This window comes from Rissa tridactyla, chromosome W (genome assembly GCF_028500815.1).
Source record: "Rissa tridactyla isolate bRisTri1 chromosome W, bRisTri1.patW.cur.20221130, whole genome shotgun sequence".
Taxonomy (NCBI): Eukaryota; Metazoa; Chordata; class Aves; order Charadriiformes; family Laridae; genus Rissa; species Rissa tridactyla.
Window position 1 is genome coordinate 26,010,735 of NC_071496.1, and position 72,089 is coordinate 26,082,823.

Sequence of the window (72,089 nt, forward strand, 5' to 3'; positions counted from 1 at the left end):
TCTTTAGACACAACATGCTGTTAATTTCAGAGAGTTAGAAGAGGCCTAGCTAAGAAGTAAAATTACTGAACAGAAAGTTGGTTCTGTTTTACCTCAAACCAGGACAGAATTATGGGTTATAAATTTTGAAACCTTGAGTGGTAGAATACCACTTGGGTGGTAGAAAAGTGATAGACTAGTCTGGGCAAATGAAATAAAGTTTAAATCACAGAGTACGTTGTCCTGTAATCTGAGCGATCCAAACAGACCATGACAGCTCTTTCTTAGCAATTCTAGGGGATTATTGTGTTTTGAAGAAAATATCAAAGAATGGGGGAACAGACTGAAGAAGAAGGAAAAGGTAACTACAGCAGTCTATCATCTTTAGGGGATATCAACTAATGACACAGACTCTCTGGAAAAATGCTGATACTCTTTCGTCCTGGTTTGAGGTCCTGCCCCCCCACAGGCTCCAGCAAAAGCCACGACACAGGCGCCAACCTCGGCCCCGGCCCGGCCCATCCCGGCAGCAGTCACTCAGCAGCCTGCGGTCAAAGTCACTCCGCCGCCTGCCCCCCCACACCTGTATCGCCAGCCCCTCCCCCGCCCGCACCGGCACCGGCTGCTCCAGCCCCGACAAGGAGCACGGTCACTGCTCTGGCTGCTCCGACAATGAGCGCTGCTGCTACTCAAACTCCAGCAGAACCGGCACAAGTTGTCCCGGTGACCAGGAAGCAGAAAAAGTTAGCTTGTTCCCCTGCCTCTGACGACAAAGACCAGCCCAAGCCAGACAGCGTGGGAGAGGGTTCCTCTGAGGGAACCAGGAGAGGGTCCTTCTCAGGCAGGTAAAGGAAAAGGTCCTGCTAAAGCAGATCCAGGAGAGGGTCCTTCCCAGCCAGCGTTAACACAGGATGAGGACTCAGATGCAGAGATAATCATTTAATCCTTTTCTATGAAGGATTTGTGAAATATAAGGAAGGACTTGAGTCGTCATGAAGGAGAAACACTTGTCTCCTGGTTGCTCCAATGCTGGGACAATGGGGCTGATACCACAGATTTAGATGGCAGAGAAGCTAAGCAGTTGGGAAACCTGTCCAAAGATGGAGGTATTGATCACGGAATCTTCAGAGTCAGAAGGGACCTCTAGAGATCATCTAGTCCAACTCCCCTGCTAGAGCAGGATTGCCTAAACCACATCCCTCAGGGCTGCATCCAGGCGGGTCTTGAAAATCTCCAGAGAAGGGGACTCCACAACCTCCCTGGGCAGCCTGTTCCAGTGCTCTGTCACCCTCACTGTAAAGAAGTTTTTCCGTGTATTTGAACGGAACTTCCTATGTTCTAGCTTGTGCCCATTGCCCCTTGTCCTGTCGCTGGGAACCATTGAAAAGAGCCTGGCTCCGTCCTCCTTAAACCCACCCTTTAGATACTTGTAAACATTAATCAGGTCCCCCCTCAACCTTCTCTTCTCCAGGCTAAAGAGTCCCAGCTCTCTCAGCCTTTCCTCATAAGGGAGGTGCTCCAGTCCCACAATCATCTTGGTTGCCCTTCGCTGGACTCGCTCCAGTAGTTCCCTGTCCCTCTTGAACTGGGGAGCCCAAAACTGGACACAGTACTCCAGTTGTGGCCTCACCAGTGCCGAGTAGAGGGGGAGAATGACCTCCCTCGACCTACTGGCCACAGTCTTCCCTATGCAGCCCAGGATGCCATTGGCCTTCTTGGCGACAAGGGCACACTGCTGGCTCATGGATAATTTGCTGTCTACCAGGACCCCCAGGTCCTTCTCCTCAGAGCTGCTTCCCAGCATGTCCGCCCCTAACCTATACTGGTGTTTGGCATTCTTCCTTCCCAGGTGCAGGACCCTACACTTGCTTTTGTTGAACCTCATTAGGTTCTTCTCTGCCCAGCTCTCCAGCCTGTCCAGGTCACGCTGGATGGCAGCACGGCCCTCTGGAGTGTCGGCCACCCCTCCCAGCTTGGTATCATCAGCAAACTTGCTGAGGATACACTCTGTCCCCTCATCTAGGTCATTAATGAATATATTGAACAAAATTGGTCCAAGTATTGACCCCTGAGGGACGCCACTCGTTACAGGCCTCCAACTGGACTCTGTGCCGCTGATCACAACCCTCTGGGTTCTGTCACTCAGCCAGCTCTCGATCCACCTCACTGTCACCTCGTCTAGCCCATACTTCCTCAGCTTCCTAATGAGAATGTTATGGGGGACAGTGTCAAAAGCCTTGCTAAGGTCAAGGTAGATGACATCTACGGCTCTCCCCTCATCCAGCCAACCCGTTATAACATCATAGAAAGCTATCAGATTGGTCAGGCATGATTTGCCCTTGGTAAATCCATGCTGACCACTTCCAATAACTTCCTGTTCCTCTATGTGTTTGGAGACGACATCCAGAATGAGTCGCTCCATTACCTTCCCAGGGACAGAGGTGAGACTAACCGGCCTGTAGTTCCCTGGGTCCTCCTTCTTGCCTTTTTTGAAGATTGGAGTGACGTTAGCCTTCCTCCAGTCCTCAGGCACCTCTCCTGTTCCCCATGACCTTGCAAAGACAATGGAGAGCGGTCTAGCGATAACATCTGCCAGCTCTCTCAGCACTCGCGGGTGCATCCCGTCAGGGCCCATGGATTTATGAATGTCCAGCTTGGCCAAGTGGTCTCTGACCCAGTCCTCCTCAACTAAGGGAAAATCTTCCTCTCTCCAGACCTTCCCCCTTGCCTCCAGGGTATGGGATGTGTGAGGGACGGCTTTATCAGTGAAGACCGAAGAAAAGAAGGCATTCAGTAACTCTGCCTTCTCTGTGTCTTCCACCACTAGGGCACCCGTCTCATTCATCAGTGGACCTATATTTTCCCTAGTTTTCCTTTTTCTGTTGATATACTGGAAAAATCTCTTCTTGTTGTCTTTAACTGCAGTGGCCAAGCTGAGTTCTGATTGAGCTTTGGCCCTTCTAATCTTCCCCCTGCATAGCTTTGTTATATCTTGATAATCCTCATAAGTTGCTAAGCCCCTTTTCCAGAGAATGTAAGCCTTCCTTTTTGGCAGTTCTGCTGGCTCCCCGCCTCGCTTCACCAAGAATTGAAAACTCTATCATTTCATGGTCACTCTGTCCAAGATGACCTCCAACCTTTACGTCCCTCACAAGACCTTCTCTGTTAACAAACAGTAGGTCCAGTAGGGCACTTCCCCTAGTTGGTTCCTTCACCAGCTGTGTTAGGAAGTTGTCTTCCACACACTCCAGGAACCTCCGGGACTGTTCCCTCTCTGCTGTGTAGTATTCCCAGCGGACATCTGGGAAGTTGAAATCCCCCACAAGAACAAGGGCAGATGATCGCGAGACCTCTGCCAGCCGCTTATAGAATACTTCGTCGGTTTCTACATCCCGATTAGGGGGTCTATAACAAACTCCCATCACGATATCTGCCTTGTTGGCCTTCCCCTTGATTCTTATCCATACACACTCAACATTGTCATTCACACTGTTGAGTTCTAGACATTCAAAACCGCCCCTAACATAGAGGGCCACCCCACCACCTCTCTTCCCTTGCCTATCTCTTCTGAAAAGCTGGTAGCCATCAATTACAGCACTCCACTTGTGTGTGTCTTCCCACCACGTTTCCGTGATGGCAACCACATCATAGTTTCCCTGCTGCACGATGGCCTCCAGCTCGTCCTGCTTATTCCCCATGCTGCGTGCATTAGTGTAGATGCACTTCAGTTGGGTTAATTGTCCTGCCACTTTCTTGGGGGGACAGGCCCTGATTTGCACCTGATCATTCTCGGACACTACTGTAGTTACCAAATTATCACTACTCCTTGTGTCTATGCTGCCACACAATTCACTATCCCCCACCATCGCTGAGACAGGCTGCAAGACCTTGCTATCACTTTTACCCATGAGCACTGCTATGTTGCTCCCAGGCACCACTTTTGTGATCCTGGTTTTGTCCCCATCCCCCATCAAACCTAGTTTAAAGCCTTATGGATAAGCCCTGCTAATTCTTGTCCCAGTCTCTTTCTTCCCCTTCGGGTTAGGCTTCCCCCGCCTGATGCCAGCATGCCTGGTTTCCTGTAGATCAGCCCATGTTCAAAAAAGCCAAAGTCCTGCCGGACGCACCAGTCACGGAGCCAGGAGTTAATTTGCTGGCTCCTCCTATTTATCCCCTCGTCTACCCCTGCAAATGGTGGGATAGAGGAGAACACTATTTGTGCTCCCGATCCCTTAACCAGCCGTCCCAGGGCCCTAAAGTCATTCTTCATTGCCCTCAGACTTCTGGTACCTACTTCGTCACTGCCTACCTGAAATATCAGTAGCGGATAGTAATCTGATGACTGGACCAGGGAAGGGAGTTTCCTCCGTATGTCCTTAATTCTGGCCCCAGGGAGGCAGCTGACTTCCCTGTGGGATGGGTCCGGTCTACAGATAGGGCCCTCTGTTCCTCTCAGAAGGGAGTCACCTACTACAATAACCCTTCTTTCTTTCTTTGTTGAGGACGTCCTGAGGCGTGGGGGTGAGTGACTAGCACTGGGCATTACACTGGATGGATCAGCTTCTCCATCCTCAATCGCCTGGTCCTCAATTTCCAGAGCCTCATACCTATTACGTAAGGGCAGTTGGGATGGTGAGGGGGGCCGTGAGAGGTTTCGCTTACCTCTCCGAGGAGGGATCTGACTCCACTCCCCCTTATCCCTTGAGTCCTCTCCTTCTGCCTGGTGACAGGAGGGAAGTGGGTCATCCACTTCCGATAGAGCCTCTTCCTGCTGCCTTTGCCTCAGGGTATGGCTCCACCAATCTATTTCATTTTCACAGTTCCTAATACTTCTTAACCTTTCTACCTCTTCCTTCAGTTCAACCACCTTCCTGAGCAGATCATTTACTTGATCGCGCCGTATGCGCACGGTGTCTCTGGATCCCTGCATTCATTACAGCCCGAGACCTGCACAGCCACATGCTTGCAAAGGAGCTCAGTCTGAGTTCCCACGTTCTTCCTCGCAGCAGCTTTTGACTGTTTTGCAGCCATGTTCTTTTCTTGTGCCGGGAGATGGAGAATCTCTGCTGTTTGCTTCCCTCGCGCCCTGAGCCCGTGCCCTTGCACGCCAATGTTCCTCTGCTTGTAGTTGCCCAGCTTCTGCTTAGCTTAGACTCAAGACTTCCAGTGACCCACCATACGAAATGCTGCTCCTCGTTCGTTCGCTGACCCACACAGGTTCGCGGTGACCCACACAGGCTGCCCGCGTGCTGGGTGCACAGCGGCCGGCCGCTGCGCTCCAGGACCACCCGTTTAGAGCTGCCGCGTGTGACGCTGACTCCGCCCCTGCCGCGTCAGCAGCCCGCCCCCGAGCTGCCGGTTCCAGCACGAGCTAGCCGCTTTTCCTGGCTACAAGAGCCCTCAAAAGAGCCCTTTGCCGGCCTTATCTGCCGCGATCCCCTTCCCCAGTGAGGCCTTACCTGCACTGAAGCTGGTCTCCACGGCGACATTGGTAAACAATTGATAAAGCGATTGTGAGAAAGACAAACGCTCTCAGTCTCTGGAGGCGACTGGTATCAGCTGTAAAGGGCAGGTATCCCTTTAAGGATGATATCAAATGCCATCCAAGCAAATGGACCAGCATGGAAAAAGGTATTAAGTACCTGAGGGAACTGGCTGTGTGAGAGGTGATTTATAGCAATGTTGTGGTTTTGGCCGGACTGGCCAATCGGAACAACAGATGGCCCTCCCCTACCCTCTCCTCAGAGAGGAGAGGAAGAGATAAGGAGATTTACGAGTTTAGAAAAAGAACTAAACTGCTTTAATGAAAATAATAATAAATAAGGAAATAAGAAATAATAATAGAATAATAAAAATTAAAGAAAAAAAGTATACAATATATACAAAACCATATCCAGCTCCCAGGATGACAATTGTGTCACCAGCAGACACAGGGAAAGTCCCAGACTGGAGTCAGCGACAGACAGGAGCTGAATTCCAAAACTAGCTGCTGAATTCCAGAACTAGCGTCAGGAATGCTCAGATCAGGATCAAAGGCAGACAGCATCAGGAATGCTCAGATCAGGATCAAAGGCAGACGAACAGACAGGGTTCTCCTCTGACCTCGGCCATTGAAGGAAAAGCAAGCCAGAGCAGCCTTGCCCCTTTGATCCCTCAGTTTTTATACTGAGCGTGATGCAGATGGGATGGAATAGCCTGTTGGTCAGTTTTGGGTCACCTGTCCCGTCTGCTCCTCCCTGCAGGTGGGACCCCTCTACGCTTCTCCGCTTCCAACCTTCTAACGGGGCAAATAACAAAGTTAGCTGACCTTGGTTGTTATAGCAATAAGTCTAAGCAAGAGCCTCTGTGCATACCATTCCTTGGTATAATCAGGTCTTATCACTCTGAGAGTGAACAGTTTATGAACAATATGCTGTTAATTTCAGACTTCAGTCAGTTGGAAGAGGCCCAGCTAAAAAGTAAAATTACAAATCAGAAAATTGGTTCTATTTTACCTCAAACCAGGACAAGCAACTGGCAAGTGATTATAGACCCTGATGAAATGCCATGCAAATTATCTTTGTTGAGAAAGTTTGTGCAGAGTGCACCATCAAATTATTCCCACACATTGTCAGCAATGGTCTGGGGAGGATCTGATACTGAATGATTTTACAACTGTAAATGAGGTGGATAACAAGGTGCGACAGTATGAAGACAGTCTCTCCCATCCCCTTCATGTAGCAGCTGTGGAGAAAATGGCTGAGCAAACTAAGACCATTGCTGAGACAGTGGAGAAAATGACTAAGACAATAGCTGAGCAAAATGAGAAAACTGATAAACTTTTGCATGAGCTGCTTGAAAACCTGTCTAAGAAGGGGAAAGAATCCCACTCTTCCCCTGAACAGATGCAGGTTGCAGTCATTAAGAAAAAATGCCCTCCTACAAAAACAACTCAAGGGAGACAGGATCCACTCTCAGATTTCCTATGGCTTTGCCTCTGCAACAATGGAGAGGACGTGAGTAAGTGGGATAAAAAAAATCTACTCTGGCCCTGCAGGCTTGAGTTGCAAGGTAAAGCAGATGGAAGAAAGAATTTCTGCAGGAGGATGACTGCTCCAGTCCATGGTAAGCGATGCTCCAGTCCTTGCAGGAACTCATCTGCTAATTGTAGATGTTGTTTTCAACATTAGAGGTGCCCTGCCTCCAGCCAGGAGGAGGAGAGGGACAACAGAGTTTATTGGACTGTGTGGATTCGATGGCCTGGCACATCCCCCCCAGCTATAGACTGGGCATGGCTCACATGGTATGGAAAACCTGTGTCCCTGCCACAGCCTGGGTAAAATTAACCCTATCCCCCCCCCGGAACCAGGACATTCAGGAACAAAACAGGAGGATTGCCAGAGCATGATACAAAACCTGTCTGCCAAGACTGGCATTTGAAATCAAAAGTCTACTTCTTAAAATTTTTTATTCTGTAAAAAAAAACCAACCCAAACCAAAAAAACCCAACCACCATACATGACAACAAACAAGAAAACACAAACTTCTGTTTCAGTTCAGTTTTTCCCATTTCATTTCAAGCTGGTCATTGGAAGCAGTGCTGTTTATGTGGCTCTGCTCCCAACACCCTTGCACAAGAATGGAGTTTTCCAGCCTTTCCTCTCACCATAACACACTACTGATCTGCACAAGAGCCATTGTCCTGGATCAGTCTGAGACAGTAGGTAGTTTTAACCTTGATTACCCAAATCCTAGAGTCTTAAATATAAGGTTTGAGGGATTTTCACTGAAAAAAAGTATAGTATGATAAAAGAAAAAGCCTAGAGTATAACCACTTCTTATAAATTATAAAAATACATAGATAAAACACAGTAGAGGACAATAGCCTTCTTAGAGTATTCTATAATATGGTTTTGAAAGTACAAATAAGACTCCCTATTAAGGCTGAGTGGAAATAGTACAGACATATGTTCTCCTTATGTTTGCTTAGTAGGAGTTGAAAAAACTAAGATTCCTAGCATTTTTCATAGTGGCCCTTTTCACGTTTTTATGGTGTTTTGCTTGGTTAAGGGGCCCAAATCAGCCCCAGAGCACAAATTAAGTTGACCAGAATTTCAGTCACTATGCTAGCTGGTGGGCCCTGGGCAAATGCTCTTTTCAAAGAGCCTTCAAAAGCAATGAGAGTTATACCCTGGCAGCACAGAGACTCTATAAGCAAACACAGCAGTTATGTGCTTAACAATTACTCACACACAGCCTTGGACATTAGAATCCAACTTACTGAAGTAGCCCTAAGTTCATCCCCTATGCTTATATATTTTAAGAAGATTTTTTAAAAAAAACCAAACCCAACTTTCCAGCTGGATAGGTACCAGCAGCTTCCATTTTATACCTCACCTCAATGAAAGCACCACTATTCATGCAGTCATTCCCCCTTACTCATCTGAAGAAGAGGCCGGGGCACTCACAGGGCAGCATTATGAGCTGCTTAGATGTGAATACATCATCCATCCTTAGCAAGAGGACTTGCTATAAGATGGCTGCATGCCAATTACAGGATCTTCCAAGATGACCCAAAGATGAGGCCTTGGGTTGGCTCAGTGCCTCCATGCAGAGACTTGGGCTCAGATGAGCATGGAGGCAGCAGAAGATTTCGTGGCATGTGCCCTGGCCCTGGCCCCTGCCCTCTCTCAGCCGCACTTCCCAAGGCAGCTGATGCTTGAATCTCCCTGTCTTTGCCCATCAGCCAGGATACCTCTCCCTGCAGCCCCTACACCTTTCTGGAATATCACCAAGCCTTTCATGTGTGCCTTGCAATCCCATCACATAGGGGAACCTTTGCTTAAAGCTCTGGTGATCCTCAATTTAAAATGGTCTGCTGGCAAAGAGGACAGCTATCACACATGCATGAATCCTTCTGGGATTTAACATTCAGGGGCCTCAGATACTCAGAAAGCTCACCCTCTTAGGACAAATAACACCATTCCCTTTGGTGACATCCCAGAGAAGAAGCAACTGTCAGCAAACTTTTGTTTTGTAACTTGGGCTGGAAAGAAATGCAGTTTTGGCCACAGCAGTCCCCAGCACAGCCACTGGCATACTTACTGAGATAGCAGCTATCATAATGCTGATTATAAACCTACTTGCATGATGGGATTCAGCCCTACTGAAATGTAGATACTAAAACTTATTAGCTTTAATAAATAAGCTTATTAGCTTAGACTAAAGATTATCTCAGTTAATGATTTGCAGAAAGAAGGGCAGCCTTGATCTCCCTCAGGAACACAGCAGGAATCATTCAGTTGGAAATAGCAGCACAGATGCAGTAAACAAGCACATTAGGTGCTCTTCCTCTTATTGCCAGTGCTACCTATCCAGCAGAAGGGGTGTTTCAGGTACCTGACATCCACACAAGCTCTAGACACTCAGTTTCCCCTCTTGCAGCATCTTATCACCACCACCTGTGCTTGAAAGGCCAGCACAGACTGTGTAAACCCAGTTTCACAGATTCTGACCAGGAGGGAGAAGAGCAAGCAAGTGAACACATGGACAAGGTTGTTGCTACTGTAAATATGAATGCTGTGCATTCATATTATGTCCTTGCAATGTGCTTTCTCTGTTTCTGTGCAGAACATATCCTATGCTATTGTAGTCACAGCAGTTTGCAAAAAGCTTTGTACCAGCACATGCTGTATACCAACAGCTAGCAACTTTGGAAAGTTGAAATTGTCTGCAACAATCAGCCACTGTTTCAGGGAAGAGAACAGGCTGTCCTGGCTTTGACCAGAAGTTTTATTGGACTCTTAATGATCAGCACTCTCTCTCAGATGCTTTCATTACTTACTGAAATAACCAATTATAACCTGCCCTTGCTGCTTTAATTGAGCAATGAAGTGACTTAAGAGAAGCTGTGATTTTTTCTGGGTTTTGTAAAGTAGATTTGTTTTAACTACTTTAAATTACATTAAAGAGCACTAAAGGAACTAGATTCTCATCAGCTCGAGCAGAGGTTCACTGCTGGCTGAACTTTTGTGCAGGCTGTGTCAGATCAGACTTCTCTAGCCTGTCCTGTCAATGTGCTTTGCTCACAACAGATCAGCACAGTTCAGCTGCTGGCCATGGATGAATCAGTGTTAACCTAAAGCAAACCCAGTGCTATCTGCTAGGGTGGCTTGTGTGATCTGAATGGGGGACCTTTGCAGGGTCCAAATCAGAGGATTATATAAATCAGCAGAAAGAAGTTTCTGTACTAGGCACTAAGGTAACAAACAAATCAAGCCACACAACTCAAAACCATACATTTTTCACAGCCCAGAAGATACAAGTATGTTGTGGTCTCCTTCCTAAAGGGAGCTTTAATGTTAATATGGGTGTGAATACAGAATTTAGGTATCCCTGCACCTCATGACAGGCGATGGCTTGATTTGGCAGTGCTCTGCCATCCCTTCCATCACCCTGTCCCAGACAGAGGCTAGTCTACTCTTGACTCAGGCTGTTTACATACCCTTGGCTGAAGTTGAGCCTCTCACATGGCCACAAAGATTACATCTGGGTTTGTACTGACAAGATTTTAAACCTTTTAAGGCTTGTTTGACAAAAGAGCTAGTCCTCAGAGTTGGGCCAGTTCTACAAGCCTCTAAATCTCATACTGACCAGCCAGCTCCACAACACAAATTATAAATAACTGAATGTGTTGTGTCCTCTCTTTCTTCACATACTTGTTAGCACTCAACTGTTGGTGACAGCTCTGCACAGAGCATGGCAAGCTCCCAAGAAGGGAACAGAGCAAACATTGTCTCCCCTCACCCATGTTGGGGATTTTTTTACAGTACCCCTCAAGGTGAATTAAACACGTTTGTGCTTACATATAAAATAAATAAATAAATAAATGAACGAACAATGCATTGGACAGAGTCCTATCACCATAAGTGGTTCTACAAGGAGTCTGCAAAGATGTGTCATGAGCTGATTCCTTATATACACTCGCATCAGCACCAATCCCATGAGCGGTTGCAAGAGGCATCTCAGACTGGCCTTGGATCCATCCCCCAGTACCAGTTCTGCTGCCCAAAGTTGGCCCCTAGCACTCCCATTCCAGGATGGCTACAAGACAATGCTGTGGCTGTTTCTTATCTCATCAGCAAGGGAAACTTCACTCTCTTACAGGGAGTCATTCTGGAAGCAGAATTCCTGCTTCCAGTCAGTTTAACCACTTCTGCAGTTGGGCCTTCTTGCCCTCCATGCCAGATCATTCCTCAGTCAAAAATTAGCACTGCTGAGCAGTTACAATTTGGATTTCCCCTTCACCCATCACTGATGGGCTTTGGTGGATGCCAGCTTCATGGGACTGGTTGTTGCTGCCCTGCCACTTCTGTACCTGGAGGAGCTAGCCTCCTTGGCCAGCCACTGCAGTGAACACTCAGAAATGGCTCCCAAAAGCTGCCTAAAGTGTGAAGCTTGACAGATGAAGCTTTGAAACTTCCAGACAAAACTTCCTACTCCATTCTAGAAGAGACAAATGACAACAATAATGCAATATAGTCAACTCTATACTCCTCCTAGCTCTGTGCTGTGCAGGGCTGGTAGAGAAGGGTTTAAAGTGTTGTTCAGCCTTCTCCTCTACTCAGCATGCAACCTTTTTGCTGAAGTGACAAGCCAGAGTGACAGTTATGGCAGCTTATGACACAAAATGGCAAGTAGTCTGTTGGAGCTTAAATCAACCCATCATTAAATCATCTCTCTCATTAGCAACTGAGTAATTTCACAGAAGTCTCTAACTGTCCTTTGAAAGGGATAAAGCACTCATTAATGTTAATCATAGCAGGATTAAGGTAGTGGCATAGAGGTGAAAGTCTTGGAACCCAAGTTCCAGCTGCTGGAACGCCCATGTGTTCCACAAGCAATAGTGCTGTTTTATGTTCATGCTCTTTAAAATTGCTCTTTAATATCTGTTCATTAAGATATATTAAGTAACCCTGGAATAGCTGCAGTTTAAGTTGTGCTGCTTCAAATGTGAAGTCTATTACTGAAATTGTTCTAAGTTTTGATTGTTTAGGTTTTTGACACTGGCTCAGCTAATTAATGAAAAAAAGAAAAGCAGCACATTTGATGTTAGCTTAACAATACCAGTCCATTTTCTCCATCCTCCTATTATTCCATTACTTTTTCCTCTCCAACACATGCACAGTTCTTTTATTTGGGAGGAGTTAATTTGTTAACAAAAATGCTCAATAAAAAGAGCATTATTTATTATTCAATAAAATGAACCCACCATGACTGATTTCTTGAAGTCCTTTACTGTTGCTTACCATGCTATTATGTGAAACTTCATAACAAAATACCCAAATTTCTAGTGCTATTATTTTTTGACTCATTGCCTACAAACCCCCTTGTAGGAAATGTCCCTTCCTTGAGGGAAAATGCTCTCTGTAACAGTTTCACAGCAGTGTAAACAACCTTTTTAAGATACTGATATTACATACAAAAAATAAGTTCACTTTTTGTAAGCTCAATGCTCAAGGTTTTTTTCTTTCATATAAATTATTGTATGTGCATATGCATGCATGTATATCTGTCTTGTTATATTCACATACACTCACAATACAGATATACTATGGCCCAGATTTCCCATTGCATATGATTGAGATGATCACTTTTTCAGACCATAAATAGAAAACCAAAATTGCACACACCCACCACTGTGTATCCTGTTAGTCACCTACACAAAAGACTTTTTACTTGTTGATCACATTGGCTATCTTCTAACCATTAATCCCTCCCCCAAGAAAACTACTGAAAGACATAAAACTCTATATTAGATTTAGATGATAAGAAACCAGAGCAAAAAGTCAACCATAAAACAACAACAGCTAGAGAAACACACACAAGTCCTTGGGGGAGGAGGGGGAGAAATTAAGACATACTTTGAGACTTTGATTTTAAAGCTGGGATTTGAGAGGGGCGAGAGGACTTTTAAAAGGCTTTCCTGGACACAGGATGCTATGGCAACATCATCTGCTGTGGCTGAAGAAAGTTTTGACTCTTACAGAGGGCCTGGCCCCCCCTCCTCTACCAGAGAGGTAAAACTGCCACTGTTGGTGCCCCAGACACCAGTGATCTCAGGGTCAACAGCACTGTCACATAGAGGTGAGTCGGTGCTCCCTGTTACTTTGACCACACAATCTCCTCAACTGTAAGTAGCCCAGGGATAATATCCCACAGGAGGGGTCTTGCCTATTACTAAGGAGTCTGGGCATCACAGCAAATACACAGAAGTATGGCAGTTTGAAGGAGAAATGAATGATGTTTCTCCAGCTGGTTTTGGTTGTTTTATTAATGTCTGGTTCGTTAGGGTTTAAAGATGATATTTTATGAATTTCTATAGGCTCCTTAGAGAGGGACCGGTGGACAGAGGAGAGCTAAGTTGGTCAAAAGTGTATAACAAGTCCTTGCAGGAATAGCCCTTCTATATTGGTGTATTAACTATACATGACCACCTATGTGCGAGTGTACTCATGCTAGTCATTAAATGATACATTAGCTTCAACAACAGATGCAAATCCATGCCCAAGAATATTTTGCATTCTATATGGAATAGTAGTTTTAACATGCTTCATTGTGCATGAAGATGAGGAAAAAAAAAATAAGCTAATGTATAATCAAATTCTAGATAGATGGGGCATATATTTTTTCCCTTCCATTAGAAGAATAACCCCATGCACCAGTACAGGTTGGGGGCTGACCTGCTGGAGAGCAGCTCTGTGGAAAGAGACCTGGGAGTCCTGGTGGACAACAGGATGACCATGAGCCAGCAATGTGCCCTTGTGGCCAAGAAGGCCAATGGTCTCCTGGGGTGCATCAAGAAGAGTATGGCCAGCAGGTCGAGGGAGGTCATCCTCCCCCTCTACTCTGCCTTGGTGAGGCCGCACCTGGAGTACTGTGTCCAATTCTGGGCTCCCCGGTTCAAGAAGGACAGGGAACTGCTGGAGAGGGTGCAGCAGAGAGCTACCAAGATGATTAGGGGACTGGAACACCTCTCTTATGAAGAAAGGCTGAGGGATTTGGGTCGTCTTAGTCTGGAAAAAAGACGGCTGAGGGGGGACCTTATCAACACTTATAAATACTTAAAGGGTGGGTGTCAGGAGGATGGGGCCAGGAACTTTTCAGTGGTGCCCGGGGACAGGACAAGAGGTAATGGGCACAAACTTGAGCATAGGAAGTTCCACCTAAACATGAGGAGGAACTTCTTTACTTTGAGGGTGGCAGAGCACTGGCACAGGCTGCCCAGAGAGGTGGTGGAGTCTCCATCTCTGGAGACATTCAAAACCCGCCTGGACGCGTTCCTGTGCAACCTGCTATAGGTGACCCTGCTCTGGCAGTGGGGGTTGGAGGTTGGACTAGATGATCTCCAGAGGTCCCTTCCAACCCTATGATTCTATGATTCTAAGAAGCGTTTTGGACATGAATCTGACCAACGGGTGGGACCTTGCATTTTGAGAAAGTCTAACTTTGGGTAAAAATTAGCCAAGCAAAACAAAAAGTTGAGATCAAAAGTTGTGCCCCCATTACCAACAAACAGGTTACACAACTTGCATGCTATGACTAATTGTCATGTGCATACTGAATGCTGTTCTTGATGTGTCTTCCATTTAAAGTTGATGATTTTTGAGATTAGGAAGGAATGACCAAAACTCCCTGTATTGACTACCAAAGACAGTCTTACCAAGTTACTGGCTTACATAAAAACAACAGTTATTTATTTTCTCAACAAAAATGTCTTTGAAGAGAAGCAAAGGCAGATAGCCAGGCGATAGCCATGTTTCAATTTGAGTTGTGTCTAGTTAACCTAAATTTTATAGCTGGTAATCAAGAGACTAGAAATAGACTGCTAGGGCACACACAAAACTTTGAGTATACGTCACTCCCTGTCTATTAATGATTCATTTATTTTGATGAGGCTCTTTAGTTTGGGGTTAATTTGTTTGTTTGTGTGTTTGTTTGTTTTGTAAAACCTATATATTTACAGCAGGCCAAAGACTTAGCAGTGCCCCGTGAGGTGTGTACTACTGTTCCTAGGATGCAAGAACCTATTCAAGGCCAAGAGCATTCTCTACTGAGAGGTAGGCTCTAGCCACCCCAGGAGCTGTTGATCTCAAACTTGGAAATTAAGATATTAATAGCAATTTCTTCTCCCCCTGCCCCTTTAAATTTTCTTGGAGAAAAAGTGAGTTGATCAGACCTGCTACTTAAAAACCCTTCATGATAATCCGTGTCACCCTGTTACTGCCCACTTTCTACACTTCCATTTTGTAGCAAGAACATTTTTATAGCAACTAACCTTCAGGACTCTGCATATTCCAGGTTCCACACTAGCAGAGCCTCCTATCACTATAAATCACCTCTGCACTGCAAGCTCCCATCACCTACCTATTCACTTCATAAAATGAATCAAGGTCCTCCTCTGCCAAGTTCTCAGTGCCTTAAGATATCACTTACTTGAGGTCAAGCTCATCTCTTTACAGCAGCTCTTGCCAGGGACTACACACCTACAAACACCCAAATTTAAGCTTTCAAAGGGCTGAACAAGAAGTTCTCTCAGGAACAGAATCCAAACTTTGGATGTTCTTCCAAGGAAGACCTGTTTCTGTCCCAGTATGGTTGTCATCACATCAAAGTGAAACACATGCCCCTTCAATAAAGCTAGACGATACACAGTAAAATCCCCTGCAGAGCTATTATTAATGGGGAACACATTTTAAAAACCCTCCATTTAGTCTTGGACTACTTCACAATTTTGAGTAGTACTTCAATTCTGCAGATAGACACCTTGAAATGGGGGACGGGGGAAGAGCTTTCTATTGAACTATGTGAAGATGTTTTTTCCCTGCCTTTTATTCAGCACTTTTACTGAGAGATTTTTTAAAGGCAGGCATAATCTTCTGACACACTGATTTGAAATATCATGCAGAATGCTTATTTACTATTTCAATTACTTTAATTTCCAAATCATTCTCCATTAACATGCTTGCTCTATGATATATAACTGAAGGTGACCCCTCCTCAGGTTGCTGTAATTTCCTTCCTTTACTGCTCTTTACATTGAATTTCATTAGTATCTAGTAACCCAGTACGCTTGGTCTAAGTAGGTCATCCTGAATTTAGTTACTGCCCTCCTTTTGTATAAACCCAACCTCTTTATATGTCTGTAGCTATGCTGAGCTGCACTCATCAAGGGAGGACCAGAATAGGATCTAAACCTGAGATCACAGCCCTTATACTGGGGCTCTGTACAAACCTCATAGCAAGCAACAGACACTTGTCACAAAGGCCTTTACAAATAGGAAAATGAGGCACTAAAAGACGATGCATCTATCCTAAGTCCGTGACAGGGCACAGAAAGGACAGTGGATCTGCTCTAGCCCTGTAATACTTTTACTACTCAGCTGTCAGTGTAATTGTCTAACATAGATTTTGATTTCCCAGTCAAATCTTGGGGCCAACAGATTTGTACTTGAAACATATTCGCTCTTTCTGTGCAGAATGGTAACATTATACATTCAGATTTTTTCAGGTACTCAGTGCTAGACAAATTTGACAAATTAATTGATTTAACTTCCTGCTCCACATGCAACACACAACCAATTCACATGTGCAGAAACCCCAGCATAGCTAGTAATTTAGTTTTGTGGTTATTAGGTTTTGTGATTAAAGCTCATCTGCATACCCACAAAGGAGCTCAGAAAGACAATGACAGGAGAGGGAGCCCAAATAACATGCTCCCATGCTCCTCCCAGGTGGCCATCAGCCCATCACAGACCCACCTCCAGAAGCCCAGAGGAGCACAGGGGCAACACCGAAAGCAGGAACTCAAATCCAGGACTCACAAGGAATGAATACCTTGCCCAGGCCCCTCCCAGGGCTGGCTCAGCAGAGCTATCAGCCCCACAGTCCAGGCGTGAAACCCATCACCATGAGTCATCGGGAGCAGCTTTATAGATCACCTTTCCAACTAAGGGACCCGCTGACTAGGGGTGTGGGACACGCTATGGGATGCAGGGGAAAAGGAGTTTGGGATCACACAGGACTTATGGGACATTTAGGGGAAGAAACAAAGGTGGGAAAAGGGAGGGGGTTAGGTGATTTGGGGAGGAAGAAGAGTGGGAAAACAGAGGGATAAGGGGATAAAAAGGGTCATTTGAGTGTAAACAGTTGGCTGGCCAGTATGCTTGTCTGGCTATGCCCTGCACCTGATCAGCACAGTCTGTCCCATCTTATTAAATTCCTTTCTAACTCTTTCCTGGGTGAGGGGCGCTCTATTCTGTGTGCATATGGGGGTCTGAATGCCACCAACTGGAGTCAGACCACAGGTCGGAGGGCCCACATGTCCCTGGTGCTGGCAACTGGAGCAAGTGCAGGTGTGCGAGCGAGCGTGATCAAGTCAGACTAGCCCATAAATAAGTGAGGCAGCCTGGGAGCAAGGGGATAAGTGGGTCTCTAAGGACCAGCTCTAGATGTGAGAGCACCTGTGTGTCTTCTAAGGGTGAGAGCATGGGGGACATGCACAGGATCAGCTATAGGACCAGAGAAGTCCTGGCCAGCTGCATGTGGAGCAAGGCTGGGGCCTCAGGGGCTTGTACAGACAGGTGCCAGCAATGGGGCAGACCAAGATCCAGGGTCAGCTACTGGGCAGACTGAGTGCCTGAGCCTAGCCTCTGGAGGAATCTACCTTGAACATGAGTGTGTGTATGTGTATATTCTCACTTGCAGACTTCCATCCTGCTCAGCCAGAGTGCTGTCTGTGTGTGTGAGTGCTCTGAGTGTCTGTGATCAGACAGATCATAGGGGATGTGAGCCTTCCCCTCTACTCAACGCTGGTGAGGCCTCACCTGCAGTCCTGTGTCCAGTTCTGAGCTCCTTGGTACAAGAGAGACATAGATATACTGGAGGGAGCCCAACAAAGGGCCACAAAGATGATTAAGGGACTAGAGCATCTCTCTTATGAGGAAAGACTGAGACATCTAGGACTGTTTAGCCAAGAGAAGAGAAGGCTCAGGAGGCATCTTAATGTATACAAATACCTGAAGGGAGGCTGTAAAGACGACGGAGCCAGGCTCTCTTCAGTGGTGCCCAGTGATAGGACAAGAAACAACAGACACAAAGTGAAACACACGAGGTTCCATCTGAACATCAGTGTCCTGGTTTGAGCGACACAGGATTAATTTCTCTTTCAGTAATTTTACTTTTCAGTAAGGTCTCTTCTAATGCCTGGGAAAACTGCATTTTTAGAAGACTCTAGTGTCTGAATTTGTGAAAATATTAACTTTATAACCAGCTAGGCTATGCAGGTTTCAAGGTCTCAGTGTTTTTGAGCTCGCCAGGTGCAGGGATGAGGAGGAGCAAGACCTCGGCAGTTGACTCAAGCTGGCCAACAGGATTCTTTCATACCATGAACATCACATTAAATATAAATTAGAAAGTTTGCTGAGGAGTTTCTCTCTCCTATGATGGCTGCAATCCTGAGAACTTTTTGACTTGGTGCCAAACCCCTGAGGCCTTCTCCTCCTCCTAAAGCCATATCACTCATGATGTACTTTAAAAAGGCAGAATATACTTTAAAAGGTAGAATCTCTCACTAAGAAAGAGCAGAGAGCTGTAAAAAGGTCACAAGGCCCTGTGAAACCAGACACGTGGTATAAACGATAAATGCCTTGCTAATGAATATACCCTTGAAGAAGAACAGAAGACTGATAACAAGGGAACATTCCACCACAGAAGGCACAGAAACTGGCTGAAAACCGGACAGCTGCTGGAAGAAGAATAAAGTCAACAAAGATCTGCAGTAACTGGGGGAAAGGTAAAGGTGGCAGTGGAAGATTGCAACCACCGACTCAATTAGAGACTGAACAGAACTACCCCACACACACTGTACTGGAGGATGCGCACATCAATTAAAGGACATTGTAGCTTTAAATGAAAGTGAGAGACTGTACTAACCAATAGAAATTGTTAAGATAAGGTACTAACCAATAATTATAATTAAGGGCGTGTGTTTCTGTGTTTTGAACCATATAAATATTCCAAGGAGGTTGTAAACTGGTGTGCTAGCTTTGTGGATTACCACCTAGCACCCATCTCTGTGCAGAAAAGATTTAAATAAATACCTCTGCTCTGTGTGTATATTGGCATCTTGCACACCGGGTAAATGACCCCGCTTTGGGGCAACACTCGAAGTGTCTGTCATTTGCTGTCCGCTGCTGGGAGTGCACAACTTCCTACTGATGTAATTGACTGAGTACAATCCTCGTATATTTTATATTGGTATTGGGATCAATATTGTTTCTTTAGTGTTAATGTTAATTAAATAGTTTATTCGATTAAATCTGTTTATATTTCAACCCTCGAATTTCCTTATTTTTTCCACGATTCCCCTTCCCGGGTGGGGAGGGGTCATTGGGTGAGAGAATAATTGTCTAAACGACAATAAATTGTTGTGGGTTCTTCAAACCATAGCAATCAGGAAACACTTTTTTCCTGTGAGGGTGACTGAGCAGTGGAAGGGGTTGCCCAGAAGGGTTGTGGAGTCTCCCTCTTTGGAGATATTCAAAAGCCATCTGGACATGGTCCTGGGCAACTAGCTCTAGGTGGCTGTCCCGGTTCCGGCGGGGATAGGGTTAATTTTCACAAGGAGCCAAGACGGGACACAGTCGGGGGACCGGGGGGGACGGACGGCTGACCCAAACTAGTCGAACGGGTATTTGATGACTCGCCCAGTACATAGCCGGGGAGCTGGCCGGGGGAGGGGGCAGGAAATTGCCGCTTGGGAGTGGGCTGGGCTTCGGGTTCCGGTGTGTGAGCAGTGATACATTAGTCGTATTTTGTATATTCCTCTGTCAGCACTATTGTTGTTGGTTTCCTCTTTCCTTCGCCGTTCTCTTAAAGTGCCTTTATCTCAACCCAAGAGTTTTGCTCGGGGGGGGTGGGGGTGGGGAGCGAATAGACTGCCTGCTCTTCGGGCTGGGACAGGTACAACAGGGCTTCGGGCCAGATACAACAGCTTTTGAGAATTTTGAATATCCCGGGGATGTTCAAACTAGCATGTTCCTATTGTTATGTCTCCTGAATGTGTTTCAGGTCTTGTTTAGGGTTAAACAACTATTTAAGACTACCACATCACTGTCAGAAAGGGGCTGACTTGTTTGGCAGCTGATTACAACTAGCAGTGCAACATAAGGGCAGATGGGAGAGACAGAGTGGACAGCTGAGTTCACTGGGGGTGAAGGCAAGTCATCACAGCTGGAGAAACACTTCTGCACAAAGACAATTGGAGAGAGTTGGAAAATTAATCCCAGCTATGGACACAGATGATAGATTTTGCATAGGCATAGTTTATATAGCCAGCAGACACTTCTGGACTAAACATCAATCTTTATCTGCATCTGCAGAGAGATGAATAATGATGTGTTTCTTTCCAGTTCTTTTTTTCCTAATTAAGAGATTCTATATTTGATTCAGTAAGTCATCTATGCAACAATTATCTTACTGTGAGAGCTCTGCACCAATTTTCCCCATCCAGTGCCTCATCTTCTTGATGCTGGTTGTTACCAATTAAGAATAAATCTAAATAAACTCTGAAATGAAGTGTACACTGCCTTTTAAGCATGACTACTGTGCATAACTATAAAAATCTCAAAATTCTGATGGCAATGATCTACAGAACAGAAGACTTTTGAAGACCTCTTTAATAAGGATCTTACCATAATTCTCTCATCCTTGGAGTATTTTTTTCTCTTTTTAAATTATGGAAGCAATAGGGAAGAGACTTCAAAAGCTATAAAAAAATTAATTTGTGCAACTTTCCTGGAAAAGTGTCTGTTGCTTATTTATTACAAGATCTTGCTAGTTACTTTTTTTGTGCTATAAACAAACACTACTATGTTTTAACAGAGTTAATAGCATGACCAACTGCATATTCTAGAAAAACTGTGAAAGTGTCTCCTGTATCCTCCAGTTTAAGCCTTTTTCTTACTACTGCCCATCATCAGAATTCAAATGTTTGTCTGGATCATCATTTTATATTAAGAGAATGAAACATGACAGTCTGTTTAAAGTATAATAAGATCAAAGTCTAAAGCGGCAGCATTCACATTTAACTATTCATACTCAACTGAAAAAGAGATTTAGCAACCGGTATTACAGTAACCATAAATAAAACAGATATATAGACTCAGGTGTTATCCAAAACATATTTTTAATGTAATCTGCATTTGGAGCCTAAAGAGAGTAAGAGCAGAGAAATATATTTGTTATTCCTTTTTTTACATGATAATTGAAGCTAAATTAAAAAAGAAAATGCAGTATTTCAATACACATAATTGATATATTTGAATTTATAATTGAAATATTACAATTACATGGAATTTCCCTGCACAGGAAGTCTTTGTGATAGAATGGAAACAAATACAGAGTTAGTTAAAACCAAATAAACAATCACTTTTCATTCTGCTTACTGAGGGTTCAACAGTTACTTTCACACCCAAAGCAGAGATTTGAACAATGTAAACCAAACTATATTTAAGTCTAGTATGTCTCCATCATATTCCTCAAAGTTACTTTGAAGCATTAAATACCACTTCACTGTAGGCACAGAACACAGAAATTAGTGTTAAGTCTTTGTACTCGCATTTGTCAATATTTTAGAGTATAGCAGGCATTCCACTCTGTAATTCAAAGCATGAGGAAGCTATTTCAAGAGTAGTCTTGCCACTATTAACTTGAAGTTGATGTAAAACTAAGAGGCGGCACATGTCTTTCCTATCAAGGTTTTTATCCTTTTTTAATCCTTTAGTAAGAATTTTGCTATAGCATTCCATTCCTTCTATAAGATAGTGTTTTATAAAAGAGGAGAGAGTTTAATTTCAACCAGTTTCAAAACAGTTGTTAAAAGAGAACTTTTGGTATTTAGGTAATATATAAAAATACCTCCTCTCTAAGGACTGTTGCAGAGTATACATGGAAAAAATTACCACACTGTTGCCTTGCATTTTAAAAAGTGTGCTTAACAATTAGAACCTCACAGAAGCCACAGGCAGCTGAAATCTTGTTACTGACATAAGCGATATAAAAATGGGAAAATAATTTTAGAATTTGGCAAGAACAGTGTTTTGGGGTGGGTATTTGGGGTGGTTTTTTGTTTTGTTTTTTTTGCTTGTTTGTTTTAAACCACAATACTTTTCATCTTCCTGGCTGAAGTATTTCAGTGGAAGCCCAAGAAGATAAGAAGGAAGAGTGCTTTGAGTATTTATTTAAAAAAATAAAAAAATAAATCCAACTTCAGAGGTCTCAACAAGCAAGGGGGTATCAGTATCCTTGTCTTTAAAAATACATACCTGCAAATTATTTAATCAATTTTTAAATCTATTTCACCTCCACAGGGCGTACAATTTTTTTTCCTCAATGTTCTCAATATCTTTATGGGTTGGCAGCTCTGAAAAAGTACTTTTAATCAGAAAAAAAAACAAATGGGAAGAACAGAAAAACAATGAGTTAATAATATGACAAAAAAGGATAACAGTTCTGTGTGTTCTGAGTGCTCTTTAGTTCCTTGTCCTTACTATAGTTTGTGTTCAGCTAGAAACACTGTTGCATTTAGCATCAACACGTTTCACTAAAATAATCTTATTCCCATCTCTGAATGGGTAATAAGACTAAGAATTAAAAAGCAAAGAAAACAAAAAAACCCCACCCTAGTCCAAAAAGTTGGTATCTATACTTAAGTGTAGACATTCCTGGTTTGAATTAGGGGCTTAGGGGGCAAAACTGCTACTACCCATTAGCACTGGCCATAGTGGCACAGACATCTCAGACAGGGCCTTACCCTCCTTCCCAATCAGTAAATCCTTAACTAATCCTTAACACATTATCCAACATAGGCTCTGTACTGATTTCTTTTACAATGAAGCAAAAATTAAATGGGGGTAACATACACATACAGGGTTAAATAGAAAGTGGAATTAAATGCATCAACTTATCTATCTGGTCACCTGAGCTTGAATATCATCACAGTTAAGAATTCATCAGACAACCTCGTGACCTTGCAAAATTAAATTCTGAATATAGGTGATAGTCTTTAGGATTGATGTGTATTGGTAGATATTTAGACAGAATTACATACAGTAAATCAGCACTTCATAAGTTAAAAACAAACAGAAAACCCCAAACAAGTAGCTAACAATAAGCCCTGTTAGGCCTGGCATTTTTCACTCAATTTACACATTTTTATGCTTTCTCTTCTGGGGTGTTTTCCATTCAAAACTTTGTTAACAATAGCAGCACATACTACCATAATTTTTTAGTTCTATTTCTGGACTAATAATCTCTAAGTAACTAATTTTAAACAGAATATTATACAGTTATAAAGACAAATTCAAATCACGAACACTAAAGAGCAGTACAGATTCCAGAGTATAAAATGGTGATCTAAAAATCCCTTTCTCTGTTACCTATAGAAAGAAGACTATTTTTTATTACTTGAAGTATAATGCTTTTTATGGCTTGAATTATAATGTGGATCGTTTCTAGTGTGGTATGATTTGTTGATTAACCCAACTTACAGAGTAGTAGAGAAGCATATCAAAAATAAGAAATACAAAATAAAACCACTTGTTCTCACAACTGACAACTTGGGTGGCATGTAGTTTAATCAGAAAAAAAATCAGCCAGTTTAATAGAAGGTTTACTGCTGCACATTTGCAAGAGAAACAAATAGGATTTCCTTATACTCAGAATTTCATACAATATAGGTATGCCATGGGGCAAAGAGGTGAAAGCTGTTTCTAAATAAGAGTTTGAAAGTGGCAATATACAAACAGCACTACTTTCAACATATCTTTGTTTAAAAGTATCCTAATATTTTCCCCAAGAATGGCTAAGCTTGTTGTCTCCACGCTGTACACTAAGAGAAAACTTGAAACAGCCAAGAAGCAAGGATGAACTTTTTTTTTATATATACTCTTTTATACTCTCAAGACATTCTTCATCAACTTAATTCACAAAAAAATACTCCGACATCAAATTTAAAAAAACCCTCCTAAATATTTTTTTTCCTTTATCTACTTAATTTGGCTTTTAAATATCTCTATCACAAATAAAAGCATAAATCAACTTGTTGAGTTTCTGGAGCAAGAAACCCATTTACTGCCCATCACTGAAATGAAACATCAAGTCAACAATATCCAATATGCTAGAATACTAAATTTGCAGGTAAACTGTATTCTACTCAACACAAATTAATTTCACTTAGACATTTGCAGGGCTAATGTGCCATAATAAATTCTACTATTAATCAACAGTAAAGTGCTGAATTATATTAAATACCTGAATCTCACTCTCCTTTATGAAATTCTTTTATAGATTTCTTATCAAGTCAAGAGAGTCCTTCCTGTTGTAAAAGTTAAGCTATTATGTAAATATTATAAAAATAGGTAAGTTTAATTAGGAGCTATATATACACAACAGAACTTCCGCTTTTTCTTTAAGTACAGCTGACAGACAACAGAGATGGAAAAAAACATGCATTTTTAAAGATATTTAAAATGAAGAAGAGGAGACACTGCTATAGAATTTCTATTATTCTGACATATGGCCATTTCTATGTTATAATGATACTGATGATGCCTATATTTCTGGACTGATAAGCATCACACCACCAACGTGCTTTAGTTTCTTTTGTAGCTAAAGAAGTTGATTTGTAAATTTAAACTATGGCATACATTTCATCTATTTCTCATTAGAGTGTATCATTAAGTTTGAGGTTCAACTTTGAACAAACTTTACATCTAGTCACATAACCAACACAAGCAAGACATTAGAGCAAAAGGGAAGCTGTCAGTTGTACATGATGAGGATTCTTCCCCTAACTGCATGATGTGAGAGAACGATTATCAGATTAAAAGTTCAAGTGGATTACCATGAGAACAAGAGAGATTTTTTTCTCACAATTTAGCACAGAGTTCCAGAGGTTCAAGAGGAAAGCAACCTCAGTTACTGCTAGAACAAAAAAGTTAAACTCCAGTTCAGAAAGGTGATATGTAGCTCCAAAATTTGTCATGCTATGAAGGCAGCGTCCTCAAAAAGAACTCCAAACAAAACTGCAAATTAAAATGTGCATTTAAGTTGAAAGTGGCCAACTGCTGCATAGAAATATGTTCACACATGACAGTCACATTTAAGTCAGTGCATAGAGAAGATAAAAAGCACTTATGGTAGTTGCAAATGTTAACAAGTCTATACAACTTGCACAGTTTAACAAGTCCATAGAAAAAGAACAGAGTAAGAGTAGAAATGCTCAAGCAAAACCAAAAAAGATGACCCTCCAACTGTATAAAATCCACACAACAGTTGTAATAAAAAGACATCAGTGGAAAATATTCAACTCAGTCCTAAACACCCAACAGGCAAATAAGACCAGAATAGACAAGCCTTTGGCAAACAATTTTAAGAGTCTAAATATGGCACTACATTTCTAAATAATCCACAAAATATAATATATGGCATATTCAAATATTGGTTAACCAACTCTGCAGATGCGATGCTAACAACGCTTTAGCCAATGAGAGCAAGATGGAGCAAACTAAGGGAATACTGGTATATCACAACAGTGCTCAAGAAAAACATTGTCACCAAGTCATGCTTCAACAACAGCACTCTGGGATGGGACTGCACACTATTATCTATGGAGAAAAACAAATTTCTCTAGTTTTTCAGGGATGTGCCCTGCATAGCATATGTTATGATTCACTATAACACGAGCAGCAAGACACTGCAACGTAGTATGATTTATAGGCTGGATTAAGTTTTTTGCTATTTTCTTCTCATCCAGCAAATCACTAGCAGTTTGTTTATACGAGTTTGTGGCATCGAAGTGTGAACCTGACTTGATAAGAAAATTCATGATGCCTGGATGGTTGTTTAGTGCAGCAATATGTAAAGGACTGTTGTTATCAGAGTCTCTGACATTTATATTAGCACCACATTCCACCAGGATAGCAGTAACTTGTAGAGAGGGGAATTTACAAACTGGGTAGCGACCCACACATGTAGTATTCTTGTCAACAGCAAGGTGAAGTGGACTAAAATTATTCTTCCCTCTAGGCTGAAGTTTAAGAAACTTGTAAATAGTCTGTTTCTTAAAATGTTCCTGTTCTGAGCTGCAAGGTACTTTTTCCAACAAGCAAATTAAATGCAAAATGATAGAAAGGGCTTTGTTCATCTGTATTGGATCAGGAGGGCACTGCATTTGTTTCATGGCCCGTTCTATTTCAAGAACACTTTTGCACAGTATACCCATGAGATCATCAAATGTAACAGTAGTGCCTAGCAGGCCTTTTGCCCTGTCCTGCAGCATGAAGGAGAAGAGTTCAGCAAATGATAGTAAACTGCTGGCTGTCATAGGGCTCAGTGGATCTAGATTGCTCTGCTGCATGTCCAAAGCATATTTCCATAAGTTGATGCACCGCTTAAAGTTTCCAGAGTCTGCATAGACAGCACCTCTATATCTAATATAGTAGGATGTATCTGGGTGAGAAGGACCAAGAATACGTTCTCTAATTAATAGTGCTTGCATTCTCATCTCATCAGGGTCTGCAATAAGATTTTCTAGCTCTTCTGAGCTGTTTACCTCTTTAGCATAACCATAGGCCATAATTAGCATTTGTGGCACAGGTTTGTTCAGAATACTAGTCCTATCACTGTATCTCATTTCCATAGCTCGCTTCCAGTATTTCAAAGCGCCAAGTAGATCTCTCTTTTTGTCCACGAATGTTGCTCCTAGAAGTTCCAAAGCATTTATACATTCTGTCTTACTGGTCTGTTCATGTTGGGTCAGAAAGTCCACAATATTTGTGTGGCCTGTCACACTGGCTGACAGAAGGGGAGTCATTCCATAGCCATCCTTTTCCATCTTAGCACAATACTTGAGAAGCATCTTCATGATCTCTAAACTTCCAGATTCTGCACAATCATGTAATGCAGTGTTTCCTAGCAAAAGAAGAAAAACAATTACATAAGCCATAATCAAATTACAGTCCAAATATCACCACAGTAATAGTTAAAAAAATAAAAATAAAATCTTTTTTGACATCTACAGACTATGAAAGGCTTAAATGACAAGTCAAAACATTCAAGACCTGATTAAAACATCAAGGCTACCAGGCAGTTATCCAAATCAAAATGCTTGACATTATTACCCAAAACAATTAAACAGATGTTAAGGATACTTATGTCTCATTATTCAAAACTTAAACCAGAATTCTCTATTACATGAGCAATTTTGTATTTGCTTTCAAATATAAAACAGAAACCTAAGCTTGCCATCTTAAGTGGTTATATTTTCCCTTCTTCCCTTGTCAAATTTCCTTCCTTTCTCCCTATCTCCATGCACAATAAAAAAATAACATCTGTATAAAAATTAAAGATGTGCTAACATTGGCCTCGCTCACCTCTACACTGTACCTCTTCCTCTCTCTTTCATCCAAAGTCTTTAATCAAAGTGTTCCAGGGTAATAATTGTACAGAAAGGCAAATACAACTCATCACAACAGGCTCTTCATCTCAGATGGGGCCTCAGAGACTGCCAGAATATTCCAAGGGACCTGCTTATTTTGTCAAGCCTATGTATACACACAGATAAACTATTCTTAGTACTTTATTAGGTCTTTATCCTGAAGTCCCACATTAACCCCTCTGCTCAGGATTCCCAAAAGCCAAAAAAACCCCAAACAAAAACAAACCACCAAACAATGCCTTCAACACGCAACATGCAGTCATTTGTTTTATAAGTCCTATCATTTACATTAAGATTATTTCTCATCAAGAGAATGCGCAATGTCATGCTAAAGGCATTCAGGTGGCACTCAACACTATGTGGTGAAATTTCCAGCAAGGACTAGTGCCACCTGACTGAAAAAACATATTTGCAGCAAATGAAAAAAACCAAACATTGGACGCCATACTTAAATATTTAACTACTGTGCTTCAAGTAGAAGAAAGTTTTGCTTAAGATCATATATGAGTATTTCACTGGGGGAGACAGGAAGATGGATGGCCAATAACTCACCCCCTCCCCTCCAACATAATAAAGCCTCTTGTGTGGTTGATTGCTTTTAAAACTACACAATTTAAACCTAACTTTTTTTTCATGTATAATACAGAATCATTCATACCAACTTTTCAGCCTCCCACTACATTAACATGAAAATAATTAACAGCACACCCATGTAAGAATCCCACCCCTCCACCCCCCAATTAAAATGTCATACCACTAGCCTTGCAAACTCTGGTTTACTGGCCATCAGATCATCAGTATCTGTTACACTATCAGCAAGTTTCCACATTCTCAAGTGAGACCTCCTTTTCCAAGGATTCTGTACATTCATAGTCATCTGATTTGGTTTTTAAAAAGTTCAGAGGGAAAGTTTCCTAAAACTTCTTATTTGCATTTTTGGCAGGCTTTTTTCTATGCCAACATGATACTGATTTGCAGTGGGCTTTGCTGTTGTATTTCTAGATCTATAAAAGAACTGAAGTACGTAGGGAAACAAAGCAGTAGTCTTGAAATCTTCAGCTGATGTTTGGGAAAAGTGCATTTTTGTAGGTATACAGCCTCCTGATCTCAACAGCTTAGATTTACCATCCTACATTTTCTTAATGTATTCCTCCCTCCCCCAGGCTCTGATCTCTAGAATGTGCAGTTCACTCTTTATATTAGAGTGTTTAGCCAGTAAAAGTCAAATCAGTCCCTAAAGCATGTATGAGATTTGTCTTAAAAGCTGAACACTGCATTGAAATAAACTGAAAATAAGATGGAGGTAAAGGCTTTCCATTAAGAAATTCCTTCTGCCCAGAATGTATTGTTCATGCTGTCTTAAATAGGTTAAATTCAAATGCAAAAATATTTGAAGTTGGTACATGTATATATCTATCTACAAGAAAAAAAAAGACAGACTTGTATTTGTTAAATACATTTCAGAAACAGAAATTTTGTTCCTCGTTCTCATTCCAATTATAAGAATCTGAATTAAGTTTATGTAAATAATCTTGGTATCTTCTAGCTTTTGACTTCACAGCATTCTTATTTCCTTTTTAATGAGAAACTTGGTAAGGGGCTATGAAGTCAAAGTTTGAAGAAAAAAAAGCAAAATTCAGAAATACCTGGTGAAACCATGACTGTCCTCTAAATTCAATACCTACTTGTCACCAGCAGAACCAGATGCTTTAGATCCACAATGCAAACCTCTATCCTATCTTTTAAGTTAGATTATCAAGTAGTAGCTTGCTTATATCTTCTGTAGATAAACACTAGTATGAGAGCAAACGTATCCAAGAGTTTTGCGAATTTTAGTATACAGCAAAAGGATGTAGAAACTCAAGGTCTATTTAGATGAAAGTGTTCTAATGGGCACAGAACATTTTGCCACTGTTCTCCCAACCATCCCCTCCTCACTTTCTCTTCTAATCTTTCATTTCCTGAAACTTTAAATGTAAATTAATCTGCTGCTTCTTCCTCAAACTTGCTTGTGGACCATCAGAGGAAGAACTGACAGCACATTTCAAGACTTGCTTATTGCTTTCAATTCCAGTAATCAGAAAGACAGTAGTAAGGAGGAACAGTAGTTACTCAAGACAAACCAAGTCTCAATCCAAGCACACTGGATAATAAGAATTTAGTTACCACACTAGTCAATTTCATACCAAAGGTGTGCAAAAAGCTATTTTCAAAAGATTATGACTAAAGGTTAACAGTTTTTTACAATTATAGTAGAACAGGAGCTGTGATCACATTTTGTCCCCTCAAACAATTTTTAAGCGCAAGTTTCAAACATTAAAAAAAACCAACCACCAAACCCAGCCCACAAAACATTAGATTGTTTATTAACATACAGTGAGCATAACCTGCTAAATATTCTTTTTTCAATACATTTCTGAATAGCAGCCAACTATTTTACTATCACTTACAAAAAAAGTAAGCTGAGGAAGATACCCCACACAAAGTGGCACCCAAAATTATCTGTTAGATCAAGACTCATGAAACTAAAACCAGGTCTTAATAGGAAGTGATTTTCAGTCTCAAATACCCTAGGCAATCTTTGTCACTAATGGAGTGTTAAGTCAGTGACAGGAGCTTCACCTATAAACTGGTCTGGTCACACTACAGTTTCTACAGAAACCAACAAAATTTCCAATCACTGGAACAGATATTTTTCCAAATTTAGGTGGATTAAAAGTTTGGTTTGTCAACTGTACTTTATTAACTATAATTCCTTCTTTCCTTATTATGGAAAACTGTTCATACCTCCAGATTGACAAGCATGAGACTTATAAATTCCTAAGATGGAAAGAGATCAAAAGCAGACAAATACACAAAACCAGCTTGCCAATATACAGACACATTATAAAAGTCATCTTGCTGTGCTGGAGAAAGTCTAGTTAAAACTTAACTATAGCTGTCAAACCAGAAGTAAATACTGACTGGCTCCTCAGGCCATCTGCACTTCTGGAACACTCAGTGATAAAGCCAAAACCAGATCCATCTGGGTGTAGGATGAGCCATCAGTTAACATAGCCAGTTTAGGGTGTATTCAAGTCCATACTACCTCATTCACAGCAGAGCTCTGAAACACTAGAAAGGTCTTTTGGAGGGTGCCAATTCCAATGGCAATCTAGACATGGCCTGGGATGAAAAAGATTCAGAACTACAAATGTTTGCACCAATGTATATCAGAACCTTGTGTTAGCTGGGCAAATTTAACTTTATCATTTAAATTTCAAAATATTAGTGTGCGTACTTTAAGTTATACTTGAGGTGTTAGTTGATTTAAAAAATAAACCAAACAACTCTCAAAAATGTTTTATTACAGACCATACTGTACTTGTTAAAATACTAGAGTCATCCTTAGGTCACAACTATTTCATCTTTACATGTTATCATGCATAATTCTTTATTTTCTAACTTCAAGTCAATATTTTTAAAAGAGTCATAACATAAAAGCATATTAAAGACAAACAAATCAAAATGCACTAGTAACACCAAAGTTCTTACAAATGCTTCACAACTATTGATATACATCTTGCTAGCTTTGACAATAGGATCAATGGCAGCTATTCATATTATACACTGTAGATCCATCACTGCATAATGTAGCCCTTTACACTCTTTTCTCAGTTGACAGACATGTATACTATGACAAATAGTGCAAATTATATGATAGTGCAAAAATTAACACAAATTAAGTTTAGCCATTATCTGCATAAATTCAGGTACAAACCAAGAGTTTATATGTCATTAATTTACAATGCAGCTATGCAAAACAAGTGGAAATATTCCTAAACCACCAAGAATTTTCAGTACTCTCTCCACCTGGATCTCCTTCATTAAGAGATTTGCTTTTTTATTAGTATTATAATTATTTACTCAAACAGTGGTTACTAATGGCATATCAGAAGTAGGGTAATTTTTTAGCTTTTTATATTGTAGTAGGCCTTGGAGACCACAATTATTTCAAGCAACGCACAAAATAATAAAGGAAAGTAATCACAACTCATTTTTAGTGGCTGCACCTCACTTCAGTTTGACTGGATGGAACAGCATCAGGAAGGAAATATTATAAGAATACAAGCTTCCATAAACTAAAAGGGGACATGGGCAGATAGATGGATATAGAGCTGCCAACTTAAAACAAAAAAACCCCAACCAATGCATTACCCAACAAAACACACACATACATAAAACCCAGTCTTAAGAAATAACAAGAATTCCAGCCATCTATCTAGCAATTATCAAGTGTTAAATTTGAGGAAGAATTTAAGAGGACATGGCAGTTAGCCTTGATATCTAACTTAAGGTCTATGTTCCACTTCACCCATGAATTCAACTGTTCAAATATAAGGATGGCAAATCACAGAATTACAGAATGGTAGGGGTTGGAAGGGACCTTTGGAGATCATCTAGTCCAACCCCCCTGCCAAAGCAGGTTCACCTAGATCAGGCTGCACAGGAACGCATCCGGGCACGTTTTGAATGTCTCCAGAGAAGGACACTCCACCACCTCTCTGGGCAGCCTGTTCCACTGCTCTGTCACCCTCAAAGTAAAGAAGTTTTTCCTCATGTTCAGATGGGATTACCTATGTTCCAGTTTGTACCCATTGCCCCTTGTCCTGTTGCTGGGCACCACTGAGAAGAGTTTGACCCCATCCTCTTGACGCTCACCCTTTAGATATTTATAAGCATTGATGAGGCCCCCTCTCAGTCATCTCTTCTCCAGGCTAAAAAGAGCCAGGTCTCTCAGCCTTTCCTCATAAGAGAGGTGCTCCAGTCCCTTGATCATTTTTGTAGCTCTCTGCTGGACTCTCTCCAGGAGTTCCTTGTCTTTCTTGAACTGGGGAGCCCAGAACTGGACACAGTACTCCAGATGTGGCCTCACCAGGGCAGAGTAGAGGGGGAGGATGACCTCCCTCAACCTGCTGGCCACACTCTTCTTGATGCAGCCCAGGATGCCATTGGCCTTCTTGGCCACAAGGGCACATTGCTGGCTCATGGTCAACTTGTTGTCCACCAGGACTCCCAGGTCTCTCTTCTACAGAGCTGCTTTCCAGCAGGTCAGCCCCCAACCTGTGCTGGTGTATGGAGTTATTCATCCCCAGGTGCAGGACCCTACACTTCCTCTTGTTGAACTTCATTAGGTTTCTCTTCGCCCAACTCTCTAGCCTGTCCAGGTCTCGCTGAACGGCAGCACAGCCTTCTGGTGTGTCAGCCACCCCTCCCAGTTTTGTGTCATCAGCAAACTTGCTGAGGGTACACTCATCCAGGTCATTGATGAATATATTCATCAAGACCGGACCCAGTACTGACCCCTGGGGAACACAACTAGTTACAGGCCTCCAACTAGACTCTGTGCCCCTAATCACGACCCTCCGAGCTCTGTCTTTCAACCAGTTCTCAATCCACCTCCCTGTCCACTCATCTAGCCCACACTTCCTAAGCTTACCTATCAGGATGTTATGGGAGACTCTGTAAAAAACCTTGTTGAAGTCAAGGTAGACAACGTCCACTGCTCTCCCCTCATCCACCCAGCCAGTCATGTCATCATAGAAGGCTATCAGGTTGGTCAAGCATGATTTTCCCTTGGTGAATCCATGTTGACCACTACCGATGACCTTCTTTTCTTCCACATGCTTAGAGATGATATCCAGGATGAGCTGTTCCATCACCTTTCCAGGGATGGAGGTGAGGCTGACTGGCCTGTAGTTTCCCGGGTCCTCCTTCTTGCCCTTTTTGAAGACTGGCATGACATTAGCTTTCCTCCAGTCCTCAGGCACCTCTCCTGTTCTCCATGACCTTTCAAAGATGATGGAGAGTAGCTTCGCAATAACATCTGCCAGCTCCCTCAGCACTCACAGGTGCATCCCATCAGGGCCCATGGATTTGTGGGTATCAAGTTTGCCTAAATGATCTCTCTAACCTGATCCTCCTTGACCAAGGGAAAGGCTTCCTTTCTCCAGACTCTTCTCTCTTACCTCCAGGGTCTGGGATTCCTGAGGGCAAGCCTTAGCAGTAAAGACTGAAGCAAAAAAGGCATTCAGTAACTCCACCTTCTCTGCATCCTCTGTCACCAGGGCACCTACCTCATTTAGCAGCAGGCCCACATTTTCCCTAGTCTTCCTTTTTCTACTGATGTACTTGAAGAAGCCCTTCTTATTGTCCTTGACATCCCTTGCCAGGTTTAATTCCAAGTAGGCCTTAGCCTTCCTCATTGCATTCCTGCATACTCTGACAACGTTCCTATGCTCCTCCCAAGTGGCCAGTCCCTTTCTCCACATTCTGTAAACTTCCTTCCTCCATCTGAGTTGCTCCTTTCTTGCTCATCCATGCAGGTTTTCTGCATCCTTTGCCTGATTTCTTGCTCCTAGGGATGCACCGATCTTGAGCAATATTCAAGTGGTGCTTGAATATTAACCAGTTTTCTTGCACCCCATTTCCTTCTAGAGCCTTAGCCCCATGGGATTCCTCCAAGTAGGTATTTGAAGAGGCCAAAGTCAGCTCTCCTGAAGTCCAGGGTTGTAATTCTACTTATTGCCCTGCTTCTTCCATGTGGGATCATTAACTCCACCATCTCATGGTCACTGCAGCCAAGGCTACCCCCAACCTTCACATCCCCAACTAGTCCTTCTTTGTTAGTACAAGGTCCATCAGCGCACCTCTCCTTGTTGGCTCCTCTACCACCTGGGTCAAAATGTTTTCATCAGTGCTCTGCAGAAACCTCCGGGACTGTGCGTGCCTGGCTGTGTGGTCTTCCCAGCAAATATCAGGGTGATTGAAGTCCCCCACGACAACCAGGGCCTGTGATCGTGAGGCTATTTCCAGCTATCTGTAGAAGGCCTCATTGACTTCCTCTTCCTGATCTAGTGGTCTCTAGTAAACACCCACGACAATGTCTCCCATATTAGCCTGCCCCTTAATTCTTACCCATAAGCTCTCAACACATTCTTCATCCACCCCTAGACAGAGCTTGATACATTCCAGTTGCACTCTTGCATAGAGAGCAACTCCACCACCTCACCCCACTGGCCTGTCTTCCTAAAAAGTACATAGCCATCCATGACAACATTCCAGTCCTGTGAGCTATCCCATCACATCTCTGTAATTGCAATGAGATCATGGTCCTGTGACTACACACAGATCCCTAGTTTTTCCTGTTTATTCCCCATGTTGCGTGCATTGGTATACGAGTATTTCAGAGAGGTAGTCGAGCATGCAGGTTTCCATGGAGGGGAGCAAGAGGATGCACCACAGCCATTCATACCCTTGAGGTGGCTGGCCTTATGATTCTCATTTTGGGAGTCAGCTAAGGAACATTTATCACTGCTCTGTTTGGCCTGGCTTATTCCCCAGTTGGATGTGATGGTGTGAGCATTGCCATTGTGGACCCCGAGTCCTTCAGTTTAAAGCTCGCCTCACCAAGTTGGCCAGCCTGTTGCCAAAGATTCCCTTGCCTCTTCTAGACAGGTGGATTCTATCCCTCTCTAACAGGTTATAGTCAGCAAAGCATGTCCTGTTGTCATAAAAGCCAAAACCCTCGCGACAGCACCAGGCACATAGCCAGAAGTTGATATGCAGTATCTGTTCATTTCTGGCTGCTCCCTTTCCTCTAACTGGTAAAATGGAGAAAACGATAACTTGGTCACCAATTTTTTTTTTTTTTTTATTGTCTTCCTTAATTCTGCCCAGGTTCTGGCTTGCAGTGTCATTCATGCCCACAAGAAAGAATAAGAGTGGATAGTAGTCCGTGCTCTTGACGTTGCAGCACCCTCTTGGCAATGTCTAGGATCTTAGCTCCCAGAAAGCAGCATACCTCACATGCCTCCCTGTCAGGTTGGCAGATGGGCACCTCAGTGCCCTTTAAAAGAAAGTCACCCACTACTAGCACTCGTCGTTTCTTTTTACAGTATCCACTGTGTGCTGCTGGTACAGTTTCCCCTTGCAGGTCTTGCTCATGGGCAGCTATATCTGTTAAAGCTTCATATCTTTTTATGGTTGTGATGCTGGAGGGTGGAGACTGAAGTGGAGTCCTGCTTTTGTGGGTCACCAGGGTCATCATCATCCTCAGTGGTGTCCACTACAGGAACATGGTTATGAAACCACCTATCTATCTCAATCTCGGCTCCTCTAATACTGCACAGCCTTTTAACTGTTTCCTGCAACTTGGCTACTTGACGTAACAGATCATCAAGCTGTGCAAACCTATGCAGGTACTGTTATCCACTTCATAAATACTATATTGCCTATAGTAACAGGAATAAACAGTGCCTGAACACTATCTATGCAATCCACTATGCCTATCCACTGTCTGGGCTCCCCGGTTCAAGAGGGACAGGGAACTGCTGGAGAGGGTGCAGCAGAGAGTTACCAAGATGATTAGGGGACTGGAACACCTCTCTTATGAAGAAAGGCTGAGGGATTTGGGTCTCTTCAGTCTGGAAAAAAGACGGCTGAGGGGGGATCTTATCAATGCTTATAAATACTTAAAGGGTGGGTGTCAGGAGGATGGGGCCAGGATCTTTTCAGTGGTGCCCGGGGACGGAACAAGAGGTAACGGGCACAAACTTGAGCATAGGAAGTTCCACCTAAACATGAGGAGGAACTTCTTTACTTTGAGGGTGGCAGAGCACTGGCACAGGCTGCCCAGAGAGGTGGTGGAGTCTCCATCTCTGGAGACATTCAAAACCTGCCTGGACGCGTTCCTGTGCAACCTGCTCTAGGTGACCCTGCTCTGGCAGGGGGGTTGGACCAGATGATCTCCAGAGGTCCCTTCCAACCCTATGATTCTATGATTCTATGAATTCTACAGTCAATCCAATTTTTGTAATAAATTATTTCTTTAGTAAGAAATTAAAGTCAACATTATATCTACTGCTGTATTAAAGAAGAAATAGATTGAAAAGAATCAGACACCCTTTGAAAGCCATTTTCTTTGATAAGCAGCTAAGAAAAACACATACAGAGATATTGGACAAATTTTTTAAGTGTTCTTTAATTTAAGGATGATTATTTCAAAGCAGACTTCATTAAATTTTCTTAATCCATTTCTAATTCTTAAGTCACTTGCTGGAATTCGATCACATGTAGAAGCTAGCTAATATTACAACAGCATGAGAAAATTCTCATTCTTGCACAAGAACAAAATTGGACTGGAAATATTATGCTAGTCATAGCACTTCGCTGATAGAGAAGGTATTGTTATATTGCAGTATATTGCATTGTTAATACTGTTTTCTATCTAAATAAAACTCTACTATTCGTACTACCTAATAATGTTCTGTAATTAAAAACAAAATGAAATAATCCAAATCTCACAAAGACACATTAGGGAAAAAAATATGTTAAACTGATGTCATAGTTTCATGTTTCATTCTTTCATTATAGTCCTACTTTAACAGAGGTAGTATGAACATTACACAAATGCTTCATGTATCACAGAACTAATTCCCTAACTATTGAGTCTTACCAAAAAAAAAAAAAAAAGGCAGCTCATCTAGCAAGGTGTGTCTAATGAGGTTGTGCCTTTCTATGTCAGAAGCAAATTATTCTTAAAATAGGCTGTCAGTTTGTGACATGGGGGAGGAAAGAAAATGAAGCAGTGACACAAAGTGATTTGGCTTGATTTACAACAAATATTAACTACATCCACTTCCTAAAATTTGCAAAATGCTTAATCAAATTTCTGAATAGCAAAACTTTTTAATTTAAAATTTTATTTTTTAAAATATAATAGCAGTGTGATATCATACTAAAGATCTCTTCCTGAAAATACACACTCAGCTGCTGAACTGTACACACCGGTCAATCCTTCAGATTAAATAATTTTTTCTTTGTATGTTTAAAATAACCCACATGTATATATTTTTGCAGCCTCACAGATGAAATTAATCACCTTCATAAAGTGGAGTTGTTCATAAAACACTGAAATTTTTAATTTATTTTTTTAAGCAGAGTACTTGAAGGAAATAAGTCCTCTAGCAGCTTTACTGATTTTTGAAAGAAATTATTGATACATACATACAAATATAGGCAGTGCAAAAGAAAACTGATTTACATCTCTACACTTAGTATATATGACAAAGGAAAATTAAAGGGATGCCTTCCTTTTAAAAATAAATTAAGTAAAAATTGCAAAGAACTGTTAACCGCAGCAAGTTGTTCCATATTCTGTAATGAAATAATTGTTCCCTTGGTCAGAAAATCACTTAATGATAACTCATATTATGAAGATTAATAATACAAAGTGGTAACAATGTATAAAATGTTGTGAAACATTTAATTTCAACAGGAACTATTTTTTGCATCTGAAATACAATAATTTATTCCTTTAAACTGTACCTTCTTTTGTTATTTTATTTATAGGCATTTGTACTAAAGTTCAGTTTCACATAACATCACACACAAAATATCTACAAATTGCAGTGCAGACCATTACGTAATATCATCCAAAAAGCATTTGCTTTCAGGGTTAAGCATATTTAACCACTTTCTGAAAGAGCTTAACATACAACAAAAAGTAATGAACATTTTGTCAATCACTGTACGACTGTTGAAAGCAGAACAAAAAAAAACCTGGGAAAACTTGTCTTATTTGACAACAGAACTAAATAAACGTGACCCTTTTCCCAAGTCAAAAGACTCCATGTTTACATCAAGAGTTGAAACTTTACCTTGAAGAAAGTCACATTACTTAAGTATAGATCAGAAAGTCCTTATGATGTGTAACAGAGCTCACAGTGATGACCACAGAAGGTTTACCCTAGGATCTCTTATGTTAGAGAAAGGACATTTCTGTTATGTGACCTTTATGATTAACCTTTGATGGGAAGAGTGGTAACTTCTACCACTACTTCTTCCCCTTCAGGGTACATATGCATTCCCCTGGTTACTAGGCATCAGACGTAATTATGTTGGATCACTGCAGCAGCTATAAAAAAAAGCCTGTTCACAAAGGCTGTTTATCATTACTCTTATCTTGATGGTTTGAGTTTTGATTTACATACCACAGCAAAAAAGAAAAATCAAGAGAATGGTTTACATGAATAATGTTAAATTTTCATTGTCTAACTACTTTAAGTCATATGAAAGCACTTTGTATGTTTATACATACTTCAGCTAAAAAAATTTGACTCTGTTCCTCTTTAAAAGCATAGATTGCATTTTCAACTTCTTCCATCATTTCCCTGAACTTGTAAAAAAAACCAACAACAACAAAAAAATAAAGAAAAGAACAGAACACATCACAAGTTTAAAATATTCACCAGTAATTCAGCACCATCCAGAAACACAGATGCTTGCAGAGAATTCTGGAATGCATTTATTGTAGTGTACAAAAAAGCCTGCATTTCCATCTCGAATAGTCTTAAAAAAAGACTCTCATTTAGTCACAAGGTGTGATTTCACTGTAATTTAGCTAACTGGATACAAATCCCAGTATAAATGTTTATTTCAGTTAATGAAGAGTAAGCTTCAACTGATTCACAGAATAAAACAACCTTATCCTAAAGCGTTTCCACCTTTGTTGGGGTTTTTTCCAACAATATTTAAATTTATTTCAACAATATTTAAAAGACACTTAGATGTGTGTCCTGGTTTGAGCGACACAGGACTAATTTCTCTTCTAATGCTTGGGAGAACTCCACTTTTGGAAGACTCTAGTGTCTGAATTTGTGACAATATTTACTTTATAGCCAGCTAGGCTATGTGGGATTCAAGGTCTCAGTGTTTTCAAGCCTTGCCAGGTGCAGGGATGAGGAGGAGTGAGACCTGGGCACTTGACCCAGGCTGGCCAACAGGATTATTTCATACCATGAACATCACATTCAAAATAAAATAGAAAGTTTGCTGCGTAGTACTCACTCCCCCTTGATGTCTGCGACCCTGAGAACTTCATGCCCTGGTGCCAGACCCTTCCTCCCGAAGCCTTTGCGCTCGCAGTGTCCGACATTTGCTGTCCACTGTTGGCAGTGCACAGCTTCCTACTGATATAATTGGCTGAGTATAATTCTTGTATATTTTAAATTGGTATCGGTATCAATACTGGTTCTTTAGTATTATTAATGTTAAATATTTAGTCTTATCCTATTAAATCTATTTGTATTTCAACCCTTGTGTTTCCTTATCTTTCCCCGATTCCCCTTCCCAGGTGGGGAGGGGTCATCGGGTGATAGAATAATTGTCTAAATGACAATAAATTGCTGTTGATTCCTCAAACCATAAGAATGTGGCTCTTAGGGACACAGTTTAGTGGTAGACTTAGCAGTGTTCAGTTTACAGTTTGACTCGATGATCTTAAATGTCTTTTCCAACCTAAATGATTCTATGATTCTAAAAGAATTACAGTGACTTAAGAGCTCATTCAAATCTTTGCTTTACACTAGGCAGTATCAATCCAATATAACCTATGGCTCCCTAATTTCTACAAAGTTGGGCCTACAAAGAAACATCAAAATAAAATTTTTTATATAGTCCTGTTAGCGTGCTTTAGTCATGTTCTGGACAAAGTAAAGTAAGACAGCTATCTAGAGAAGGCTTATTTTGCAATGGCAGAAACCTGGTTTAGAATGAGTGGTTTTAATCACAGGGGTTGGAAGGGACCTCTGGAGATCATCTAGTCCAACCCCCCTGCCAAAGCAGGTTCACCTAGATCAGGCTGCACAGGAACGCATCCAGGCACGTTTTGAATGTCTCCAGAGAAGGACACTCCACCACCTCTCTGGGCAGCCTGTTCCACTGCTCTGTCACCCTCAAAGTAAAGAATGTTTTCCTCATGTTCAGATGGAACTTCCTGCGTTCCAGTTTGTGCCCGTTGCCCCTTGTCCTGTCACCAGGCATCACTGAGAAGAGTTTGACCCCATCCTCTTGACGCTCACCCTTTAGATATTTATAAGCATTGATGAGGCCCCCTCTCAGTCATCTCTTCTCCAGGCTAAAAAGAGCCAGGTCTCTCAGCCTTTCCTCATAAGAGAGGTGCTCCAGTCCCTTGATCATTTTTGTAGCTCTCTGCTGGACTCTCTCCAGCAGTTCCTTGTCTTTCTTGAACTGGGGAGCCCAGAACTGGACACAGTACCCCAGATGTGGCCTCACCAGGGCAGAGTAGAGGGGGAGGATGACCTCCCTCGACCTGCTTGCCACACTCTCCTTGATGCACCCCAGGAGACCACTGTCCTTCTTGGCCAATCAGCACAACTTCCCCATGGACAGAAAATTAACACATAAGTTCAACTAACTTGTCTTTAAAAAATAATAAGAAAAAAAACCGAAATTGATTATACTGTATCATCGAACTCTTAGTTCAGCTTTCATGTCTTGTTAAATCTTGGCATCTTTGCTGACAGTTTAAGAAAGAAGATAATTTGTTTTATAGTATAGACAGTGAAAAAATGAAATTGGATGAATTTTATGTGTCGTCATAAAGCCCTTGGCTAGGAAGAGATCTTCAACCCGAGCTCCACACAAGGTAGTGGAGAACTGCAGAATGGGTCTTTCCATTTCCATTTCCCAAGAAGTTCAAAACATTCAAACTGAAAAAGCTGTTTAAGCATTTCCAAGAGAATATTCCAACTTACACTTTAAGCCACCTGGAGCTATACCTAAACTGCACTAAAATATTAAATTTATTTTACACAGGCCAAAGACTGACATATAGAAAATACTTAACTCTCAACAGCCTGAATCATAGAATTGTTTTGGTTGGAAGAGACCTTTAAGATCATCAAGTCCAACCATTAATCTAGCACTGCCAAGTTACCATTCAACCATGTCCCTCCGCACTACATCTACGCATCTTTTAAATACCTCCAGGGATGGCGACTCAACCATTTCCCTGGGCAGCCTGTTCCAATGCTTGACAACCCTTTCAGTGAAGAAATTTTTCCTTATATCCAATCTAAACCTCCCTTGGTGCAACTTGAGGCCATTTCCTCTTGTCCTATTGCCTGTTACTTGGGAAAAGAGACTGATACACAACTCGCTACAACCTCCTTTCAGGTAGTTGTAGAGAGCAATAAGGTCTCCCCTCAGCCTCCTTTTCTCCAGGCTAAACAACCCCAGTTCCCTCAGCTGCTCCTCATAAGACTTGTGCTCTAGACCCTTCACCAGCTTTGTTGCCCTTCTCTGAACACTCTCTAGCATCTCAATATCTTTCTTGTAGTGAGGGGCCCAAAACCAAACACAGTATTCGAGGTGCAGCCTCACCAGAGCCACGAACAGGGGAATGATCACTTCCCTAGTCCTGCTGGCCACACTATTTCCAATAGAAGCCAGGATGCTATTGGCTGCCTTGGCCACCTGGGCACACTGCTGGCTCACATTCAGCCGGCTGTCGACCAACACCCCCAGGTCCTTCTCTGCCAGGCAGCTTTCCAGCCACACTTCCCCAAGCCTGTAGCGCTGCATGGGGTTGTTGTGACCCAAGTGCAGGACCCGGCACTTGGCCTTGTTGAACCTCATACCATTGGCCTTGGCCCATCAATCCAGATCCCTCTGTGGAACCATTGTACCCTCAAGCAGGTCGATGCTCCCACCTAACTTGGTGTCATCTGCAAACTTACTGAGGGTGCACTCGATCCCCTCATCCAGATCGTTGATAATGATATTAAACAGAACTGTCCACAATACCGAGCCCTGGGGAACACCACTTGTGACCGGCCGCCAACTGGATTTAACTCCATTCACCACAAATCTTTGGTCCTGGACATCCAGACAGGTTTTTACCCAGCAAAGTATATGCTCATCCAAGCCATGAGCAGACAGTTTCTCTAGGAGGATGCTGTGGGAAATGGTGTCAAAGGCTTTACTAAAGTCCAGGTAAACAACATCCACAGCCTTTCCCTCAGCCACTAAGCTGGTCACCTTGTCATAGAAGGAGACCAGGTTAGTCAAGCAGGACCTGCCTTTCATAAACCCATGCTCACTGGGCCTGATCACCTGGTTGTCCTGTACATGCCACGTGATGGCACTCAAGATGATCTGCTCTATAACCTTCCCCAGCACCGAGGTCAGACTGACAGGCCTGTAATTCCCTGGATCCTCCTTCCAGCCCATCTTGTGGATGGGCATCACATTTGCTAGCCTCCAGTCAACTGGGACCTCCCTGGTTAACCAGGACTGATGATAAATGATGGAAAGTGGCTTGGTGAGCACTTCTGCCAACTCCCTCAGTACCCTTGGGTGGATCCCATCTGGCCCCATAGACTTGTGTGTGTCTAAGTGGTGTAGCAGGTCGCTAACCCTTTCCCCTTGGACTATGGGGGGGTTCATTCTGCTCCCCGTCCCTGTCTTCCAGCTTAGGGGGCTGGGAAACCCGGAGAACAATTGATCTTAATGTTAAAGACTCAGGCAAAGAAGGCATTAAGTACCTCGGCCTTTTCCTCATCCTTGGTCACTATGTTTTCCCCCGCATGCAATAAAGGATGGAGATTCTCCTTAGCCCTCATTTTGTTGCTAATGCATTTATAGGAACATGGTTTATTGTCTTTTACAGCACTAGCCAGGTTAAGTTCCAGTTGGGCTTCGGCCCTTCTAATTTTCTCCCTGCATAGCCTCATGCAATCTTCCTTCTTGAACAATGTCCAGCCTTCCTGGACTCCTTTGCCCTTCAGGACTGGTTGATGGAGTCCCTTGGGAGGCAGTCTCTTTAACAGGTCAAAGTCTGCTTTCCCAAGGTCCAAAGTGGCAGATCTACTAACCCCCCTCCTTACTTCTCCAAAAAGTAAAGATAAACAAATCCACATGGCTTCTAACAGAGAATAAGCTGCTCTACTTCAACAGAAAACTGCAAGAAACTTTACCCTTTCTTAAGTTCCTCTCTTCTTACATCCCCCTTCCCAGATTCCTGGAAAAGCAGACAGACTGGAGGAGTATTCCAAGTCTGCAGGAGAAGCAGAAGCACAATTATCCCAAAAAATCTGTCTATAAGGGAAAATGTTTTTAATTTCAACAGGAACTAATTTTTGCATCTGAAATTCAATAATTTATTCCTTTAAATGGTACCTTCTTTCATTATTTTATTTATAGGCATTCGTACTGAAATTCAGTTTCACATAGCATCACACACAAAATATCTACAAATTGCAGTAGAGCATTATGTAATATCATCCAAAAAAAGAAAAAAACAACACCCAAACCAAACAGACACAGAACACTTTTAGAACAAGGGCTTTATTTACAAGGGAAAAAAAAAGAGCGTTTGGAATACTTTTTAATTTTTTTTTGTTTTTTTGTTTTCCAAAATAAATCTTGGCAAGCAGACAAGACCAAAAAAAGAACTCAGAAGATAAAAAAATCTGTCAGATTCTGTGATGTTTACTGCAAGGGAAGATTAATTATTTTTCATGTATACTAAACCACACTGGTCATATAGCAAAGAGTGTGCATCCATATAATCCCCCTACTTCTGGTCTACCAAGTCTGTAAAAAAATTCCTTCCCTGCCCCCCCCAGCAGGTTTGAGTATTATGCTTTTCAGTCTTCCGCATAAATGATAACACTAAAATAGTGCTAGTCCTTGATATAGTACTACTATATGTATAACCTTGATAAGGTACTCACAGAGACTGAGGTCTGTATACTTCTAAACTTTCCAAAATGAGCAAGTAAACTGAACAAGCCTCATCCTCTACATTATTTTACAAAGCCATTATAATAAAATATGGCACCATAGCTAATGGTATTTAAGAACGAGACTTCAAATCATAGCATTATTTTGCATTTTCAAAAAACACGATTCCCTCTAACTTTTATGGTAGTATGGAGTATGATAGACAACAAAAAAATAGGGTTTCCAACCAAACATTCCTGTACAAATCTCAAGAGATACCTAAATTAATGCCTAATCTAGTAGTTCTTAAATTTTCCTAATACTTAGAAGGGGGAAAAATTAGTCTTTTGGCTAGCAGATGTATCTGTTGACAACTGAAGGGAGACAGAGGTAGTAAAGACCATCAGTGAAACCCAGGAATATCATCTCGATGAGAAAGAGACCATATTCCAAGCAACTCAGCAATGGAAAGAGTTACAAGCCACATTCAGAAAAAAAATAATAATCTGACTTTCAAGCAATTATTTTTGGAAAAAGAGTCCTTATTCCCTGTGCCATTATGTACACACCATCCTGGCTATCAGAGCTTGTGTACTTTATCTATAGTTTAACTTCTTAATTGCAGAAAGGAAGGGAATGAACCTCCATTATTAGAGAAGGTCTGATGGAGAAGGGATAAAGCATAATGCAAAGTGTCAAAACATGCATTGCAATTTCTCAAAGTGCAAGATCCAAGTATTCTGTCTTGAGTCAAGACTAGAGGTGTAACATCCCTTTAAAACAGCTTGCATGCAGAATATCTCTGTTGTGGAAATTAAATTAATTTTAAATAGAAAATCCAATTCCAACAAATACAGCCCTGGGTAGATCACCAAACCAGCCCAATTCCATAATTTTGAGGCCCAGCAAAGACTGCTATCATTTGAATTACAAGAGCAAGCATCTCCCCAGCTCCCACACAAACACTAACTAGCCACAAGAGGACTGCAGAAAAACACATCGGCAAAACACTGATCAAGATTCCACAAGTCTATTAATACTGTAAGGGAGCACTGTCCTTTAACTACAGATCATTGGCAGGCTTCACGATGCAGCAGAATAGAAAACTGCATGCAGCCAAAATGCAGAATGCTATATTGACTTGCCTAATTGATCTCAAAATACTAGTTTCATAAATTGAAAGGGCAGTTTCATGATCCTTATTCATTAGCAATCCTAGTACTACCTACATTAAGAATGTTCAGAGTTGCTATGAATAACAACAAACAGTTTGGAAGGGATATTAAGCATGTTTCAGGATTTCAGCTGGACCTTTTCTTGAAAAGCAAGATGAAATGGGGGTAATCTGCTGTAGTGATCCTGACAGGGAGACCACTGTACATCAAGGAGTTAATTAACAGTTAATAACAGTTAACCTGAGTAGGCCCAGGCCTGTGCTGCGTTGCAGAGCACAGCATGGTCTTCAGGCTTGTGTTGTGCTGCGCAGATTCCTTGGCTGCAGGATAAACTCAGCCAGCTCATTATAACAGAGGAGCCTGAAGGCAGCTCCCACTTGGTACTGGCGATTATGCCACCTGTGTGCCCTTGCCTTTATCTAAAAGTGCAGCAAGAAGTTCTCGTGATAATATCCTTTCTGTTTGGCAATAGAAATAATGAATAGAGTTGTTTTCTTTTAAGAAAAATCCTATAATAGCTCAAATGACCACAGTGGGGTAATCCTTTCTACAGATGGGGTCCGCACAGTGTGCTGTATATGGATCAGAGTCCTGTTCAATGCTGTACAACTCAGGGTCCCAGCATCTAAAGGGATGTAAAATAATCTATATTATTGTCTCTTACAGATGGACCAGTGCCTCTTGATGCAAAACATCTGCCTAATATAGATTACATGCTTATAGTCAGGTAGGTAATTTCCTCTGAATCTTCAGATATCAATTGTCATCAGAGGCAAGACAGTCAGGCTTGATTTAGTATTATACTGTGATAAGCAGCCTCTGTTAAAGCAAGATGATGTCGCATTTTTCTCTTGAAAATGCTTACCATCTCATCACTAGAGTTTTATACCTGAGTGACCTAAAATTATTTGAATTGAATTATGCAAGTATAAAACTGAAGTCATGTTGTTTATTCATTATCTCTACACTGTGTTGTTGTCTGCTTAAAAGTAACCAATGAGTGTTTGTCAGTCAAATACTCTCTGACCAGGTTCTTTTAGATATTCCATACAAGGAGGATTTAATGATTCAATGCTAAATTTAGTTATGTGAGGATATTTGATGTTACATGGGATTTTGATTTAGAAAAGTGATACAGCAATATACTGAAGTCACAACATAAGCACAATATAGCAATTGTGATATACAGTTGGATCACAATACAAACTTGATTCCTAATACCAGTCTCTATATGCACACCATCATGATGCTGGGTCTCCCCAGTTGCTGGGAAGGAATATGTGGGTTGAAGCCAGCTCAAGCCCATTGCTTTCTGCAAAGTTCATTTTGTTGGTTGTTTGATTTTTATACTCTACATTGGGCTGAGACACATATACCCTTCCCCCATGTTGTCTGTCTGGCTCAGGAAGATAATAATTTCTATTGATTATTTTAGGAAGGCCATTTACATAACCAGTTGACCCACTCAACTGATACAGTCTTTTATCTACAACAAAGGCCACTTTCTGGTTCCCTTGGTGTTGAGATAAGTTCAGCTTCCTTTACATAGCTGTGGTCTCCCCCGACATCCTTTTCTGAGCTTCATGAGCATGTCATCCTTGCCTATCTTCTCTGAGCCTTCTTCCATTGTAGGGGTTCATTGATCAGTCACAGTGTTTAAACATAAAAGATTGATTTTTAATAATATTTTAATTTATCTACAGAATGACAGCTGTTTCAGTACTGCAGTTGCTGTTCAACAGTTTCAGTTTCAGAAGTGGAAAATGAAAGCTGAACAAGCTAAGAAAGTTGAATTCATAAGAACAGCAAAAAAACCCTAAAAACCCAGTAACTTGAAACATTTCATTATAAGTGTATTTCCATGCTGTTCTGGAGGTAATGTAACTCAAAGTTCAAGGTAAGAATTCATGGTAATTAGACTTTTAGGCTAAAATTTCATTTTCAGGAGTTCAAGTAGATTGCTGTGGTCATTATACTAATTCAGGATAGGCTCATGAGCTCTAAAATGGCCTGTTGTTCAAACTACCAGCATTTGGACTTCATCAGTCTTGTTCTTTAGTATGCTGTTGCTCAAATAGATGCACAAAAATTAAGGTTCTTGTGGCATAATTGAGTTCTGTTTTCCTGCTCAGCTGTACTTACCTTCAAAGGACCTAAAGCCCTTAAGATTTAGATCAACAAAAGGAAAATTGCAGTATTATTACAACAGCTTCCTCAAAGAAGATTGAGCTTGTACTGGTTTGGGCTGGGATAAAGTTAAAGTTCTTCATAGTAGCTTGTACGGTTCTATGTTTTGGATTTGTGATGAAAACAGTCATGTTTTAGCTATTGCTGACCAGTGCTTACACAGAGTCAAGGCCTTTTCTGCTTCTCTCACTGCCCTGTCAGCAAGTAGGCTGGGGGTGCACAAGAAGTTGGGAGGGGACACAGCTGGGACAGCTGACCCCAACTGACCAAAGGGTCATACCATACCATCTGATGTCACACTCAGCAATAAAAGCTGGGGGAAGAAGAAGGAAGGGAGGGATGTTCAGAGTTATGGCATTTGTCTTCCCAAGTCACTGTTATGCGTGATGAAGCCCTGCTTTCCTGTAAATGATTAAACATCTGCCTGCCAATGGGAAGTAGTGAATGAATTCCTTGTTTTGCTTGCATGTGCAGCTTTTGCTTTATCTATTAAACTGTCTTTATCTCAACCCACTCTCTTTTACCCTTCCAATTATTTTCCCCATCCAACTGTGGGGGAGTGAGCGAGCGGCTGTGTGGTGTTTAGCTGTCTACTGGGGTTAAACCACAACAGTCCTTCATCTGCTACCTGGATGCAGGTAGCATTTTAACCACAGCAGCTTGTCCTGTAGTTTTTGTACTCTTAAGGCTTCTAGTGCACAGTGTGAGGAGACTTGGCAATTCTGGGCAGTGAATTCCGGTGGACAGCAAAACATTTAAACTATGAAGGCATCTCTGTACCATGTAGTGGATTGAACCATATAACAGCAATAGTCTGCTGCAGAACGCAAGCTGCTGATGAGAGTTTCATAGATTGTCAGTAATGCTGCTTAACATTGGGATTCCTACCTGATATTCCTGAACTGTGTGGCACCAGTGTCGTCCTACTGCTCTGATTTCTAACGTGGTGGTACCAAATTACAGAGATATACTCAAAACTGCATCATTTACAGTCCCTTTGCATCTGCTGTCCTGTAGGTCAAACCCTAAGGATACTGCCTAGTGAGAGAAAAAGCAAATATTATTCTGAATCACGTTTTAAAGCTTTTAAAAGAAGAACTTTAAAAAGAAGTAAAAGTTACCTATAAATCACTGTACTATACGTAAAGTATTGTCAGTAAGTAAGGTAGTAGCTGTAGTATATTGAGTTACTTTAATGCTAATGAACTTGAATTTTAATCTTTGGTTGCAGTAGTACTGTAACACTGAACATACTTCTTTGTGTTGGAGCTCCATCTATGTATGCAATTGCATTAATACAGCCTGTCTCCTTTGCTGTGTTTTCCAATGAAAATTCTTAGGAAGTTCCCTGATAGTTAGCATGCAAATAAGATTTCTGGCTGTTTCAATGTATGAACCATGTTATGAAAATTCCCTTCTCTAACTATTCTATCAGCCAGCTTTTATCGTATGTTAATATATATATTGGTTCACATTATACACTGTAATGTAATGAGGTAATAGAATTTTACTGAAGACTTTGGTATTGTTCATGCTTAAGTAAAACAAACTAAAGGACAGCCCAGCCCTGGAAATAAGGACTTTGCTTGGAAGCTTAGAGCTGTCCATGAAGGATAAAGGATATCCCTGGACAACCAAGATAACACCAGCATCCTAGCCCCTCTAACACGTCTTTGAAACCCACCCAGCATCATCTGGCATCATAGCTAAGTAACTATAGCAAGACTGATTCCAGGGACATCTGGATCAATAGACAAGCAGCAAGAATTCTGCAAAAAATAATAGTTGCTTTGCAAAATTTTACTATGATCAGTAATGGGTAGCGTGTGTGTTAGTGATTAGTGAAATCATGTTGTACCTGAACGTTTGAAGAGTATAAGAAACCTGTGTAAAACCACATTTGGGGTGCCCCCGTTTGGCTGGGACACCTCATGTGCATGAATAAATATTTAGCCTTGTAATTCTATACTTTACATCCTGACCTCTCTCTTCATTCGGCATGGGCCAGTTGTGAATTTTCATGGCAAGGGCATTGGGGCTCTCTCCTGGTTTGAGGTAGAACAGAACCAACTTTCTATTCAGTAATTTTACTTCTTAGCTAGGCCTTTTCTAACTCTCTGAAATTAACAGCATATTGTGCAGAAAACAGTTCGTTCTCAGAGTGATAAGACCTATGTTTATAGTTAATGCCAAGGAATGGTGTGCAGAGAGGCTCTTGCTTATACTTATTGCTGTAACAACCAAGGTCAGCTAATTTCGTTATTTGCCCCGTTCGAGGGCCGTAAACAGAAAAGCATAGAGGGGTTGTACCTGTAGGGAGGAGCGGAAAGGACAGGTGACCCAAAATTGACCAACAGGGTATTCCATCCCATCTGGCCCATGCTCAGTATAAAAGCTGAGGGATCAAAGGGTCAGTCTCTTTTCTCCAATGGCCGACATCCGAGGAGGACCCTGTCTGTTTGCCTTTGATCCCAATCCATGTGTTCCTGACTCCAGCTATGGAATCCAGTTCCCATCCGTTGCTGAGTCCAGTCTGGGACTTCCCCAGTGCCTGCTGGTGACATCATCCTGGGAGCTTGATACGGTTTTGTATATATTGTATCTATTTCATTATTTTCTTTTTATTATTAATATTTCATTAAAGTAGTTTAGTTCCTTCTAAACTCGTAAATCTCTTTATCTCTCCTCCTCCTCTCATTGGAGCGAGAGGTGGGGGAGAGCATCTGTCTTCAGTCATTGGCCAGTCCGGCCCAAACCACGACAGAATCAAGACTCAGAAATTATATCCTAGCTGTACTTTTGCATTTCCACAACTCTCCTTCCAACATATCTGCATTCTGAATTTTAGTAGTCCAACACAGTTGCCGGATTTTGTCTGTATTTTAGAAACAGGACTTAATCACAGAATCACAGAATCTTCAGAGTTGGAAGGGACCTCTAGAGATCATCTAGTCCAACTCCCCTGCTAGAGCAGGATTGCCTAGAGCACATTACTCAGGACTGCATCCAGGCGAGTCTTGAAAGTCTCCAGAGAAGGGGACTCCACAACCTCCCTGGGCAGCCTGTTCCAGTGCTCTGTCACCCTCACCATAAAGAAGTTTTTCCGTGTATTTGAACGGAACTTCCTATGTTCCAACTTGTGCCCATTGCCCCTTGTCCTGTCACTGGAAACCATTGAAAAGAGTCTGGCACCATCCTCCTTCAACTCACCCTTTAGATACTTGTATGCCATAATAATCACATGTTTTTAAACTACTCTTATACCCCTGCCTCAATTGTCATCCTGGCTTTTAGATCTCTGTGAACTTACCTATTTTGTCATCTCCAAGTATTTGGATGTTTCCCTGGAACTCTCAACACTTGAAAACATACTTACACGTTTTTCCCAGCTCTACAATTCTCCCCTTTTTTTAAAATGTGAATAAAGTCCTATGTTACAATAAGAAAATCTACTGGAAAAGTCTAAGTTCGAGTAATTTTACCCTCTCATTCTTTCCCTGGTTTCAAGAATACCTGGAAGAGAACCTCTAGTAATCTCCCATAACAGCATTTTTCTAAACATAGTAAAATTACATTAGTTTTGGTCTTATAAGAAGCTTTATATTTTAAAAAGCAGCAAAATTGACAGTAGCTAAAGTTTTTGTATCTTTCACAGAAAAGTAGGCTTCTCCATTAATGGCCCAGAAAGGGGTCTTGTTTAGATACAAGGATAGCAACGACTTTAACTACTCGAGCAGAGCACTCTAAATTGTCTTCATCTCCGTACAACAAGCACCCCTACTCTCTGTCAAGAGAGTTGTTAGACAACAGGGAGGAGTAGAAACTGAAAGCAATAGACAGAGACTTCGAGGTGTAATACGACAATGTAGAATGAATCCTATTGGAAACATTAATTTTTAAATTAATAGCTAGTGAACATTCTTGCAAAACAAAGTTCAGAAGGTTAGTTGTTGAGCCTCAGCCACTGCAACACCCATACTGTTGTAATATTTAAGGCTACCAGTTTTGCTCAGTTCTTCTGCCTTTCCACAGCTGACTTTCAGGGTTTATAGCACTTTTTTTCTTCCTTTAGCTTGTCATTGCTTATTAAATAACTTCAGAGACCAGACTGCTTCATGATGCCAAAAAAGTATGCTCATGTCATATCGGAGAGGAGCATTTGTTTCCAAACACAAAAAGGCAGTCCATACTTGACCAACAGATATGTACACACATGCATTTGTGCACACTGTAGTCCAAAAAATAAAATCAATTTTTATGAGCTAAAACATATCCAATCCAACTTTTTTATTTTTAAAAAATAAGGTTCAGTTAATACCTTAGGAAGTTTTGTTCATGTGCCTAATTTGTAAGTCACACAAACTGAAGGAAGCAGAGAGAGGAAGGAATGAAGATAATAAAAAAAACTGAGAGCAGCGAGAAAATCCTCAGGAGTGCACAGCTGCCATTCAGTCATTTAAACGATAAATAAAAATAAAATTAATGCACTAGTAAAGTGAATAATAAGGATGAGTAAATTAAAGCCTACTCCACTGACACAAAGATGAGGAATAAGAGATCCATAGATTTTTTTTCCTGTTGCATCAGATATTTAGCAGCTCTGCTCTGTTCATACCTACCATATTGTTATAGAAGAAATTTAATTAACTACATTCCTCTCTCTGAATAGTCTCGTTTAGCATTAGCAGCTAAAGTAGTTGGAAGCCTTAAGCCACAAGAACTGACCGAGAGTAAACTTTTTTATAAAACTAATGCTGCTAACAAAGAACTAGCTGAATCCAGCAGATATGAGCAGAATGAAGAAGATAAGGACCAGGGAGACAATTCCAAGGGAATGAAGTAACTTCAGAAGAAGGACAGCCCAGCAGCAGTGAAAACTAATAAGAAATCAAGAGACCACAGACCAGAATTAAGTGATTGGACTTGGCGATTGGGTGATACAGGTATAATTGAGAGGCATGAATTGGGGTAGGGGTACCTCCTCTGGAGGCACCCAGCTCAATCTGTAATCTAAGAACTAATAAAAAACTAATTGGAAACCTTCACTTGGATTTTGTGTTCTCAGCAGGATCGTAGGGTCGGACCCTGTTACAGTGGCTGACGTGTGTAAATCCATAACATATATAAAGGGGTGAGTTTTAAACTAAAAATAACGTATATTTTATATTTAACTTGTTATTCCGAGAACCCAGTCTAGAAACATGACATTTTTATCCTATCACAAGTCCATGATTCATAGGCAACCTTAAAATCTTATGAAGAAAGATTTATTTTGCTCTGACCACCTCTATGACAAATGTTTTGTTTAGCTTGCTTTATATTAAACCCATGTAACTCCATGACTTGCAGAAAAAAAAGGCATGTTTAACTGAACAGCTTTTTCAAAGAGATTACTCTCATATTTGGCATTTAACAATATTGTGCAGTAAGCTAGGCACTACAGGTTTTTCTGTCAAAATATACTTGAAGTATATTATACTGTTAACATTTTAATTAGCCAGGAAAGGGCAACTCAAGTATCATGCTACAGAAAGATTTAGTAGCAGATTTATTATTAATAAACATATATAAAATAAACAAGCTGCTGAGACACAATCCTGGCTCAATGAGCTAAAAAGTTAACCATAACCTGCTTTTTAGGCCAATATCATATTCACATACAAGTTTGAGATGTAACAAAAGCCAGCAATTAGAATAAGAGGTCCACATAAGAGATCACAGCAAAAAGGACGTAAGTCTTCACTTTGAACAATGTGTCAGGATAGCTGTAAACAGAGGCAAACAGATGTCCTTCATGATCTGTGCACCACTGGAAGTCTTTCTGTTGTGATCACAGTCACACGAAGCTTCATTTCCTTAATTCTAAAAAACATTATTGTTTACTAACATTGAAAAAAAGGTCCAAAAGTATTCAAGAATTTGAGGGAGAGGAGGAGCAAAGAGCAAAGTGATTATTTGTTTCCAATGTAGAAAAGAATTCTTCTCCTTTATGAATCTTTCCCTATTCTAGTCTTAGTGGCACAGGTGAATTTTATGTACAATGTATTTGGTTTGTTAAGAAACAGTATGAAAAACATACTAAATTTTACACAATATATGCTCATATATTTATTACTACACAAACCTGCTACAAATAGGAGTTCTCAGCAAAAGTCAATTAGCTTTTTGCACATGCAAAGTCTTTAGATTAAAACGTATCAATTTAGAATTACATTTTATAGCCAGTATTAAATGAGTATGCTGAAAAAACTTGTAAAAACATAGCTAATTACACTTCATCTCTTACTGGAAAAAACATTCACATTATGAGACTAGAGGAATATTTTTGGATGTCAGAACACATGAGTAACTTCACCTCTATTTACTATAAGGAAAAATGAAATTATGAACTTACCTTTAACACTTTTTCTGTTAACATCAGCTCCTTTTTCAAGTAAATACTGAGCAATTTCTTTGTGGCCTTTGTAACATGAGATCATCAAGCATGTATGCCCATGACGGTTTGATACTTCCAAGTCTGCTTTGTGCTCCACAAGATATTTTACTATTTCCAGGTGACCATCAAAACAGGCAGCTCTAAGTGGAGTTGAATTTGTTAGAGTTGTGTTGTTGACAGATGCACCATGATCTAACAGACACTGAACCACCTTCAAGTGGCCAGCGGCTGATGCTGCCCATAATGGCGGAGCTCCCTCAATGGTCTCACCATCAAAATTAACTGAACCACCAATTTCTATAGAAGCAGAGCAATAGTCCAACAAGTATTCCACCATGTCAATGTGCCCATAACGCGCTGCCATCAGAAGTGGTGTGGCACCATTGGTTTTTTCTGACATTAGTAAGGCCACCTCTTCTCTGGTTTTGCTTGCCAGTAACTTGGAAAGGAGCCGTAGCTTGCCATCACGAGCTGCATTAAACACTGCTGTCTTTAGATCCATTTAGTCTGTACCTCTATCTCTTGAAGGATACACACTTGCCTTTTTCAGAGTCACAAACAAAAGCTTATTAGAAACACACAGCCCAAACAGAGCATTCCCAACTTTTTCCTCAGATCAGGCAGTTGGGACAACATGGAGACTCTGAACAAGGTCCTGACAAAGCACAGGCTGCACTTGATAACTCTGCAAAAGAAAAGAAATCTGAATGTTTTTACCTTCTGCTTCTCAAATAAGTATATACATTTACGTTTTTCTACAGCTATAGTCAAACAAACCACTGGTTGTGGTGCACCACCATCCAGCTGCCTTCCATGGGACTTCCCTGGACTGCACGGTGCCCCTTAAGGAAAGATGTTGAGCAGGAAGCTGGATCCTTAGATTTAGTATCAGACACCGCCAAAACCCTGAACTTGCCCTTCCACCACAACCACCTTCAAATCTCCTTCAAGACCACACTATATTTGCCTCCCACCCCAAAGCTGCCTACTCCCCCAGGATTACCCCCGATGCCTCCCTTCAGATCGCCTCCCTCTTTTTCACCCCTAGTCCAACAACCACCGCCCCCCACCTCTGAGCAACCCATACCACCCCAAGGTCCCCCAAAACCCCTTCCCAGCTCCCTCAGAGCCGCTCCCCACACGACCGCTATGACAGGGTGGCCTCCACCGCCTGCCCATAGCCGGAGAGGCGGCAGCAGCACCACCGCTGCTGCCTACAGGGAATTTATCGGTGAGGAAGGACCCAAGGATGTGGGCTACCTTCCCAGGACGCCACCGGCTCTCTCCCGCCGAAGCCACCCTCACAGCAAAGTGCCTGCCACCTCCCGCACTCTGTCCAGCTCCTCTATAACAGACTAGTCCCCACAGCGACTACCCTCCACCACCAACCCTGCAACCGGGCACAGCGGAACCTACCAAGCATATCCCGGCCGCCGCCAGGCCCAATGAGAAACACGCCTGAGCGCCGCCAGCCACTCGGAGCAAGGCGAGAGGTGGGACTACGCCGCCGCTCAAGCTACACTGAGAGCGGGCCGGTGCTGGCGGGCGATGGCGGTGCGATAGCTGTCCGCTAGGGGGGGGCTTTTCCCCAGCCCGTGCCTTATTTTCCTTTAGAATAAAACAAAGGGCGGATCAGCGCTACAGCGGAGCGTGCACCGGCGGGGAGGGATGTCGCAAGGCTGAGGGGACAGCGGGGGCACACGGTACCGGGGCTTCCATGGAGAGCAGCAAAACGCCGCAGGGCTGCAGGAGGAAAACTCTCTCGGCCAGCCACGTGTGGATGTGCTCAGTAGCTCCGGGCAATAAACCCATCCCTTGCAGAGGGATGCAAAAACTCCCTAGTCTGGAGAAAAAGTGGGTGTTTCCTCCTCAGAAATAGATCGGTTTACTGCTGAATTGAAGGGGGTAATTAGATGCTCCTTCATTTAGTGGGAGAGGTGGCCATGAAGGCCTGCAGCCCCTAGGCAGACCTTCCATGCACACTCGTGATGTAGGCCAGGGTGAGGGGCTGATGTGGGGGATCCAATGCCTTGCTCTACCTGTGGGGAGGGATGGGACCCTGTCATGGTTTGGGCCGGACTGGCCAATGACTGAAGACAGATGCTCTCCCCCACCTCTCGCTCCAATGAGAGGAGGAGGAGAGATAAAGAGATTTACGAGTTTAGAAGGAACTAAACTACTTTAATGAAATATTAATAATAAAAAGAAAATAATGAAATAGATACAATATATACAAAACCGTATCAAGCTCCCAGGATGATGTCACCAGCAGGCACTGGGGAAGTCCCAGACTGGACTCAGCAACGGATGGGAACTGGATTCCATAGCTGGAGTCAGGAACACATGGATTGGGATCAAAGGCAAACAGACAGGGTCCTCCTCGGATGTCGGCCATTGGAGAAAAGAGACTGACCCTTTGATCCCTCAGCTTTTATACTGAGCATGGGCCAGATGGGATGGAATACCCTGTTGGTCAATTTTGGGTCACCTGTCCTTTCCGCTCCTCCCTACAGGTACAACCCCTCTATGCTTTTCTGTTTACGGCCCTCGAACGGGGCAAATAACGAAATTAGCTGACCTTGGTTGTTACAGCAATAAGTATAAGCAAGAGCCTCTCTGCACACCATTCCTTGGCATTAACTATAAACATAGGTCTTATCACTCTGAGAACGAACTGTTTTCTGCACAATATGCTGTTAATTTCAGAGAGTTAGAAAAGGCCTAGCTAAGAAGTAAAATTACTGAATAGAAAGTTGGTTCTGTTCTACCTCAAACCAGGAGAGAGCCCCAATGCCCTTGCCATGAAAATTCACAACTGGCCCATGCCGAATGAAGAGAGAGGTCAGGATGTAAAGTATAGAATTACAAGGCTAAATATTTATTCATGCACATGAGGTGTCCCAGCCAAACGGGGGCACCCCAAATGTGGTTTTACACAGGTTTCTTATACTCTTCAAACGTTCAGGTACAACATGATTTCACTAATCACTAACACACACGCTACCCATTACTGATCATAGTAAAATTTTGCAAAGCAACTATTATTTTTTGCAGAATTCTTGCTGCTTGTCTATTGATCCAGATGTCCCTGGAATCAGTCTTGCTATAGTTACTTAGCTATGATGCCAGATGATGCTGGGTGGGTTTCAAAGACATGTTAGAGGGGCTAGGATGCTGGTGTTATCTTGGTTGTCCAGGGATATCCTTTATCCTTCATGGACAGCTCTAAGCTTCCAAGCAAAGTCCTTATTTCCAGGGCTGGGCTGTCCTTTAGTTTGTTTTACTTAAGCATGAACAATACCAAAGTCTTCAGTAAAATTCTATTACCTCATTACATTACAGTGTATAATGTGAACCAATATATATATTAACATACGATAAAAGCTGGCTGATAGAATAGTTAGAGAAGGGAATTTTCATAACATGGTTCATACATTGAAACAGCCAGAAATCTTATTTGCATGCTAACTATCAGGGAACTTCCTAAGAATTTTCATTGGAAAACACAGCAAAGGAGACAGGCTGTATTAATGCAATTGCATACATAGATGGAGCTCCAACACAAAGAAGTATGTTCAGTGTTACAGTACTACTGCAACCAAAGATTAAAATTCAAGTTCATTAGCATTAAAGTAACTCAATATACTACAGCTACTACCTTACTTACTGACAATACTTTACGTATAGTACAGTGATTTATAGGTAACTTTTACTTCTTTTTAAAGTTCTTCTTTTAAAAGCTTTAAAACGTGATTCAGAATAATATTTGCTTTTTCTCTCACTAGGCAGTATCCTTAGGGTTTGACCTACAGGACAGCAGATGCAAAGGGACTGTAAATGATGCAGTTTTGAGTATATCTCTGTAATTTGGTACCACCACGTTAGAAATCAGAGCAGTAGGACGACACTGGTGCCACACAGTTCAGGAATATCAGGTAGGAATCCCAATGTTAAGCAGCATTACTGACAATCTATGAAACTCTCATCAGCAGCTTGCGTTCTGCAGCAGACTATTGCTGTTATATGGTTCAATCCACTACATGGTACAGAGATGCCTTCATAGTTTAAATGTTTTGCTGTCCACCGGAATTCACTGCCCAGAATTGCCAAGTCTCCTCACACTGTGCACTAGAAGCCTTAAGAGTACAAAAACTACAGGACAAGCTGCTGTGGTTAAAATGCTACCTGCATCCAGGTAGCAGATGAAGGACTGTTGTGGTTTAACCCCAGTAGACAGCTAAACACCACACAGCCGCTCGCTCACTCCCCCACAGTTGGATGGGGAAAATAATTGGAAGGGTAAAAGAGAGTGGGTTGAGATAAAGACAGTTTAATAGATAAAGCAAAAGCTGCACATGCAAGCAAAACAAGGAATTCATTCACTACTTCCCATTGGCAGGCAGATGTTTAATCATTTACAGGAAAGCAGGGCTTCATCACGCATAACAGTGACTTGGGAAGACAAATGCCATAACTCTGAACATCCCTCCCTTCCTTCTTCTTCCCCCAGCTTTTATTGCTGAGTGTGACATCAGATGGTATGGTATGACCCTTTGGTCAGTTGGGGTCAGCTGTCCCAGCTGTGTCCCCTCCCAACTTCTTGTGCACCCCCAGCCTACTTGCTGACAGGGCAGTGAGAGAAGCAGAAAAGGCCTTGACTCTGTGTAAGCACTGGTCAGCAATAGCTAAAACATGACTGTTTTCATCACAAATCCAAAACATAGAACCGTACAAGCTACTATGAAGAACTTTAACTTTATCCCAGCCCAAACCAGTACAAGCTCAATCTTCTTTGAGGAAGCTGTTGTAATAATACTGCAATTTTCCTTTTGTTGATCTAAATCTTAAGGGCTTTAGGTCCTTTGAAGGTAAGTACAGCTGAGCAGGAAAACAGAACTCAATTATGCCACAAGAACCTTAATTTTTGTGCATCTATTTGAGCAACAGCATACTAAAGAACAAGACTGATGAAGTCCAAATGCTGGTAGTTTGAACAACAGGCCATTTTAGAGCTCATGAGCCTATCCTGAATTAGTATAATGACCACAGCAATCTACTTGAACTCCTGAAAATGAAATTTTAGCCTAAAAGTCTAATTACCATGAATTCTTACCTTGAACTTTGAGTTACATTACCTCCAGAACAGCATGGAAATACACTTATAATGAAATGTTTCAAGTTACTGGGTTTTTAGGGTTTTTTTGCTGTTCTTATGAATTCAACTTTCTTAGCTTGTTCAGCTTTCATTTTCCACTTCTGAAACTGAAACTGTTGAACAGCAACTGCAGTACTGAAACAGCTGTCATTCTGTAGATAAATTAAAATATTATTAAAAATCAATCTTTTATGTTTAAACACTGTGACTGATCAATGAACCCCTACAATGGAAGAAGGCTCAGAGAAGATAGGCAAGGATGACATGCTCATGAAGCTCAGAAAAGGATGTCGGGGGAGACCACAGCTATGTAAAGGAAGCTGAACTTATCTCAACACCAAGGGAACCAGAAAGTGGCCTTTGTTGTAGATAAAAGACTGTATCAGTTGAGTGGGTCAACTGGTTATGTAAATGGCCTTCCTAAAATAATCAATAGAAATTATTATCTTCCTGAGCCAGACAGACAACATGGGGGAAGGGTATATGTGTCTCAGCCCAATGTAGAGTATAAAAATCAAACAACCAACAAAATGAACTTTGCAGAAAGCAATGGGCTTGAGCTGGCTTCAACCCACATATTCCTTCCCAGCAACTGGGGAGACCCAGCATCATGATGGTGTGCATATAGAGACTGGTATTAGGAATCAAGTTTGTATTGTGATCCAACTGTATATCACAATTGCTATATTGTGCTTATGTTGTGACTTCAGTATATTGCTGTATCACTTTTCTAAATCAAAATCCCATGTAACATCAAATATCCTCACATAACTAAATTTAGCATTGAATCATTAAATCCTCCTTGTATGGAATATCTAAAAGAACCTGGTCAGAGAGTATTTGACTGACAAACACTCATTGGTTACTTTTAAGCAGACAACAACACAGTGTAGAGATAATGAATAAACAACATGACTTCAGTTTTATACTTGCATAATTCAATTCAAATAATTTTAGGTCACTCAGGTATAAAACTCTAGTGATGAGATGGTAAGCATTTTCAAGAGAAAAATGCGACATCATCTTGCTTTAACAGAGGCTGCTTATCACAGTATAATACTAAATCAAGCCTGACTGTCTTGCCTCTGATGACAATTGATATCTGAAGATTCAGAGGAAATTACCTACCTGACTATAAGCATGTAATCTATATTAGGCAGATGTTTTGCATCAAGAGGCACTGGTCCATCTGTAAGAGACAATAATATAGATTATTTTACATCCCTTTAGATGCTGGGACCCTGAGTTGTACAGCATTGAACAGGACTCTGATCCATATACAGCACACTGTGCGGACCCCATCTGTAGAAAGGATTACCCCACTGTGGTCATTTGAGCTATTATAGGATTTTTCTTAAAAGAAAACAACTCTATTCATTATTTCTATTGCCAAACAGAAAGGATATTATCACGAGAACTTCTTGCTGCACTTTTAGATAAAGGCAAGGGCACACAGGTGGCATAATCGCCAGTACCAAGTGGGAGCTGCCTTCAGGCTCCTCTGTTATAATGAGCTGGCTGAGTTTATCCTGCAGCCAAGGAATCTGCGCAGCACAACACAAGCCTGAAGACCATGCTGTGCTCTGCAACGCAGCACAGGCCTGGGCCTACTCAGGTTAACTGTTATTAACTGTTAATTAACTCCTTGATGTACAGTGGTCTCCCTGTCAGGATCACTACAGCAGATTACCCCCATTTCATCTTGCTTTTCAAGAAAAGGTCCAGCTGAAATCCTGAAACATGCTTAATATCCCTTCCAAACTGTTTGTTGTTATTCATAGCAACTCTGAACATTCTTAATGTAGGTAGTACTAGGATTGCTAATGAATAAGGATCATGAAACTGCCCTTTCAATTTATGAAACTAGTATTTTGAGATCAATTAGGCAAGTCAATATAGCTTCACTGTTTCCTACCAATTTCTTTTTAATGTTTACCCCTATACCTTGTATGTTTCTCATTGAGGAGTTTAAGTCACACTTTATTAGCTTTCATTTAGGAAACACCTGAGGGAAACACCTCCAAACAGGTGACACAGTGGATAGCCCAGTTGAAGTGCCTCTATACCAATGCACACAGGTAACAAGCAGGAGGAGTTGGAAGCCACTGTGCAGCTAGAAAGTTATGAACTAATTGCTATCACTGAAACATGGTGGGAAAAATCACACAACTGGAGTGCTGCAATTGATGGCTATAAACTGTTCAGAAGTAAAAGAATGGATTGACTGCACAGAACTGTCTTTGAAAAATAGTGATGAACAAGTTGAGAGCTTATGGGTAAGCTGACAGAGGGTAGATTTAGATTGGACACAAGGAAGACATTTTTTATGATGAGGATGGTGAGACACTGAAACAGGTTGCCCAGAGAAGTTGTAGATGCCCCATCCCTGGAAGTATTCAAGATCAGGTTGGACTGGGCTTTGAACAACCTGATCTAGTGAAAGATGTCCCTGCCTGTAGCAGGGGCATTAGAACTAGATGATAAATATCATCTTCTGACCCAAACCATTATATGATTTGTCCAGCAGCTAGCAAAGCTGGCTGATCTGAGACTCAGTCACCACTCCAATACAAACATTAAACATATTGAGGTAATGGATGAAAGGACAGCAAAGTAAATGGTTTCAGTAAGTGAGATAAGTAAGAACAGATACAGGTTTAGAAGACTCTAGCACATGCACAGAAGATGAGGATTCACTTACCATTGGCTTGCTTTCTTTCATTTGCAAATGCCCAACTTCTCCCCTATTACCTCCATCAGTATTTGCTCAGGGTAAAAGCTTTTTGAGAAGGAAACCTGTTCCTACATTAGACTATTAGGAGCTTTCTGTGCTACTTTGAGCTACAAAAATAAAATGTATCATCAACAAACCCTTTGAATACTGGGAGGACTTCCCAATACAGGATGACAATGGCTAAGCGTAACTGTAGAAAGTACTGATAACTGTTGCTTAACTATTGCCCAAAAGGTATAAATGCTTACTATGTGCCAACCGGGTTATGCTAGCTTTGTGGATGAACCACCTAACACCCATCTCTGCGCAGAAATTCAATAAACAAATATTTCACCTCTGTGTGTATATATCGGCTCCTTGCACACCGGGTTAAAAGAACCCAGATTTGGGACAACGTTTTTGGAGACCCAGATGGGATGGCCATAAAGTCTTGCCCAGATCGTCTTGCTGCTCCCGACAGTGGAGAATCAGACTGGATAGAACTCTAGCATGCACCGACCTGTTGATTGGGAACTCATCTGGATCCAGATAAATTGGGTTATAATTTGAAAAATTGGAACAATGAATCCGATGATTCATGAGAAAATGAAAAGATATTGTAATCAATAGTGGCCAAATTATAAATTGGATGATACTGAATGGTGGCCAGAAAATGTATTGATAAGCTATAATACTATATTATGATTGATGTTATTTTGCCGCCAAATGGGAAAATGGGATGAAATACCTTATGTTGATGCATTTATGACTTTGTATAGAAAGCCTGATATTTAGAAAAAGTATAAGCTAATGAATGACTTGGTAATGTATGCGGCTTCTGAGAGAAAGGAAAGCGGTTGTTGCATGGGCTGTGGCAATAGAAAGACTGTAGGAGGAGATGAACAGAAAGCTGTACAACTTTTGGTACCCTCTGCCCCACCTGCCACTCCTGTTTCTCAGGCTTCTCATCCTCAGGACCAACCCTCTGCTCCCCTACCACCATATGGGGGAATGGCGGAGGAGGGGATGATAACTTTGGGAGGTAAAAATTTTAGCCCTGTTGTTGGTAGAACCAGGGGACAAACATTACCTGTTATACAGGCACCTTTACGGCAAGTGGTGGGACTTGAGGGCCAGCCAGTCTTTGTGCATGTCCCTTTTACAACTCCTCTGTACGCTCACTACCCCTGCCCACATCCTGGGCCCTCTTACCTGCTTCATGGGTCCCTACTCGCAGCTAGTCCAGCTTGATGCTCAGTAGCAAGCACGCATGCATTCACAGACTTGTCCCTAATACACTTCACATTCACAAGTTCCCCTGGGCATACCAGCACAGACCCCTACTGCCCACCTGATACCCCATCCCAGACCCGAGGCCCCCCTTCTCACTAGCTAGTTCAGCTTAAAGTTTGCTAGTGAATACACATGCATGCCCAATGCACACCAGGACCGGGGAAGATACAGATATTCAGCCACCCCAGCAGCCAGCACCAGGCACACATGGGCTATGACTCACAGTCTCACTCCAGCTGCTAGCACAGAGCCCCTCACTCATGCCAGTGCCCCCCAGTAGCTGGTTTTGGGAACACATACTGTTCCTGCCCCAGTGGCTGGAGGTAAAAGACCCTCACTCGCTCCAGTAGCTGGCACTGAGACCCCCTCACTCGCTCCAGTAGCTGACACCACAGGCCAGGGGCACCTACACCCTTGTTCTGACTCCAATAACTGGCACCTAGTCCACTCATGCCAATGTCCCCAGCAGCTGGCACTCTGGGCTTAAAGTCTGTAAGACCCTCCGCAAATCCAGAGACCTATGACTGTTCCAACTACTGACACTAGGACCCTCACTCGATCCAGTAGCTGACACCACAGGCCACAAGGTGCTTATACCTCTGGGTCTGACTCCAGTAGCTGTCACAGGTATAAGAAGATAAGAAGATAGCACAGACTGCAGTAATCAGGTGCAGGGCTCAGCCAGACAAGCGTACTGACTGTCCCCATTTTACGTGTGACTGGCCCCCTTTATACCCCTTTCTGTCTATTACTCCTTTGTTCTTCCTGGATTCCCTTCCCCTGCACATCTCCTCATGGGTTTGTACGGCTCTATCAATTCCCGCATCCCTCCCAGTCTTGGGTTCCCCTTGCTTTACAGTCTTATAAGTTGCAAAGTCCAAGTTGATCTTCCTGGAAGTACCGTCTGTAGTTTCTTGATAGCCCATCACTTAGTGTGAATGGCAAGGTTTGTGTCTCATCACTGCATCCCTTACCATTTGTTGGTAGGTTTGTGTCCCTGTATGTTCTTGTTTATGGCTGCCTCCTTTTTTTATTTTCCCTTGCTGCATTTTCCCTTACTCTGCTGTCAGTTCTTCCCTACTGGCACGCAAGAAAGTGGTATTTTGCACTGGCCTACTAATGTAAGGATACAAAGATGTGTTCTAGGCATTCTCCTTTCTGGTACCTTAGTCCCAGTGACAAGATGAAACACAGATATTTTAAGCTACTTGTTGGACTTGTCATCTATAATCAGAAATGTCAAACCATTACCCCCCTCTGTCCAACTCCATGACAGTTATTAATTTGTGGGCTGGATGCAATGCTCAATTAAATCAATAAAAAGACCTCAATTAACTTTTAAAAAAATTGGTTCAGAACCCATCTGTTTTATACACTTCCAGAATGGTCATCTTTTTAGTGTGTTTGGACAATGTCTCTAGCACTTAGTAGAAAGCAACATAACATTATGAAGGATTAACTGGTTCAGCAACAATTAAGCTAGCTCCTTAGGGAATGACATTTTATTGAAACATTTCAAGAGATCTTGATTGACAGGATAGTTTTTTAGCTCAAAGCTTTTCATGGTTTGAAAGGGAAATCTAAGCTGGGAAAAGAGTCCTCGAACAGGGTCCTGAAATCCTGGAATTTCAAAAGAAAGAATGTGAGGTTTATGTGCACAGGATCTTCACTGTGTTGTCTGTTTTGAACCAGGAGGTGCTGGTCCCTTATGATCCTGGTAAGAAAAGCACTTAGACACTGTAAGGTATCATTTAAAATGCTATTTATTAGAGGTAACACTATAAGAAGAGAATAGCATAGATAATCTTACATCTCTTTAGATGCTGGGAACCCTGAGTGGTGTCGCATCGAACAAGACTCTGACCCACATGCAACCATGCTAGATTATCACCTAGCACCCATCTCTGCAGAAATGATTTAAATAAATAATACTTCTGCTCTGTGTGTATATTGGCGTCTGCACACCAGGTAAACAACTCCGCTTTGGGACAACAGTTTTTGGTTGGGACAACACTACTATGAAGAAAATTAACTCCATCCCAGCCAAACCCAGTACAGTCTAGATTTATGTTTTTCTATTGATTACTTCCTTCAGGAAGACTAGGGCATACTCATTATTCTGACAAAAAATAGTTTCACATTTTTTATTACATTTTTGGAACTCTCAGTGTGGGAAAGTAACGGAAGATCGGCGAGGAGGATTGTAAACACGCTCAAGTGACTCATACATGGTGTGTTGGAAAACACATATATCACACTAATCGTTGTTTAGTCTTATGTGCTCAACAAGTAGAACATCCACACTTAGATAACGTAGGCCTGTGATGGACTTAGGAGCACCTTATCGAACATGACTGAGATTCCTACCCTGCTGTTGAAGAAGATCAAAGCACAGTGGAAAACTACACCTGCTTGAATCTCTGAAATACAGGCAAGAACAGCAGGTTTGGACACTCTTTCACTCACGCTCGCTAACAAGGACTCTCTTGCTATCAAGGTCTCTCTCGCTCCGCAGTACCTGCATCCCCTGCTTGCGTGCCTCTGCCCGGGTGCTACTTCTGAGATTTCCTGGGTCCACAAGGTATCGAGATTAAATTTGTTCTTTGCCTTTCATCTGTGGTTTTGTGGTTGTTCCTGTGTCCTGCCTGTGTTGGCTCATGCACTCAGGATCCTGTTTTTCACTGGCATATACCAATCAAACTTTTAATGAGTTGACAGTTAACATTTCTGTAGAATAGAAATAATCTATTTATGCAGTGGCTTTGCTAGCTACAGAGATTTCATGAACTGGTGTTTTCCCAGCTGCAAAACACAAAAGCATTCACAGATGATAACCAAATGGCATATGCTTAAGACATTTTATTGCCTAATTGATGTTTTTAAGAGCACTTTCCTGCTATATTTTTCCTTTTTATTTTTTATGACTGATCTTACATTTGATTTCTTTTTATTTGCTGAATAGAAATTAACAAGTAAAGGAGAACATTTCAAAACCTGAAAACAGTCCTCAGCATAAATTAGGGACAATTGTCCTCATAGTTCTACCTGCAATGACTTGAAAAAGTATTCTTTCCACAGCAATGCTTCCTAATCTTTTTTATCTTTGTCCTGCAATATCAGATGTTAGAGAAAAGAAGCATCCTCTTGAATTTCTTTGCATTTGCTTTTCTTTGATGACTGTCAACCCTTTCAAGGTTTCTGTTACTAAGATTAGCAAACTGATAACTGTTCAGGGATTGTGCTACATTAAGCATCAGTTTTCAGCAAGCAGTTTTATCAAGATGGCTCCACTCAGTGTATATAAGATACTGTTTGCTCAGTAGTTCACCAATTTCTGGATGGTGAATCCTTTCATTATTGTTTGCCACACATATTACTCATGAATTACTCAGAATCCTGAGGACTTCGTAGGAGATGCCCTAGAAATCACATTCAGAGGTATTTCAGGTGTCTGAGCAGAGCTAGGCTTGGTTAGTTCTGGCTCTTAAGCACTGGAGAGGCCAGGCATCAAGCTGTAAAGCTGGCATAAAGGTGAACCCTGGCTTTCAACTGAGTTGGGACCTCACTTCATTTCCTCTATGGGACAGATTCTAAGCCAGAATATGCTATAACACTTGGACGGCCTCTGTGTACTGTTTGTAAAATGGTAATCTAGATCCAGGAGAAACCAGCTAGGTAATTACATGGGGCTAAATCCTGAACTCTTCCTCATTCCTTATTTATCAGCTCAGTTTGGGACTGGAAGTGCTATAGCAAGTCCCTGACTTTCTGTGTTTTTCCTGAGCAAAGTTTTGAAGGTTTTGCCTTCAGTGGCACAAAACTAAAGCTCTCTATTTGCTGAGGAGAAAATTAGTTTAATTTACTGGCCTTCAGTTTATTTAGCAGGAATAATACATGGAATGAATAGTACAAATTCATATTCTCTTTTAATGGTGAGTGGGATGATGAACCTACAGTGGAGAAGAAAATTTGCTTGGATGTGGGGTGCTTCAGTATTTTTGCTTCTAGTATGAAATGCTTTGTCTGCAATTTCCACAGTGGTTAATTATTTGTTTCTCTTCCTTAAATCTGGAAAAGCTGTACATGCTCAGCACTTCTGAAGAACTTTTGGCTGGCTTTACACATGCCAGAGGGATCAGCTCTGGGCATGGCAATAGCCAGGTTCAAGGAATCAGCAAGCAGGTTTCTTACACTGATTTTAAAAGTACCGCTTCTGATGTCGAAAAGAGTTAAAAATCCACAAAACTGAGAAACTGTGATGTGATGGCCTACTCTGAAACCATGGCAACGGGAATGTAAAGTCACAGAATCACAGAATGGTTCTGGTTGGAACGCACAGCTTGGTGTCGTCGGCAAACTGGACATAAGCTATCACCAATCACCTCCTTATTTTCCATGTGCCTTAGCAGAGATTCCAGGAGGATCTGCTACATGATCTTGCCAGGTACAGAGGTGAGACTGACCGGTCTGTAGTTCCCTGGGTGATCTGTTTTTCCCTTTTTGAAAATGGGGGTTATGTTTCCCCTTTTTCTGTCAGCGGGAACTTCACCAGACTGCCATGACTTTTCAAATATAACGGAAAGCGGCTTAGCAACTTCATCTGCCAGCTCCCTCAGGACCCGTCGATGGATTTCATCCGGACCCATGGACTTATGCACCTTCAGGTTCCTCAGATGGTCCTGAACCTGATCTTCTCCTACAGTTGGTGGTTCTTCATTTTCATAGACCCTGCCTTTGCATCCTGCAACTTGGGTGGTGTGGTTGGAGCCCTTGCTGGTGAAGCCCTTGCTGGTGAATTATTTAGTCTTATCCTATTAAATCTATTTGTATTTCAACCCTCGTGTTTCCTTGCTTTCCCTGATTCCCCTTTCCGGGTGGGGAGGGGTCATCGGGTGATAGAATAATTCTCTAAATAACAATAAATTTTTGTGGGTTTTCTCAAACCATAACAGCCAGGTCTCTCAGCCTTTCCTCATAAGAGAGGTGCTGCAGTCCCTTGATCATCTTTGTAGCCCTCTGCTGGACTCTCTCCAGGAGTTCCCTGTCCTTCCTGAACTGAGGAACCCAGAACTGGACACAGTACTCCAGATGTGGCCTCACCAGGGCAGAGTAGAGGGGGAGGATGACCTCCCCCGACCTGCTGGCCACACTCTTTTTAATGCACCCCAGGACACCATTGGCCGCCTTGGCCACAAGGGCACACTGCTGCCTCATGGCAGCATGACTCCCAGGTCTCTCTCTACGGAGCTGCTTTCCAGCAGGTCAGCCCCCAACCTGTGTTGGCGTATGGGGTTATTCCTCCCTAGGTGCAGGACCCTACACTTCCTCTTGTTGAACTTCATTAGGTTCCTCTCTGCCCAACTCTCTAGCCTGTCCAGGTCTCGCTGTATGGCGGCACTCCCAGTTTTGTATCATCAGCAAACTTGCTGAGGGTACACTCTGTCCCCTCATCCAGGTCATTGATGAATATATTCATCAAGACCGGACCCAGTACTGACCCCTGGGGAACACAACTAGTTACAGGCCTCCAACTAGACTCTGTGCCCCTAATCACAACCCTCTGAGCTCTGCCATTCAGCCAGTTCTCAATCCACCTCCCTGTCCACTCATCTAGCCCACACTTCCTAAGCTTACCTATCAGGATGTTATGGGAGACTCTGTCAAAAGCTGTCCTGGTTTGAGGTAAAACAGAACCAATTTTCTGATTTGTAATTTTACTTTTTAGCTGGGCCTCTTCCAACTGACTAAAGTCTGAAATTAACAGCATATTGTTCAGAAACTGTTCACTCTCAGAGTGATGAGACCTGATTATACCAAGGAATGGTATGCACAGAGGCTCTTGCTTAGACTTATTGCTATAACAACCAAGGTCAGCTAATTTTGTTATTTGTCCCATTGGAGGGTCAGAAGCGGAAAAGTGTAGAGGGGTCACATCTGCAGGGAGGAGCGGACAGGACAGGTGACCCAAAATTGACCAATAGAGTATTCCATCCCATCTGCATCACGCTCAGTATAAAAGCTAAGGGGTCAAAGGGTCAACTCTCTTTCTTCAATGGCCGACGTCGGAGGAGGACCCTGTCTGTTCATCTGCTTTTGATCCCAATCTGAGCATTCCTGACTCCAGATCCAGAATCCAACTCTTGCCTGTTGCTGACTCCAGTCTGGGACTTTCCCTGTGCCTGCTGGTGACGCGATCGTCATCCTGGGAGCTGGATATGGCTTTGTATTTATTGTATACCTTTTTAAATTTTATTATTATTTATTATTTCATTATTTATTAATTTTTTCATTAGTTTGGTTCTCTTTCTAAACTTGTAAATCTCCTTATCTCTTCCTCTCTTCTCTTTGGAGGGGGGGGGAAGGGGCTATCTGTCAGTCTGATTGGCCAGTCCGTCCAAAACCGTGACAGATTTATTGGCACCCAACGTGGGGCTTCACTGTGGCACGACTAGAGCTCTGATAGATTGTTTGAATTACAGCTTTCTCAGAGATTAAAACAGACACCTCACATCATGTTGTTTTTAGACAAATTATTGTATCACTTCTTTATAGGGATTTCTTTAAAGTTAGTTGATATGGCACTGCTTAACCTGCCTTATGTGTTGTATAACTTACTTGCTCTTTGTGTCTGTATGTGGTGGTTCAAACGTGCTATTTTGCTGCTTTGTTTAATTCTGATCCATACTGTGGTTGAATGGATAGCTTCTTTACCTGCATACCTCGGGCATTACATAATGGATTCTGTCACTAATTATACTAATTACACTTTGAATTTTACCTTGGGAATGTTTACTTAGCCTGTTACTGTTCATGCCAAATTGTCACCATCAGAGCCAGGGGATGGATCCCCTTCGGATAGCGTGAATGACAGTTGCTTTCCTAAAATCATGTTTTTGGTGTTGATTTTCCTGAATGGGTTGCAGGCGTGGTTTCTCTTTAAATTTTGGTGCAGGAATAGGTGTAGTATGATATGCACTGACACTACTCGAACTCCATCAGCACCAGTACAAGTTGCCCCGGTGACCAGAAGGAAAAAGAGGAGTAAAGCCAGATAGCAGGGGAGAGGACTCTTCTGATGAAGATCAAGGAAAGAGTCCTTCAAAAGATAAGGGAGAGGCTCCTGCATCAGCCCAGGAGGAGGAATCAGATACAGAGGTGATCATTAAATCCTTCTCTATGAAGGATCTGTGAAATATGAGAAAGGATTTTACCCGGAATGATGGTGAGACACTTGTCTCCTGGTTGCTCCGATGCTGGGATAATGGGGCTGATAGCATGGAGTTACATGGTAGCAAAGCTAGGCAGTTAGGAAACCTGGCCAGAGAGGGCGGTATAGATAAAGCTCTTGGGAAAAAGTCACAGGCTCTCAGTCTCTGGAGGCAACTCATATCAGCCGTAAAAGGCAGATATCCTTTTAAGGATGATATTGAATGCTGCCCGAGTAAATGGACCAGCACAGAGAAAGGTATTAAGTACCTGACAGAAATGGCTGTGAAAGAGGTGATTTATGGTGACTGTGAAGTGAATGTAGATCCTGATGAAATGCCATGTTGACGACCTATGTTGCGAAAGTTTGCACAGAATGCACCACCAATGTATTCCCATACCTTGTCAGTACTGATCTGGGGAGGATGTGATGATGATTCACCATCTGTAAATGAAATGGCTAACAGAACGCGACAGTATGAAGACAGTCTCTCTCGTCCCCTCACTGTAGCAGCTGTGGAAAAATTGACTGATAAAACTGAGAAAATAATTGATAAAATTGAGAAACTCTTTGATAACTATCTAGGATGGAGGAGAGATCCTATTCTTCCCCTGACCAGACCCATGTTGCAGCCATTAGGAGAAGACACCCTCCTAAGAGACCAACTTCGAGGAAACAGAACACACTACGAAATATCCTGTGGTTTTGCCTCTGTGACTATGGAGAGGACATGAGTAAGTGGGATAAAAAACCTACCTCGGCCTTAGAGGCACAAGTGAGCTGCAAGATAAAGCAGATAGAAGAACAAATTATTCCAGGACTGCTGCTCTGGTATGCAGGGGGCGCTTCTCTGGTCCAGGTAGAATCTCATCTGCTAATGATAGACATTAGAGGTGCCCTGCCTCCAGCCAGGAGGAGGAGAGGGACAACAGAGTTTATTGGACTGTGTGGATTCAATGGCCTGGCACATTAGAGCCACAGAAGTATAAAGCCCTGGTGGACACTGGTGCACAGTGTACCCTATTGCCATCGAATCATAAAGGGACAGAATCTGTGACTATTTCTGTGAGAAATAAGTTCCGGTCCAAATGAAATAGGCTCAGGCAGAATCCTCTGTGAAGCACATTTTTATTCACGTTCTTGCAAGAGTGGGTGACCTAGCAAGTAGGCACACTTTCAGTTCTTGAAACACACCTTTTTATTCCCTAATCCCGGCCGAATTTTTCCCTCCCGTTTCCCATTGGTTAGGTACTCCAGGGTTCACAGTCTGTCCGAGGCGCCTAAAATTCTTCCTGGATGTCCAGCCTCTGTTTACTTCTCTTTATGCTACACCTAAAAGGATTATCTGACTAGTTTATCTCCTTCCTTTTTGGTAACAAAAAAATTGCTTAATGTCATTAGCCCTGGTTAAATGTTTGACTACCCTTCTGGACACTAATCCAGTATGAATCAGTTTGTCCTTTTGTCTGTGTGATAAGAGATGTTCTACAAGCCTTTGCTGGAGCCTCTTTGTCTTAGTCATTCCCTTATCATGTCACCTCTGATGGAAATGGCTTTTCTCCTCTGCAAAAGCAATACCTGCCTTTCTTACATTTCTGGAGTGACAGGTAGGTCTCAAGAACTGACTGTACTGAAGGCTGAAGTGACCCTAACTGGGAGAAGCACCCCATTGTCACTGGCCCAGATGCTCCATGTATCCTTGGCATAGACTACCTCAAGAGAGGGTATTTCAAAGACCCAAAAGGGTATCAGAGGGCTTTAGGTATAGCAGCTGTAGAGACTGAGGACATTACACAGCTGTCTACCTTACCTGGCCTTTCAGATGACCCTTCTGTGG

The 72,089-nt window shown here is 42.0% G+C and overlaps 1 protein-coding gene across 1 annotated transcript; it reads right to left on the minus strand.

Annotated features, from left to right (window-relative positions):
- Window positions 1-25,681: 25,681 nt before the first annotated feature.
- On the minus strand, window positions 25,682-54,386 carry LOC128902049 (protein fem-1 homolog C-like). Its single transcript, XM_054184375.1, has 2 exons — window positions 53,843-54,386; window positions 25,682-26,991 (listed from the first exon to the last, which is right to left on the minus strand). The coding sequence occupies exons 1-2, from the start codon at window positions 54,384-54,386 to the stop codon at window positions 25,682-25,684; spliced, it is 1,854 nt and encodes a 617-aa protein (XP_054040350.1).
- Window positions 54,387-72,089: the final 17,703 nt, after the last annotated feature.

What these genes read in the sequence shown, in the direction of transcription:
- LOC128902049 (XM_054184375.1), bottom strand. Translation starts at nt 54,386, where the DNA reads ATGGATCTAAAGACAGCAGTGTTTAATGCAGCTCGTGATGGCAAGCTA. An exon ending in TAACAGAAAAAGTGTTAAAG is followed by an intron (nt 26,992 to 53,842) that starts GTAAGTTCATAA and finishes TTCTTTTGCTAG; the next exon opens with GAAACACTGCATTACATGAT.